General features: G+C 47.7%; 2 protein-coding genes across 2 annotated transcripts; both read right to left on the reverse strand.

Annotated features, from left to right (window-relative positions):
• Nucleotides 1–1298: 1298 nt before the first annotated feature.
• On the reverse strand, nucleotides 1299–3164 carry LOC149334189 (uncharacterized). The gene is made up of 3 exons (XM_089556211.1): nucleotides 2700–3164; nucleotides 2289–2496; nucleotides 1299–2192 (listed from the first exon to the last, which is right to left on the reverse strand). The coding sequence occupies exons 1-3, from the start codon at nucleotides 3162–3164 to the stop codon at nucleotides 1804–1806; spliced, it is 1062 nt and encodes a 353-aa protein (XP_089412337.1). The 3' UTR covers nucleotides 1299–1803.
• Nucleotides 3165–4917: 1753 nt separating this feature from the next.
• Nucleotides 4918–41976, reverse strand: LOC149334190 (BTB/POZ domain-containing protein 6-like). The gene is made up of 4 exons (XM_089556212.1): nucleotides 41841–41976; nucleotides 12697–12755; nucleotides 10031–10254; nucleotides 4918–6923 (listed from the first exon to the last, which is right to left on the reverse strand). Exons 1-4 carry the CDS (start codon nucleotides 41845–41847, stop codon nucleotides 6338–6340), a joined length of 876 nt encoding a protein of 291 aa, XP_089412338.1. The 5' UTR covers nucleotides 41848–41976; the 3' UTR covers nucleotides 4918–6337.
• Between the last annotated feature and the right edge of the window lie 19537 nt (nucleotides 41977–61513).

Here is a 61513-nt window from a genome sequence, read left to right on the forward strand (position 1 = left end):
TATTATGACATCCGTAGATCATATTCTCGACTGCTGAGGCTTGTAAAAATTAATAGTCAGATGTGAGTGTTTATTTTCACATGGATCCAGTTGCGGGAAAAGGTGCTATCGGACTGACAGCTATGTTTTTTTCTCTCCATTTTTTTCTTTGTTGATGCATTAGAGTCACAATCTCCTGCTGCTCAGGCCCTCCTCAGCATATACAACCCAGATCCTCCAGTAACCCCATCTGCTGCTGCTTCTGATGCAGAGGTTGAGGAGCACCAGGAAGAGCAAGCTTCTCAATCAGCAAATGACCATCAGCCGCTGCCCCAAGTCTCTGCAGGACAGCCACACCAGCAGCCGACGACTGTGACTGGACAAGATCTGCGCCAACCTGCAGCTAGGCGACAACTCCTGCCTCTCATTACTACAGGCGAGATTTCAAGAAATGTTTATGCATTCACATGCGTAGTCAGTGTCAAAAATCTCTGGATAGCTAACAAGGAAATTTACACACATTGCCTGCACATTGTTCAACAACTACAATAATTCCAGTACCACAGATTACTGGCATTAGTTTCTTTTTCCTCGGCACAAATGTATCCTTGTCTTGGTGGATAGTAAGGAAGCAACCATATAGTTTGCTCACACATCCAGAGACATTTTTTCTGAACTCTGCTAGATAGAATGACGTGCACAGAGCTAAAAACACAAGCTTTAAAGCCGCCTTTAGTGTTTATGCATTTAGCACTGAAGAGACATTTCAAGAGAAACTCTGTCCTTTCTTTCTTTTCTCATATTTTCATACACAGACAAAGAGGTGACTGGGGTAAAGGTGATGACAGAACACCTAACAAAAGCTCCAACCCCTGACACAATTTTTTATAAAACAAGATAAGACAAAGTTTGGCCCATGGCTTATATATTGGCTAACAACAGAGAATTAGATGTTGCATAGCGACATGTCAACACTTGCAGATACACATTAAAAGAGCTATACACATTCGGAACATGATTGCAAGACAATTACAGCATAACAACATCCAGTCATAGTTGAAAAGTCATAATGAAGAAAGAAAAAAAGAGATTTCTAAATGTTCTACTCTTCTTGCTATGGGTTCTTTTTTCCATTTGTGTGCAAATTAGTACTTCAACACTGATTTCATAAAAATCAGTCAGCTTCAGTTGTGGAATGCCAATTCATTATGTTTTGTGGAAAAATGCAATGCTGACTTTTGTGCTTTAGTAGATGCTCTTACATGAATTATTTTTTTTTATTCGAGAAGTTTTTCACAAGGCATAGGCTGAGAAAGAGGGAATGGAATTCAGGAGATAGAAAGTTAAAAGAAGGAGTAAAGTCCAGTTTCACAAAGGTTGTCGCAGAGGTATGAATTAAATTTAAAAATAGCCTTCTGTGCCTGTCTTTGCAGGAGGCAGAGGACTACAACATATGGGCCTCCAGCTGCTGACCATGCGTGAGACGCACGAATATGAAATACGCCTGAAGGAGATGGAAATTGAGAAAGAAAAGATGAAAATTGAAAATGCAAAAGTGGAAAATGAGGCACGGCGACTCGCTCTCGAGGAGCGGAAGCTGGATCTAGAAGAAAAAAAACACCAGCTTGAAGTCTCTCGCTATGAAAGAGAGCATGAAAAACTACTTGAAAGCCTTCAGAAAATGATCAACGCGCAAAGCCAAGCAATTTTTCACTTTTTGAATAAAAATACGTGACTCCTGTGCTAAGTGTTTGCGTTTAGACTGTATTTTAGGATAAGGTTTTGCAAAAGCTCAGATTTCGGAATATGTCTGGTTTGCTAGAACTACAGAGGAGTGAGGTAAGCTTCAAGATCTGGTGGATCAAGTCCGAAATAATGCGATACCTGGGCACTGTATAAACAGGTATGGCAGTTTGCAAGAAGAGCACTCGCTTTGTAGATTCGGGGCAAGTTCTGGAGGTACATCTTTTGGTTCTTCTTAAAGTCTACAAAAGCAAACAGCCCTGCAATTTTAGCGAAACCCCACTCCACGGCCCGCCTCACACTACTCATAGCCTTATTAAATTCGCAGTGCTCCGGAGTCAAGGATGCACCACCATAGGGCTTGAGCAGAAGGGGCCGCAGTGGGTAGGCAGGGTCTCCATAAATGCAGTAATCATGCCCTTGAACAAGCTTTTCCAGTTTAGAGTACACTTTGCTGATCCCAAAGTTACCTGAAAGAGTAAAAAAAATAGTATTATATGAGTCAGCAGCACTTGGTTAGGACAGCTGGGCTCATTTGTTTTTGCTGAAGTTGGTTATTCACTCACCAGCATCATGTTTACTGCCGGGATATGACCCATCCAATTGGCAAATGATTCCATTGGGGCACATTATGGCTTGATACTTCAGGGCATGGAATTGTTTGTGGCCGCTGAAATAAAGTTTTTGGTCCCTTGAGGGTCGACAAATTGCCCGCGCTGTGCCATCGATGAAAGCCCAGCAGTTCGTCAGAGGGGCTCCTTTGGAATGAATGGCCTGAAAGAACAAACAAGTGGGTTCAAAATTTCTACAAATTGATCTGTGATCCTAGTTATGATGTACAGCCCCGCCGTGCTGGCGCAGTGGTTAGGGTGCTCGACTAGTGTGCCTGAGGATGCGGGATCGAATCTCGGCCAAGGCGGCCGTTTTTCCTAGCCTGAGTAGGTTTCGAACCTAATTATGATGTATTAGCCACTTACCTGCGAGAATTTCTCCAGTGTGTCGATGTTGAGCCAGCTGTGATTATTTACGTCATCCAGCAAGTGAAAGAAACATTCATCGATGTGCCGGAGAACTTGATTTGCCAAGGAGGACATCGTCGAACTGTGCCGCCCGAAAAGGTCCTCGAGATCCATTAACCGGTTTGGATAAGCCAGCCGTCTAAGCGTTATGCACAGAGCCTCGTCGCCAGGTACTGAAACCCTCTGCGGGGTTACCACGTGTTCGGGGATGCGCAAGGCCACCCTTAGTCGCCGCACATCATCCTTTTCAAAACGAAAATAAGTCCTGAAAACACCACTGTTCATCGCGTCAATGTTGAGAAGTCCACGTACGGAAAGTGGGTCACGGCGCGTCTGTCCAAACACTTCCAGGCACAACAAATCTATCTCGGACCATTTAAGTCTCGACAGGAGTATCGGATCTTGCAATATGCTTTTCGGCATCTTGGAAACGGATATAAGCAGAGCAGAAGCAACTAAAAAAGCGCGCGAAAGAACAACTGACCTGGCGGTTAGCACTTGGCTTCATTTTCGTAGCGTCGCAGTCGCAAACATTTTTTCTAACACAAATATTCCTCTACTGCATCCAAAACACCCCTATTTTAAACTAATATAGAGAAAACAAAAGAAAATTACATTTATTCTGCAGTTATAACATAATAAAAACAAGCGCGACGCGTATTCATATTACGCTAGCTCCAATTCTGACCACGAGATGGCGCAACAGAGCGCGCCGATCTTTTCCGCTCGGGCGGGTTCCGGACCTGCCGAGCTAAAAGTCTTTTCTCGCTCGACGCTCCGCTGGTGTATCCGCTGGGTCGCTCAGCGCCGCTGGCCGCAAACCCGCTCGGCTAAAAGTCTCTATTATCGTTCGGCCAGCGGCGAGCGGCGGCCAGCGGCGAGCGGCGGCGGGCGGCGGCGGGCGGCTGATTACATAATTGCAACTGGTAGGTTGATTTGCTCTTTTGAAATTCTTCGAGCTCTTTTTTCACCAAAATGTTATTTGTTATTTTATTTAAATATTCTTCTGTCGTTTTTCATCGATACATTTTTCAAAACTGATGCTTGGCTCTAATATCTTGTCGTTACAGCCTATGGAAATTTCCTTGTTTATGCTACTACACCTTGACCAATCCTCCCGTGTGGGTATGTGCCTTGGCATATCTTAAGCGGAAGACGAACAACAAAAACAAACGCCAGGATTGATCTGTTGAAGTTCTCGCGTTGCATAACTACACAGATAAAACTCTTTAGACTTTAACGACAAGCAATCTCTCGCAATAAGTGAGTTCATTTGCTCCCTAGAAAAAGAAGTACACGTCTCAGGGCAGGGGGTGGCAGAAAGTTTGGTGGGTGGATGAGATTAAGAAGTTGGCGGGGATACGGTGGCCGCAGCTGCCAAAGGACAGGATTAATAGGAAAGGCATGGAAGAGGCTTTGCCCTGCGGTGGGCGTAGCCAGGCTCATGATGATGATCCTAAGCCGGTGACCGCAATGGTTTGTTGAGTTCAAACATAATCCTCGTGGAAAAATCGTTATGGATATGATGAGAACATGAACTCCAGAATGAGCGAAATAATTTTTTTTGAACTATCGTGTCAAGCGCTTTTTCCTCAGGTCAAAATTTCACACTGCCGCCCATCATTTCAGATGTACATCCACTACCACCACATGGACCGGCATCTAATTTCAACCAGTAAAAAAAAAATGTCAACATTATGACGTGCCTATGTCAAACCACATGGGGATTCTAGAGCAGAAAGGCTCTAATCCGGGCGTTCAGAGCCTAGTAAAATTATCTCTTGCGTGTACGCGGTCGTTTTTCGCGTGTATGTGCCCAGCGCGAGCGCTCCTTCTCGTCATCTTCTAGATAGCACTAATCCCGAGGCTCTGACCCGAACGAAATCGTCTTCCGCGCTCCCGCTAAAAAAAAAGACAGAAAATTGAATTAGTGATCATGTCTGTGCTTCCGTTCGGTCAAAGCACTAAAAAAGTTGTCTTGTTTCAAAGCAGTAAAAACAGTCTTGCCAGAAGAGAGAAAGCCTGTGCTTTCGCTCTGAATGGCATTTTGCAAACAATCTCATTTCTTGATCAGGATTTTACAGCCTTTTTTTATTCTTCGAGTCATTTCACCAAATAATTCATCGCTGAAAGAAATAAATCACACAGAAAATACCCAAAGAAATAACATGGGAGCCATATTGCGAATTGAAAGGTACTATAAATTTGATGCTCTTCAGTGTAACTTCATATTTGCGTGCATTACGACAACATGTCTTCTGTGTGAATTTGACACTGAAATATGACAATATATGATGCAAAGTATAGCTCACGTGGGATTCTCTTTTGATGACATTACGTCGTTTTTTATTTTGTGGTGTTCTGAAGCAGAACCCCTATTTTCGTCGGTGGAACGAAAGCACGCAAGGTAATCAGAATCGCATGAGTCTTAAAGTGGAATGAGTAGCGTTACTCATTCACGCAGTACTGGAGACAACACTGCGTGTTGAAATGTTTGCGCTTTTTTTTCTTTTTAATTTTTTGCATTTCTTCGCTTTATATCTTTAGGCACTTCTCTAAAACTTCTCTCTATACTTAGTAAAAGCGTGTATGCCTTGTTTCGTCTTGGAAACCACTCTCCATACGGTGATGTAACAACCTCTCTCTAATGATGTCATAACTCTCTATACGGTGATGTAATAACGACAGGTCTTAAAATTAACCAGGAGAAGACCAAAATAATGGTCAACAGTCTCCCGAGGGAACAGCAGTTCACAATTCGTAGCGAGGAGCTGCAAGTGGTTAGCGAATATGTGGAAGTACTTAGGACAGGTAGTGGCCGCTGACCCGGTTCATTAGAGGAAAATAACTAGGAGGATAAGAATGGAGTGGAGCGCATTCGGCAGGTTCTCTCTGATCATGAATGATAGTTTACCAATATCTCTCAAGAGAAAAGTATATAACAGCTATATCTTATCGGTACTCACCTAAGCGGCAGAACCGTGGAGGCTAAGGAACAGGGTTCAGCTTCAGCTTAAGATAAGGATAACGTAGCGAGCTACGCTAAGAATAGTATTTGTAACGTTAAGAGACTGGAGGCGGGCAGAGTGGGTGAGGGAACAAACGCGGGTTAATGACAGCCTATTCGAAGTCAAGCGGAAGAAATGGGCAGGGCGTGTAATGCGAGCGTAACCGCTGGTCCTTAAGGGTGATGGAGTGGAATCCAACAAACGGCAAACGTATAGCAGGGGGCGGCAGAAATTTAGGCGGCCAGATGAGATTAAGAAGTTTCCGGGATACGTTAGCCGCAGATATCAAAAGACAGGGTTAATGACGAGACATTGTAAAGGCGTTTGCCCTGCAGAGGACATAGTCAGGCTAATGATGATAATGAAGAATAACCTTTACTTTTAGATGCCTGACAACTTCAAGCTACCCTTTACTGAAGTGAAAACTGCTGTGTATATTGCCTACTGTAACCTAGGCACGCTATACTTATACAGCAATTTGCCTAAACACTCACTCGAAATTTTGCGGATTACAAAAAAACATAAATGTAGATGTTTACCTAGTGCACGAAAACAACCAAAAAAATTGTTTACGGGGCTTCATCATCATCACATGCGATCGTCAGTGACACTGCAGAACCCCTCAGGCAGGGGCTGTGATCCGTACTTCACAATGTTTCGCAGCAGTGAAAGGTTCTCAAAGTCTTCCAGCAGGCCCCAGGACCCTGGTCCCACCACGAACTCCTCCGGCGTCATGGTGAGAAATCGAAGTTTTGGAAAGAAGGAACGCATCACTGTCTTCAACTCGAGTTGAGTATCCGAGCCCAGGCTCCTGACACACTGTTCTTGAGCCCAGCCGAACACGGCTTTCGATACGCTGTCTTCAGAGACCTTCTTGATATTGTCCACAATATAGCGAACAGTGTCCTCCAAGGCGCTGTTGAATTCCTTTGAGGTCAAGACGGCTGGCGAATTGGACGACGTCAGCAGAGTTTGTACAACGCTGTCCATGTCTGCTTCCCGGCTCCGCATGTAGTAGTCTATGAAGGAGCACAGTTGTTCAGCCTTGAGGTTCTTCTCAATGTATGCGCTGCAGGCGTCTGCCAGCTGAGGAACGAGGTATTTCCTGGCGGCGAACCTGGCGTGCAGTGCGTCGCTGATGGTCTTCAGCTTCGGCTTCCCGGAGTAGAGATACCTGCGGTGCAGTTAGCAAATGGTAAAGAGCGTTCAAAACTGCGCTTCCTTTCAGGTTCAGTCTGCGTCACGCTTGTGTAGAGCGATATAGCTGCGCAGTGAGATTAGACAATGCGGCACCTCAAAGCTGCTTCTCTCTTCATGAGGCAACGCATGCAACCACGTACAGCCTCTTAGGCGTAAAAGCCAGGAGGCAATTCGACATCAGCCAGCAACCATGGGGTCCTGTAGAGTATCAGTACTTGTCTACTTAGCATTGCTCGAGTTCTCTAGTCAAACGGAACTCAAACTGTACAAAGAAAATATATTGTACACACACTAGCAGTTCGTGAAAAAAATTTGTGAAAAGCATTTCTTGCACCATGTTCTTCCCAATATCTGCAGACAAAATAAAAAGAGCAACAAGAGCCTTCAACTGATCACGCTTATGGAGTACTCAGAAAAAGGTACAAGAGACACAACCATAGTCTGCCTCTTCAGCTGGCTTTCTACGAAAGGCCCATACAAGTTAGAGAATAATAGAAGGTAGATGCATCACAGTGGTATTGCAAAGCAGAACAAAGAAGAGCTTGAAACGAATGCCAAGTGATAACTGCAATGAACTCAAAGAAAGAAATGGCGCCACATATAAACTTTGGAAAATGAAATCAAGTCTGTGGTAAAACAATTGTGTGCTATTGACGAGCCAGAACTACTCCGTGCGCAACTATGAATGGCTGGCTAATACACTAGCCCCTGTGTTTCTGATGTAACGCCCTCCGAATTTCTTCATCAGCTCTTGCACAACAACGTGACAGCGTGATTCAGTAGTGGCGCACAATAGCGCTCATGGCGATGTGCTGATAAGTGAGAAGGCGTACAGCCTTTGCCAAAAGTTTAGAGCCCAGAGGTTTGCTTTTAAGCCACACTGTGTAGCTCGCATTGCATCCCCATGGTTCCAAATCTCCTGAAGGGTAAAAGATGGAGTTTTGCCCCTTGCAAAGTTCAGGACATCCAGCAATGTAGAACCCCTGCAATGCGGCTTAGAAACTAAATTTATCGGCGCTAAAATATTGACAAAGGCAGTACTTTTCAGGAAGTTGTGCTTAGTAAGTCGAATTTTAAGACGACCTTTTTACTGGAGGTCATAAGTCTAACCGCCATTTTGCGGTATCTCACATAGGAGTATTTTCTTGCAGCTAATATGCATGCCTTCGCGCATACCTTGCACGATTTCTGGGTCTCGTCGGTTTCCATATTAGTCCTTATTTGCACAACCCCACAAAATTGAGACAGTTTATTTGGGGGCTCAAAAATTCCGTTTCCGTAATATCTGGAAGTAGCGGATTTTTCCCGTTGGGATAAACACCACAATAAATTGTTTACTAATATAATGTGTTCACCCCACGAACTCACGCACGGCACCTATCGTTCCAGTCTTATAGTTGCGATCAGCATTTAATACGTGGCAGAAAGCAGTAATGGACGATAACCTGCTTCACTAAGACTTGCCAGTTCGTTCGAGAAGTTCGGCGAACCAAGACGGCGGCAAGAGTTTGTAAATGTGAGTCAGATACAGATCACACGAAATGAACAGTATGTTTCGCAGATTCCCTTGTAAGAATTTCCACTGAGACAAATTTAGGCAAAACCAATTAGAGCGACCGCATGTTGTGCATAGCAAACAATGCCAAAAACTTGTATCCATCCTCTAGGAGTAGTCAGTGCACGTTAAAGAACCCCAAGTGGTCGAAATTTCCGGAACCCTTCACTACGGCGTCTCTCGTAGCCTGAGTCGCTTTGGGACGTTAAACTCAATAAACCAAGCCAAACCATCTAGGAATAGTGGGTATCGTTCGTATCATCTCCAGTGGTCAGTAAACCAAAAGTGATTGGGTAATTACCTACCGCAAGCGTTTCCGTGGAATGGCGTCGTTAATAATTTGTGCCAAATGGCTGTCCTTCGTAACGTCTTTGGCCTAATATACCGTTTCTTGTCTGTTACGAGCACCTAGAGCGGACACAAATTCATAACATGCCTTGAAGTGGGCTTTCAAATTGTTCCGCAAACAGCAAGTTCGCTATTTCCTGAACAAACAGCGGTGTGCACTCGTTCTGGGGTTCGAAACGCTCTAGTGACCCTGGCGCGTCTATTTATCAAGGATACAAAGGGCACGAGTTCGTAATCTCAGCTTGCTATGTGAGTGAGAGTAATAAATAAATAAATACTTTATTTACTTTACTTTACTTTATTTATTTACTTCATTTACTTTATTTATTGAGAGTGCATGGAGTTAACTTCAAAGGGAGACTAGGTACTACTCATCGCCCTCCCTTTCCTGGACCCTTGCCGCCAGCGGGAAAGCTTGATTTGTGGGTACGTAAACAGAGAGGCATGCCTCCTTTACTCTAAGCTCAATGCGCCATGGCAGCGCCCTATCCACGGGTAGCGAACGGCGGACTCTAAGTTTCCCGTTAAGTTCTAATGCAAGGTAGATGATTCAAATAAAAGCAAAACACCTTTATTTAGTACCTTCTTTCTCCTACAAGCTGAAGGAAAAAACATACTAGGGGCAAGAACAAAGAGTTGCAGTCCTAGTAAATGACGAAAGCCAGCAGTCACCGAAAGCAAGGAGCCTGAGCGACGTCTTTTTTTTAATTTTTCTTGAGAATTTCCTAACTTTTATAACTTTTATCATTAGGGACTAATAAAAGCAGAAGAAAAACAACCACATGTCGCCGATTCGATCTGAGCCCCTCACCTCCGAAATTCGCGTCTAGTAATCGGCCAACAACTTAGCTACGGCGGCGACGGCTACGCGCATTCCCGCCTCCAGACACCACAGGGTTGGGCGGCGGCGGCGGCTGTCGAGTCTTCTGCTTACGGGGTATTTGTGTGGTGTAAGCGAACTTTGACATGTTCATCAGCGCCACCCTCGTTCATAGCAGCGGACGTAGTACGTCTTGCATTACCGCGAGTGCCACGTATGAATGTGCCGAAAAAGGTGCCAGAGCGGCGGTCATACAAGACTTACTACGTTCACTCGACTCTAGGAACTAGCTATACTGAACAAACTTTACAAGCAGTGTTAGCAAATGAGGTGCATGACTAGGAAGAATTGCCCACACCTGAGAAGTATATCAAAGCCGTCCGGATGGATGTCTGTGATGACCACCTGATCTTTCTCGGCGAGGTCACCGTAGAACATGGCGTAGAAAACCTCGTTCCTCATAGCCAGGAACAACTTGTGTGCACGGAACTTCCGCTCCGGCACATCGGAATCATCTTCAAGGCGGACCACGAACTCAAAGTCGGTGAACTCGCCACTGTCCAGGAAAGCCTCCACGCTGAACTGTCAACAAAACAGGCATTCACATTTGCAGCTGTGTAGCATTAGAAAGTTGTAACTATCTATGGTATTAATATACGCAGCAGACGGAGGCATGTGATTAACCTGGCTTGGCTACTTCTATGTCGGCGGTAGGATGTGGAACAGTTTGCTCCTAACAGAAAGAAACATAACCAACACAATAAAAACAATGAATTTGCAACTTCCTTACGCCGTGATACACACTAAAGACTCAATACATTCTACTCTGGAGTCGGCGACGGGGAGAAGCGATAGGAAATGATGCCGCATTCGCAGGTCACACTCCTACTGACTAAGACAACGATGTTTCCCGCGCAGCGCCACTCTTTACGTCATGTCTTATAGAATTAAAGGAAGCAGTATTACAATTTTATCATCCCGTAGCAAATTATTCGCTGTTTATAACCCGTCCTCCTTCCCCCACTTTCTTTACAACGAACACTAATTGCAGACAGCGAAAGTACAACGGCCGATGCCGCGTACTCTTCGACACCAAGGTAGACACAGTAAACAGCTCCAAAAGTCGGTGAAAACTGCTTTTTCATTCCCCAGCAATGATGAATTATCTCTCAAAATCACGAAAATATAACCTCGATAGCAAGGTATAATTGCAGCAGGCGGGAATACCTAGATCTGATAGCGTCTCTGTACTTCAAACGCTGGGTGCATAAGCGTTGCTAGGCCACGGTTCTCAGGGAGAACACTCCATTTCCTGCGATAAGAACTCGTGAAAATCGTCCATTGACCTTGCCCTGCACCGTCGTTCATGTGGTTGCACCCAGGTTTTTTCGGCTATAGCCATTCTTCTTAAGCCTAAATACCAATTGGCTAGAGAATTAATGGAAGCTTATTACATGCATAATTCTGGATACACTTGCGTCAGTCGGCCATCAGTAGTGGTTTCACAAAATGAACTAGATTTCCTCAAGGAAGCCTATCTCGATTGATAGTTCGAATAAGGACGCGTCCAGGGTTATCTTCCTCTGGCCTGTGTATTTTTGATATTGGACACGTGCGCAGATAGATGGCGCCTTGTATGCCGGTTTTATTTTTTTGTTTGTTTATTGTCAGATACGTGATTTATATACTCTTCCCTTTCCGTGATAAATTTCAGTTGAAGTCCGCGGTTGCTTCGTCTAGTCTCCGTTTTGTCCGTGTTTCCTGTATACCTGCTCGCCCATTTATCTTCACTCATCGATCCTGTGAACCTGGGATCAGTAGCCATAAGCCGAAGCTACTGACCCGCCACGGCAGGTAGGCCGCGGAGAGAAAGAGAGGTAAACAGGAAGGGAAGGCAGGAATGTAGGCTACCCTGAACTGGGGCTACCCTGCACCGGGGGCCGGTTGGCTGCCCTGCACTAAGGAAGAGGGATGAACGTACTGAAAAAGGTAAAAGAGAGGGGGCGAGAGGCACAGTCAAAATTGGTCCCTCAAGTCACTCGCTCTTAGGTAGCAAAACAGTGCCCTGCAGTCCTTGAGGGCAGTCAGTCGACTGCCGTGGCCACGGCCCCAGGATCTCATCCTCTGTTAAAGGGCGAGGATCGAGGCAGTCCAGAGTACAACGCAGCATATGTCTTTCGATCAAAAAGCAGAGCATTCACACAGGTGATGTACGATTGTCTCCTCGCAGCCTCATTTTTCACAAACAGGGCTGTCGGCCATCCCAGTCCGGAATGGCTATTGATTTGCAAACGCAACACCGACCCATAAACTACGGAGTGCGAAAGATGACACACCGAAAACAAAAACGGTCTTTCTGCGCTCCGATTCGGTTCGTGCTGCTGCCGCCACTTAAATGCTTGTTGATCCGCTGCACCACGGGCGTCTACGTCTGGACACGAAATTTCACCTGCTGCCGGCCTATCGCCACTTCGCGTCGAGAGAACACCGAAGGACGAAGGTCATACTTCATGCTAATATGCGAATGCTTCATGCGCATATTCGCAACTTCATGCGCATATTCTCTTCGTGTAGCTCAGCCGCTATCGACAGCATTTGCCGGACAGACGTGATAGCGACGCTAAACTTGAACCAGAAATGATTCTTCCATCATCGGCTACTACCAAAATCAATGTACTCGGAGCTTTATCTGGGCAGTGTATGTACAGGAACTACGATTGCGCCCAGTTGTGGTGAGCAAAAAAAAAAGAAAATGAAAACAAGGTTACCGATTCCAGGCATTCCACACTGATATCGAGTTTCATTAAGACGCTTAGAAAGTGCTAGTTGCATGCTGTCATCTGCAGGTAAATCAACGTTATAGTGGCAGTGGCGCATTTCGCGACATCGGTAAGAATTGCTTAGAAGTGTTTAAGGAGACCCATAAGAAATTTCAAACTCCTTCCTGAAAAGCTTAAGCCCTGCTCATAACAAAGAATTTGATTAAGAAAAGTCACCTGTAAGAACTAAAATTACGACACTCACAGGATGCTGTGCCTCTATTTCTTTCGCCTCCGGTATCCTCGCACGGCAGCTCTGACAGTCTGCAAAAAAAAAAACACATGTCGTCAGGCGCACGCAGCACAAACTCATAACTGTTCAAAAGTGTTTTTATAAACACACAAGCATGCATCAAATCATGTTAAAAGAACTAATTATCTGTGATCTTTCATTAACGTACTTTGTTGCTTGCGGCACGCCAAAAAGCTCGCAAACACGCAAAGGGAATGGAAGAAACCGTCGTGAGAGATTGTGAGATATTTAATAGCCCCACAAAATGTAGGCGTCACGACGTAAAGGCCCTACAGGAATGTTTAGCATCAATCCGGACAATCAAAAATTCTTCCATCTGCACTGAAATCACCTCTTCACTTTCTTCCGCCCCTCTCGAGATATGGCCGTCGCAGTTTGAATCGCCCATAGAGGAAAAAAAATACTAGAAGGGAACGTGGCGTGACGCGCTCAGCGTCCCCTAGCCATCTTCCTCCGACGTCGCTGCCTTCTCTCGCGGAGGGCACTTTTGCGCAATGAATCTTGGGAATTTTGCTCTTCATAGTCACCAGACTGCGAGCCATGGCTTGATCTATGGTGTTTTTTAGCGAACGTGCATGCAGCGGCGCAGCTGCTGTCCGCCAGCTTCGGTGAAATTCGTACCGAGGTGCTCTCAGGTTCCTTGGACTGCGCCCGAGGCGCGTCTCAAATTTCAAGTGCAGGCGCTACGCTGCACTGCAGCGAAAGTGAAACCTGGCTAAGAGCTACCGCTGCCTTGTCACTTGAGGGCCTCTTTCCCATGATACTTTCCAATATAATTTTTATGACCAGGCTCCAAAACGATGAAGTGATGGTCCTTTCTAGTCATAATTTCCTCCATGGAATCACAGCTGCCATTTCAAGGGACTATGGGGACAATGTGAAGTTGCCCTGTATCTGCACACTGTCGCGTTCTAAGGAAACAGAGGCTGCTTTCGCTAAAAATAGACACTTGAAAGTAAGAAAAGTTAGAAAACAAACACAAACCACCATCGGCCGTATCCAGAAGCAGACAACGATGACAGGGAGATATTATTTCTGCACGTAGTAGCCTGAGGCCAGGTTACAACATTCAAATATAAGCGGAGACCGCAGAGCTTTGCTTGGTTTCGACGTCATAAGTTCGGTTAGTGTGGTACTCGCACTAAGACTTTCAATCTCGAGAAAAACCCGTTTTCTCTTTGTCTGAAGCCAGCTAGACATGCAGAAGTAAAATAAATATTGCCGTAACGGCGCCAGGCATGGGTTTCGCAATCTGGTATCCCCGCGCAACCCATCACGCCTCGTGTTTAGCTGCCACACTCGCACGCTGTGCACTGGACAACGTCGTCTTCAACTTTCTTTCATGCTCAATGGATCCATAACACACCGTTATCGCGCAGCCCTCTTAATGAGTGTGAAGCGGTCCCAAAGTCTGCCGATCTTAAATCGTTAAATCGGCCTTAATTTTGTAGATAAATTCTTCCTGCAGTATGTCCGCCTTCAGCTAGGCGCCAAAGACATCACCATAGCCGAACAACCTACTTTTAATAAACTAAAAAAATTACATGCAGTTGACCTCCCCAATCATTTTAGAAATTTGCAACTGAGCTCCGTAGCAGCTGAGTGACGTTACTGGAACTGAATGCACACGAGCAACACTAAACTTTGGCACAATATTACTCACAACAAAGGCGGACAAACAAGGTCACACCTTCTTAACGATGCCCGCACAAAGAATTTTGGTACCGCAGCGGTGGCCTAGTTGCTTGAGCATCTGCCTTGCATGCTGAAGGAGTGGGGTTCGATCCCCAGTGCCGCAGGGTACTCACCCGTGATACAATGAGTACAAGCATTCCCCTGGCCTGGTGCTTAAAAATGGGTCGTTGAAATGCTTAAAAATGGGCCGTTGACCCCACACTTGAAAGAAGAAAACACATTGTGCCATAGCGCTCTTTGGCACCAGACACCCTAGCGGAATAAAAATTCACGATCATCATCACGGAAAATTTTTTAGCAGTTCGTTTCGTTGACGCCGATAATCATACAGTCCGGTGCAGAATAGTTAAGCTGCTTCACCACACTCTGATTTCTGAGACTTTGCAACGGTCTTGAGACTTTTAATATGTCACTGTTCAATTCGCAGATGTCATGTCGAGACAGCTGCCTAATGATGCGGAGCCAAATTATAACATAAATCTGCGCTGAAATCAACAAACGTCTGCATGGAATGGTAGTTTCGGAACAGTTTCTGTTTGTAATATCAAGATTTAAAAACTAACAAAATGGTACGGTCATACAGCTTTGACAGTTCTCTGCGATGGCATTTTGAACAGCGCGAAAATATGGTCAAGCAAGAAAGCGCACACAAACGAAGCGCTGGCTGCCAACTGAATTTTTATTACGAAAGACTAATGCTTATAAAGCCTTCAAGACCAGCACGCGCAGGCGCACAGAACATAAAAAAACTCAGAAAGCAAACAAGTGAAACCACATGAGCGCATTAACCTCATGAAGTTTCAATAGTTCCGTCAAGATAATGCAGCAGGACCCTGTGTAAAGCCACCAGTCGGGTGTATCACTACCGGGTGTACCGCCAGCGATCAAGTGTAGCGATCACACGACGTAGGCGATGTGGCAATGAGATATGCGTCTGCTGGGTTCCGGAAAAAACGTCACCAGAAAAAAGATCCCCGGAAAAAGCGTCCCCGGCGAAAATGTCCTCATTTGGGAAGTAGCAAAAAATGTCCACCAAGCGGCTGCCATCAAACGCCTGGTAACCAGGAGTGATTTGATCATCGGCCCCGCATGTGGGAGATGCCACTATTGGGCTTTTAGCCCATGAGGCGGTTTAAGTTCTTTGACGGAGGAACAAATATTTGACCCGTAAACGCAACGGTATGGTCAACGCTACGCAAATGTGGCAGTGGTTTATGGCTCAAGGCTCGGAACAACACTAGATAAGAAGGGCATCCTGATACACAGATACAAGCTAAATACGTTTAATGCTGGGCTTCGTATTTATAGGTTAATAATAGCGTGGAAGAAGCACAGCACAATGCCTGTACAAATACAATCGAGCTGTCACTTAAGTCCAATGCAATATTTAGGTGGTGGTAGCTCAGCGCCTACGCACTGCACCTGGAGACAGCAGCTTTACTCTTGCAGCAGAGATTCGAAGGTAACTGTACGGGCTAGCAGACGTGGTGTAACGGTGTGCAGAGCGCTAAAAGTTGGACGCTTTTCCACGGATGAATTTAAACACCTGCGGTATTATTTTCAGAATGAAGACTGCATGACCATGGAGCGGTCAGGTAGAGCAAAATATTTCATGCGTACATGTATTCCCAGTTTCAAGGAAGAGTCGAAAATAGAAAGCAATTTTTTGTCAAGTGGGTTAGGGAAGAAATTTTTCTTTCCGTAGCTTTCCACTTGGGGACATTTTTTCACAGTGGACGTTTTTTCCGGGGATGCTTTTTCCTACACCCACGTCTGCTATTTCCCGACTCAGCAGGCCTGTGGACAACATCGATGCCCTTAACTCAGGTGAACATTAGGTAATGTTTTCTTTGCGACAGTCGCGGCATTGGATGACAAGATTACAGGAAGCGGCCATGGCCTCCAACGAACGGTCGTCTTCTCCGAGACGAACATTATGCTAGACCTTCACCAACTGCAAAATGCTAAACGTTGACCAACGCACCTAGTTTTTCGTTTTACAGAAGCTCTGCGGATAGTTTAAGTCAGCTTATTGGTTCTCTTCTACAGCCTCAGGAAGCGATAGCATTTAACTGGAAATCACCCTTAACGCGCACGTGGGCAAAATGAATGCGCTAAAGTGCGGCCTACCAGTGAATATGGAATTGCCTCAGAAGAGATTCGGAGTTTTGATTTCAGGCCTATGTTTTACACTAAAAAAATTACCGACGATTACGTTACTTCCTAATGCGAAATTTGAGCGCAGCAAATAAGCTGTTTCACCTTTTCGATAGTGAGTCAACCCCAGCTGCGGAGTTGGTTTCAGGGACAACGCCGCCGATGCCGACACAAACAATATGATACCCTCGCTTCCGCAGCGCTAAGAACCAGGTCTAGCCGTGGGAAGGTGGTCACGTATTCGTCGACGTGCCGGGGCCTACGTGAAATAACCGGCGCGTCGGCAACTGAAGAGCACCCTATCCGCCACACAAGAACAGGGGGGGGGGGGACCCTTTCCTCCTCTTTCTGCATGGCGGCGACGGTGTTCTATGCAGTCACGTTATCTTGACTCTCTAGCGGCGTCAGCGGCATCCAGCGGTATCAGTCGGTCGCTGCTAGCGCTGGGGGGATGAAAGGGGGGCGGAGCTGGTTACGAGGCCGACGACAACGGCGACGACGACGCGAAACCCAGGAACGGACGCCAAAGAGCTGCGCTCTAAAAAAGGACACACCCTGTAGGCAAAGCACACACAACACTCCCAAATAGCAACATAACTTTATGGGCATCCGCAATAACAATGAAAAACGAAATGAAAGAAATAAAAGAAGGAAATACGATGGCACCGCCATACACAGATACGCAGATTGTAGTTTGGACAAGGCCTTTCTTAGGTATAAAAATATCTTCATGACATTTTATCTCAAAAACTTCGTTTGTCAGGAGCCCAGTGTTGAAGCTATCTGAAAAGTAATAAGCAGCAGTGCACATGTGTACTTGAACTTATCTTGTCAAGGGGACTTCAATAGAGCATCGTTAAGCTCAAGAACAAGATGTTCAACACATGCAACAGATGTTCTCGCGACGCGGGTGATGCGATATCATTCGCTAGGAGGACGATGACGACGGAGAAAAGTTCATGCGAGGTTTCTTACAGCGGGGGTGGCAGTCAGGGCAACGAATGGCTGGCTCATCTTCTTCGGTGCTTCCCATTGCGTTGTCGGTGAGTGTAGCAGAGATAAGCCTGCAATTCTTGTCAATGAAAGTAAATATATAGCTAGCGCTTGCGTTGCACTTGCTGTTCTGTCATCCTACGCGTGCCTCTGTGCGCTGGGTTCAGCAGTGTACCGTATACCAAATTAAAACTGAAGGGTAACGGAAATCCGGATAAGCAGCGAGTCACAGTGTAGAGTGAAAAGAGAACGAATAGGATGGTGGAGGTCTGTGGCAAAGAGTTTAGCAGTAGAGGTAGTGAGAGGGAGGTTGAAAGCTGCCTTGTAGAGGTCCACAAGGGCGGTCCCAAGAGTGTTAAGTTCAGTCTGAGTGTAGGAAACGTAGGGTACAAAGTACAAGACATTGTTGAGGTCGAGCACGCGGGCAACTTGGCACGCATGAGCCTTGTGGGGGGAGACCTGAAAGCCCAGGGACGACTGCGCCGCAGGAAATCAGTTACTGAATGGCAGGTAGTGACAGCGTGGTGGAAGGCTTGCAGGTTTGTGGCCGCGTGCATTGGGAAGCCAATGACTTTGCACTTGGTGACGACAGGAAAGGGTGAGCCGGAAAGATGGAGAGAAACGCACTTGTTGTGCGAAAGCTGGCATGAGGAGCGGTTGAGAAGTAGTTCTGATTTCTCCGGATCAGGAGGGAGGCTAGAAAGGAGCCGATGAGATGAATGCCACGCAGCAGAGTGTCCTGTACTTGACCGAGAGAACCAGACGAACACCAGATAGGGATGATGTCGGCGGAAAGATGTGATGCCGGTCGGGGATTTCGGTCACTTAGGAGGCGCGAGAAGCCAAAGCGAGATTCAAAAGGGTAGGAGAGAGAAAAGCACCTTTAGGAGTACCGCGAGTGAGGTGGTGGGGGTCGGACAGATGGGTGTCTTCTCGAAAGTGAGCCACCTGGTTAGAAAGGAATGCGGGGGCTTCAGGCCACGGAGGCGAGTTGTGACAGGATGTAGTCGTGGTACACACCATCGAAGGCCTTGCGAACATCGGCGGTCAGAGGAGGGTCAATATGTGTGGAGTGTGTAAGAGAAAGGTGTGCTGCAGAATCAGAAATATGTCCCGTGCACAGACGCGGCGTCTGAAATTAATAAGAGAATGGAGGAAACATTCCGGCGCCTCGAGAAGATTAGAGAGGCGAGTCAGTGCCCTTCACTCAAGGTTCTTACCAATGCATTACGTCAGGAAGACAGGCCAAAGGTTAGTGAGAGAGGAAGATTTGTTCGGGTTTAGAATCATAGAATTGAGGGATGGGGTCCAGGAGCCTGGCAGCCAGCCGCTATCCCAGGCCTCATTGAAGGTCTAAAGGAGGAATTCTTTGGCGTAGACAGTGAGGCTACGGAGTGTGGTGTACGCATTCTTCGTACAGGTCCTCGTCAACGCATGTACCGTCCAGTCGTTTGCCCTCTTTCCCTCTCTTCCAGAGTACATGATCTATTCCGACTCACAAGCCCCTACCCGCCTCATACAAAAGCGCACCCTACGTCTTCACTCTAACATGAGGTCGAACAAGCGGTCTCCGCACCGCAGCCTTCCACCGTTTTCCTCCAAAGGGTCCCTGCGAATTCTAGGATTGACGGCAATTAGCTGGCCATCAGCTCGCCCGTGACACGCTTTACCGGGCACCGTTGATCCCCTGGTTCAAACCCTCGGAGTACGGTGGAAGGCTCTCCCGGCGCCGCACCATCAAGGAAATCTCCCTAGAGCGCCGCCTCGACAAACGCCTAGAGTCACCCCTCATGTAGTGGAACCGGACGAGAAAGCCAGGCGCAGCTATGGTAGCATGTCCGTGTTTGCAGCCGAAGTGGGGCCTCGACGACAAAAACAACGTATCCCGTTACACGGAGAAACGAAAACGCGGTCCTGGAAGACTGCCCCTCAACGCCACTCGAATGTGACAGGCGCGTCCATAAATTATAAGGCCGCGGCTTCACCCCAGGGGGGCCCGGAGCTGAAGAGGCTTGCGCGCCGACCCCAAACGGCAAAAAAGACTGCTGCAAAGCGTCCAGTCGCCGACCGTGAGAAGGAAAGGGGAAAGCCAGCGGCCAAGCGTCTAGTGCTCGGCCCAAAGAGAAGCTCACTGTATTCCGTCCACTTCGGACGTATTATGCATTTCAGTTAAGAATATAATCCTGTTTTGTTCTAAAAGAATGGAGTTGTTTCTTCACTGTTGTTAAATAATAGCGAACCCGCGTAGTTTAAACGTTATCTCCCACATAATGGTGCCGAAACCCGGGAGATCATAGTTTCTTGTGACTTCGTCATCGTGAGCCCGCTGGCGACATCGTAACGGCTGCCCTTTCGGACGTAAAGGTCTCAAGGAAGATAACGGTGAGGTGAACAACAATGGAAAAGCTGAAAGTGAAGAGGAGAGCTCGACGTGGACAGAATACGGTCCTGATCAAGGAGGTTGCAGCAGCAGTACAGAGTCGGGATGCCAGCGTCGAGACCCTGACGACTTTGCTGTATCGCCTGGAGTGCAACAACAACGAGCTGCGTCGCATCAACGACGAGCTAGAGGCTTCTCTTCCAGAAGACACGTTCGAGCCGGAGTGCATTGAGGCCATCCAGTACGACGACAGAGCGATCCACGCCATCAGACAGCTGAAAGCGAGAATAGTTGCAGTGGAGGCGGCAACAGTTCCGTCGCGCGACGTGGTCCCCGCACAAGCGACTCTACCAGCGCCACCAAAAACCGGGATCAAGCTCACAAAGCTGAAATTGGAGACTTTTAACGGTGAGCTGTCAAATTGGCAACCATTTTGGGAGTGTTATAAGAACGCTGTGCATGAAAATGAGGGCCTCTCCAAAGCAGAAAAAATGCACTATTTGAGAACGCTGCTATCCGGACCCACCTCGGCAGCTATCAAGGGACTCCAGGCTACCGAAGCATGCTTTAACGAAGAAGTAGAAATACTCGCAAGAAGGTTCGGAAACAAGAGCAGAACTGAGCAGGAGCATCTTTCAAGATTAAGGACATTGACAGCTGTTTCATCTTCAAGCGACGTACGGGGCTCCGCCGTCTGCATGACCACGCACAGGCTCACGTTAGCGGGCTTAATGGATTAGGAATTAACCCGTCAACATACGCTGCGATGTTGACGGAGATAATTTTGTCCGCTTTACCGAGAGACTTGGTTGTCGAATTTCATCGTCTGGATAACCGAGCGACGAGAAAAAAGGCCGAGCTTGAGTCGACTCCTGGAGCTGCAGTGGCTGATTCAGACAAAAGTGAGGAAAGGCTTAAAGAAGTACTGGAATTCCTCCTATTGGAAACAAAGTAGAGAGAGATGCCAGGAAGGTGCCAGTATTGTACATGAGAGTCACAAGCCCACGCGCAGTGCCCAAGACGGCTTCAAAGCCAGCGCACAGCAACCCCCGACGAGGGCAAGTGCGGCGGTGCTGCATGCTAATTCCGCCAGTGCAGAAAAATGTTTCTTTTGTGAATCTCAAGAGCATAAAACGGAAGACTGCGAGTCAGTCCTCCCCATCGAAGAAAAAAGAAATAGATTAGGAAAGGCAAGGCGTTGTTTTCGCTGCACAAAGTGGGGTAACCAGGCGAAAGACTGTAGACGACAGACCAGTTGCATACACTGTAAAAAACGGCATGCGTCATCAGTCTGCAATCCCTATTGGAAAGCGGAGAGTAACAATGCGACAAAAGAAGGGCTATACAGGGCCTCTGCTGGCACTACAGCCAACGTCCACGCAGCAATTGGCAATGGAGAGAAAAAATTGCTGAGGCTCAGCTTGGCTAAGCCTGGGGAATGCGAAGCATATTAGTGGCTAGGCTTGGTAATACATGGCTTTCCTTGGTTGAATACTTGGTCATTTTAATACAACCACTAGAAGCCTTCGTCGTGGGGGAAGACAACGGCATGGCTACAGCGGAACGCCGACTAACCCCGAGACGCGCGTTGGGTGAGCGCCTGGATTGCCACGGAAGCCGCGTCTGCCTGCCCGGTGGAGCGAGCGTTTCACCTACACCGAGTGTGAACGCGCGTTCGAAATGCGCGGGAATGCGTGGGTGTGACGGCTAGGGGCCCCACCAACGTTTTTAGATCCCTTTCAGTTTGCAAGCTCCCCCGGGCCGCGCCCGAGAAAGCGGCCCCCGTCTGCTTCCACTCACCACGCGGCGCTGCTGTCGCTGTCGGCCCGGAACCGCCGGAGCGCTTGCGCTTGCCAGTTGCTGTGACAGCCCGTTGTCATCCGCGATAACATTGGGAACGAACACGTCGAACTCAAATTTGCTGTACTTTTAGAGCTGTCACATTGAAACTTCAGTCTCATGGTTAAAGAAATGTTTCGCTTGGCTAGTAAGGCTGAGATAAAGAGCAGACTGATGCCAGTTCGCAAAAAAACAATCGTTTGCATTGCGCTTTATCGCATCGCGTTTGCGATGTTTAGCGCTGATGAAATGCGTGTGTTGGAGTAAAGCTATCAATATTTCTTCGGGAGAATGCACGAAACATTAATCAAAGGTTAAAACTAGCGATGTTCCGCTTCTAGATCAATAACGAAATTCCGCGCTATATTATCAACCAAGCACCGCACAAACGAGCAGCATTTGGCACATTCTTTAAAATGCCAATTTCAGTGAACACAAGTATAAATGCAGACACACTGAGCTGGATGCAGGGAGCGAATAACCTATAGAAGAGCTTTTTATTTGCAATGATCGCACAGACGAAAGCAGCGTCCTGCACTTTCATTTTTAGAATGTTAATTTCGTTGACACAGACAAGCATTAAATGCAGACACACTAAGTCGGAAGTGTTAATGGAGCGGCCTGGCGTCGCTTGGTCGACGAACACGACATCAAGCACGGAGGGAATGGCTACAGAAGGCGAGCTTTTTTATTTGCAATGATAACCTTTTCTCTGTTCTCCAGCCGACGGTTCACGTCTCTCGCATAGAAATGCATGCGTGTCACTATGACAAAATGCAGCACTTGGCACGTAAAAGTGGCCATATGCTCTGAACATCCAAGCCGAGCAACGTTTTGCAATTCCAGCTCGTCTACACCTCTCAAAAAACGTCCCCAAAAACGGGACCTTCTTTCACAGAAATCGAGATTGCTTTGTTTACAATGTTGGTAAACTCTAGCATCTTTTTGGTGGGATGCTTTAAGCACCCTTGCTTGAAGCTTTTGTATACTGTAAGATAAGCGCCACTGCCAACAACTGGCACAGGCGAGCTGATATCTTCCGTGCTGATATCTGCTGGCTGCTCCAAATGAGGCGGCGGCGACGATGGCGTAGACGCGAAGGGCCACGCTGGTCGGGCAAACAGCGTGGCGAGCGCCACCGCGCGGCAGGAAACGGAAAGGCGACAATCCGCGCACCGCAGCTTTAAAACTGAAAGGGATCTAAAAACGTTGGGCCCCACGGCGACGGCGCGAGGTGGAGGCCGATTCTCTCATTCGATGTCACGTGGTGTGACGTCACGGTGTCACGTGGCGTGACGGCTAGGGGTCCCACGGCGACGGCGCGAGGTGGAGGCCGGCTCTCTCATCCGTTGTCACGTGGTGTGACGTCACGGTGTCACGTGGGGGTCCCACGGCGACGGCGTGAGTGGTAGCTCTAGCAATATGCTTCGCATAAAAAGAAGTAGCTCTGCAGACGTTCCGCGCATGGGCTGTTGGGGACAGTGTGCAGGGCTACATACGCGGAGTGCTGGATGGAGGAAGTCAGCGAACCTTTATCAGAGAATACGTCTCACGAACGCTGAAATTGAGAGTCTTGGGAGAGAAGGACTTCCAACTGAACACATTCGGCTGCACTAGTACAGGTGTGCGAAAATGCCGCGTTGTCGAGCTTGTTCTACGGGGACAATACGATCAAAAAGAAAAAGGTAGACGCTGTCTAAGTGCCATTTATATGCAGCGATGTTCTGCAAGTCCCTGTGGAGCACAGTTTCGTGCAAGAAATGTAAAAGAGTGGAGCATTAATTGCAGATAAATTTCTGTGTACCGGCATGCCAGCAGTACCTGGCATCGGAATGCTGATTGGCTCAGACCCCCTGTGGAAGTTCGTGGCAGGAGAAGTTCGCCGTCACAAAGAGGACGACGGGTTAACCGCAGTCAACACCATATTAGGGTGGACATTCCAAGGTCCTTACAACGTCACCAGCGCACTCGCTTTGGCAACCAACGTGTATGTGCTGAAAATTGGGATCGAAGCCACGGACGAAACGACTTCGAAAATTCTGGGAATTGGACGCCATTGGAATTAACGACAAGCCAGATAAACAAACATGTGCGTCCTAAATATTGAGCGGACAACTGACCGCTACGAGGTTGCGCTGCCATGGAAAGACAAAAGCGCCGAGCTGGCGAATAGCAGAAGCATAGCAGTGCACCGACTAAGCAGCTTGACAAAACGACTTAGTCGCAACAAAGAAATGATGGAAGAGTACGACTCGACAATTAGAGGCTACATGGAAGGAGGACATGCGGAAAGAGTTCCTAAGGGAGCGAGGACCACCCACGTCTGCATTACTCGTCGCTTCAAATACCGGCAATCTATCAACTTGTTTTGGAAGCGATGGCGAAGAGAGTACTTGCTGCATCTACAGTCAGCTCACACATCGGCAGCAAGTCCGGCCAACACTCCGCAAGTGGACGACATCGTCATTGCCCATGACGATAATGCGCCAAAACATATGTGGCGCGCAGCTCGCGTCCTGGAACTAATTCAAAGGGCGAGATGGCCACGTGCGTTCTTGCGAAATAAAGACGCCATCCGGAATGAGGTTACGGCGACCAGTGCAACTTCTCTACCATCAAGAGACTAAAGTAAAATGAGTATACTCATTTGGGGGGAGGATGTAGTGGAACCGGACGAGAAAGCCAGACGCAGCTACGGTAGCATGTCCGTGTTTGCAACCAAACTGCAGCATTCCGAGAAGGCGCGGAGCCGAAGTGGGGCCTCGACGACAAAAACAACGTGTCCCGTCACACGGAGAAACAAAAACGCGGTCCTGGAAGACTGCCCCTCAACGCCACTCGACTGTGACAGGCACGTCCATAAATTGTAAGGCCGCGGCTCCACCCCAGCGGGGCCCGGAGCTGAAGAGGCTTGCGCGCCGACCCCAAACGGGAAAGAAGACTGCTGCAAAGCGTCCAGTCGCCGACCATGAGAGGGAAAGGGGGAAGCCAGCGGCCAAGCGTCGAGTGCTCGGCCCAAAGAGAAGCTCACTGTATTCCGTCCACTTCGGACGTACTATGTATTTCAGTTCAGAATATAATCCTGTTTTGTTCTCCTAAAAGAATGTAGTTGTCTCTTCACTGTTGTTAAATAATAGCGAACCCATATAGTTTTAAAGTTATCCCACACCTCACCCATCACTCACCGTGCCGGAAGCTTACCTCGTTCGGCAGATCCAAATTATTGGAGTAATCACCTCCTCCAGCCTTTTTCTCTATCCCTGTTGATCCTTCCTGTCCCAACTGTCCCTCTACATATGCGGACCTAGCTCATTGCCCCTTCTATTCTTACCACCCTGCCTTTCCTATCTTTCACCACCTGGCTGGAGTGGCTTGGCGCTGAAGGGAAAGAGGAACAGCTTCGACTGGTTGCCTAAGTGGTCGACATACTCCGCCTCTAAATTACGGCCGAATGAAGGTCTTGTACTAATACTACTGCTATGAAATTAACTATACGAGCAGTACTTGATACGCAAGTTTGCTTCGCAGGTACCACGATGCACTTTCCACTTTCATACTATGTCAGTCAAATCCCTTTTCAAATCAGAATTAAAACTCTGACTGAACTGCGAATAGCAGAGCAGGCGGAACGCGCCAAAAGTGCCCTTCAAGCTTATTTGCCCATTTTCGTTTTAAATCTAATTTTGTACCGACAAATATTTGGTGTCACAGAGCAAGCGAATAAAACCATAGAGTCACAGGAGCAGTAGTCTAAAAAACCTGTCAGAAATCTTTCAGAGCTGATGTATCATGAGTCGAACGAATTCATAGAATTGGACGCAGACAAAGCAGTAAACCCGCCTTGTAATACTCAAGTTCATAGACCACCGCGAAAAATTCCAAGTCCTGCAATACTGTTCTAAGTTAAAAAGAAAATCGACCTCTGTTTCAGAGGACTATTCATCAGCCACTATAAAAGTTAGAAAGCGTCTCTGGGACAGTGCTGCTCAGCAAAAGCTGGCCGGTAGCAAAGTTAAGTTCCTTTAGGACAAGCTAAAGATTGATGACGATCTGTTTAAATGGGACAGCGTGCGAAACAAAAGGATTCCATTAGCTGGTTTAAAACGGCCAGAATGAAATAAGAGCGACGCACCAAAAGCTAGCCGGCAGCAAAGTTAGGCTCCTTTAGGACAAGCTAAAGATTCATGACGAACTGTTTAAACGGGGGCAGTGCGCGAAACAAAGGAAATTCATTACCTGGTCCAAAACGGCCAGAATGAAATAAGAGCGGCGCACCAAAATGTTTCAGTGCCTAAATGTTAACAGCCGCAGTGTAATGAACAAAACAGCCGATTTGAAAAGCCTCGTCATTGCCCATGGCTCACACATTGTGGCAATAACAGAAACCTGGTTAAACTCTGGTACAAACTACTCTTAAATACGCCTGCCTGGCTACCGTACATTTTGGTATGTCAGACACACTCGCGGTGGCGGCGCCGCAGTCTTATTTCAAGAGTCACTGTGGGTGGCAAGATTACTAGATACTGCCGAAACAGAATCTGGTTTGGTTTATGGGGTTTAACGTCCCAAAGCGACTAAGGCTATGAGAGACGCCGTAGTGGAGGGCTCCGGAAAATTCGACCACCTGGGGTTCTTTAACGTGCACTGACATCGCACAGTACACGGGCCTCTAGAATTTCTCCTCCAAAGAAATTCTAGCCGCCGCGGCCGGGATCGAACCCGCGTCTTTTGGGTCAGCAGCCGAGCACCATAACCGCTGAGCCACCGCGGCGGCGAAACAGAATCTGTTATGAAGGTATTCCTGGAAGAAACCAATACATTGATAGGGGATTTTATCGACCACCGGTCACCGACAACAAGTTGTTTAAACAAATGAATGAATTTTGTGTTCGTATAGAAATCATTCATGTAGCATACTGCTCACTGCCGATTTCGACGTGCCGTCCATAAATTGAGCCGACAATTTCCCACTCGCAGCAGAACCCCGAGCAGCAGCAGAACCAATTGTCGATCTGATCTTATTTCGTGACCTTTCTCAGTTAGTGAAACAACCCACCCGAATTCAGAATAACGAGTTGTCTACATCAGACATGTTTCTTGTAAGTTCATCGAGGCAACCCAGTAATCCACATCTTTCAAGGCATTTCAGATCATATGATGATATGTCTCTCAATGCAGCTATCCTTCCGCAACAAGAAAGGGAAGCATGCGTTTTCCCATTCATTTCGTGTGCTAGCGATGTTGATCTATCAGATTCACTGGACAGCTTCGGGCAATGATTTGAACCAGTGTTCTGTTGTCCAGCTATGGTGGATTTTCAAGGACACTGTTTTAATGTGTACTAATAACTTTGTGCCCTTTAGGCGAAGGATACTACGCAATTCTAGCCCTTGGAACAAAGAAATCGTCTGGCTTGGACGAAAGATGAAATAAGCAAGAAAACAACATAAGAGACACCCTTCCGCGGACAACGCAAACAAAATGTGCGACTTGCGTGGGCTGCTGAAACACAGCTTCAAGAAGGCGAAAGCTCATTACCAAAATATGCCCCTGAAAAATTTTGTACCTTCATCTCCTGCAAAGTATTGGCGTCACATTGGCCCCCCAAAAGAAGCCCTGCATAGTATGTGCCTGAACCACGTCTAAAACGAAAAATCGGCTATTCCACGCGCTCTTAATGATTACTGTTACTACGTTTTCGCAGGCGATGATGATGTTAAGCCGTACTGCACCCACTACGATGACCTCCCGGCTATTGGCAACGTTTTGTCTCGAGAGGAAGGTGTACTTTCGCTATTACTGAACTAAGATGTTAAGAAGTCCCCTAGTTTAGATGGAATACCTAACTTTTTTAATAAGGTATGCCGAATAGTTCGCCAAATACTTGACCCTCATATTTAACAAATCCTTGGCATGCGCCGAACTTCCAACCGACTAGTAATACGCCCAAATAACACTTATCTCAAAAGCTGACGAGCTATCGCAGCCCGCTTTATTTAGACCCATTTCACTGTTGGGCACTTGCCCTAAATCACTGAAGCATATCATTTGCAAACACATCTCCGTTTTTTTTTTAATAGAAACAAAGTAGCTGATATTCTGCAGCATGGGTTTCGAAAGCGGCTGTTCACTGTAACCCAACATCTAGAAACAATTCATGATATCCCTGGAGCATTAGATAAGAATAGCCAGGTCAATATTCTATATTTATGTTTCCAAAAAGCTTTAAATTCCCTGTCTGACTGCGAGAGCTACTTGTTAGAATAATTGTTAGAGTTACAATCGCTACTTAAAAATTATACTCTGCTAGCGTGGATTGAAGCTTCTCTCGTACCGTCGTCCCAATGTTGAGGATGATAATGTCTCCTCTAGACCTGCTAAGCTGAACCAGTAATTCCTTAAGAATCGGTACTTTTACCACTTTTTTTAATCTTCATTAATGACATTTACTGTGAAATCCCTGCTAAAATCAAGTTCGTCGCAGACGACTGTGTAATTTACAATGAATTCGGTAGTTCCGAAGATCAGGTTGGTTTAAACACTTCATTGATTTAAATACAAGGATGGCGCCACACATAGCAAATGTCAAAAAATATGAAAAAAACTGCAGCAATGACGACCAATACTGGAATACGCAGCAGCTCTTCGGGACCCCTACACACAAACGAATATCACTGAACTTGGAAAGGTACAACGAAAATCGGTAAGATTCAATCCTCTTGCTTTTGAGACAGAAATGGTAATAGCGCTCGTGAAGTCGTGTCACCATGCTATGCAGGCTAGTTTTGATGGGCAAGTTGATCAGTTGGTTTCGGCGGGGTTCCCATGCACGGATATCACAGCAGTTGCTGAAGCCCTCCTCAGATAAATCAAGTGTGCGATGATTCAGAAGTCGTCTGAGCTAAACAAACAACCCGTGAGACCAGATGTAGTGCCTTATGTCCCCAGGGTCGCACACAATGTAAAAAAGGTGCCGGTCGTGTTTTCTGCTTTACGAAAGCTTGCCCAGCTATGCGCGCGAATTGGGAGCGATAAAAAGAGTTCCTGCAAAAAAAAAGCACGGCAAGCAGTAAGTGAAGTGCTGCTCATGTGTGGTGTACAAGATACCACTGACCTGCGGAAAAGCTTATGTGGGCCAAACGGGGCGGTGCGTTAATGAACGCGCGGCTGAGCACGCACGATCGCTAACAATTTAGGAGGTGCACATCTTTCTCAGCACTGCGCTGAGTGCTTCGTGTGTAATCGTGCGGAAGAACATGAGCCGGGCCAAAAAAGATGCCAGTAATGCAAGAAGTGTGAGCGACGGCTTCAGGAGATAAAGATTCTGGAGCAGGAGTGGACATATGAAGGCGCGGGAGCTTTTGGAAGCATTCCACATTAAAAAGAAAGGATAAGACTGTGTAAGTGATTCTTCGGTCCGCCTTTTCATGACTGAGATATCATATCTTCAACGGTTTTGTTGATGCCTTGTTGTACCGGTTTTTTTTTGCGCATGCCTTAAATTTTTTATATATTCACTGCCTTTGCAGCAAATACTCAGATGAAGTTAGTGCATGTCCTGTGTCAGTCTTTCTTATGTACGTCTTGCTGTAGCGCTATTACCATTTTCTGTCTTAAAAAATGCACCATCTAGCCCAAATTGACATTCTTCTAAACCAGCTCTTGCTCGACGCAAACTTTGGAAGCCTGGCCTCTAGGAGTTGTCATGAACAGACGAAACTTTTTTGCTTGTTTATCACAACCACTTGAGAATTAATAAAGCATGTTACATCGATACCGCTAACCCGCGTGCAGCACGTTCGTATCACCTTAAAAATGTTAAAGAAAGAATACACCCGCAAGATTAATATTTTTAAAAAATCGTTCTTTCCAAGAAGGGCTCGCCAGTGGAAGGTCTTATCTGCTGACGTTGTGCAATGTGCAAATGTATCTTCATTTTCCCGCGCGCGGTCTTGAATATCGAAGTGTGTACACAGTACTGTTGCTTTTTTATTTGTTTATTTGGTTCAGACGTTGTGTCAAGTTGAATAGCCTTTATTCTTATTTGTCCTGTATTTGTCAGGTTTTTTTCCTTGCACTGCAATATGTTTTTCTTTGCTTCACAAATAACTTAGCGAGCTGCATACCCCTGCATGAAATGTTCTTGATGTCATGTACGCCTACTACTGCTTAAAGCCTGGCACTCAGGCTGGCAGTATTTTTCGAAATAAAAAAAGAACAACCCGTGTTATTTGCTCGCCACTCGGAATCTTATCGCTTGGACTCACCTTCTGAGACGCTCAGATAGCGCGGACAGCAACATTTGAGTGCGCGAGAAAGTAACAGGATAACAACCAAAATGGTCGAAGCTCTCATGGTCGAAACGTATCCCGACTAAACTGGTTATGCTGCACCCATGTGATGCGCCACCAGCGCCCCCAGCACTAGCGGCGGCCTGACGCTCGCTCAGGCGGGAGAATAAAGGTGAAGAAAAAGAAGAGAGACGCGGGGCGTGCGCAAGCGGCGCGAGGAGATGAGCTCGGGCAACGGAGCGGGCGAGGTCACGGCTGAACGGCTTCCTGAACCCGGGTGACCAGGCCTGGGGAAGCCGTCCTCGCCCAGTTCCGCTCAACCAGAAGCCTGCTGTCTCGTGTCTCCTGCCTGCCTCTCGCTGCCTCGGAGAGCGGGCGCCGTGCCGGGCACAAGCAGGTGCTGCCTGCCCGGAGATCCTGCCGGCCTTGCTGTCGGATTGTGTCTGCCGTCCCGTGGCTGGGACCCCCTGCTGAGAAAGGGTGCCTTCCTGGACGTGCCCGGGTGTCCAGACCTGGGCGGCCGTCTCCTCTCTGGCGCGTCGTCAGCGCCACTGGTGCTGGTGCTCCGCGCCCGACTTCCAGCCGCAGGGAGAACAGCCCTACGGAGGTACTTGGCCCCGGCGCCTTTCTGGTGACGGGCAGCGCAATCTCACACCGGAGCCACTCCTCGACCCTCGGCCGCACAGCTCCATACCCATCAGTGACTGCTTTCCTATATTAAGTAAACTATTTTTGTTACATCTACGGACGTGCTCGGTCTGGGACGACTTTTCTGGATCCTCCGGGGCCCCACCTCGGAGGACGCTCGAACCTGCTGGGGGCCTTTTCCTCTCACAGATTTGGCGTCCGCGACAGGACCAGGCCGAGCAGCGTTAGCCAGTTAACGAAGTCTGTGAGACAGAATGAGTGCTGCAGATTTTCTGCAGGAGAGCGCCTGGGTTTGCAGGGACGCGCGTTGCGCGAGTGGGTAGAGGAGGAATTGCGCAAGGCACGAGAAGAGAGAGCTGCGGATCGGGAAGCCACAAAGCGGCGTTTGGAGCTCGAAGCACAGAACTTAGAGCGAGAAGCGCAGAATTTACAGCTTCGAGTTAAACTAGCAGAAAGAGAAAATCCTCCTCCTAATCCTAACGCTGAAAATGCAGAGCGCAGTGCCTCAACCGTTTTTCCCATTAGCCCGCATGGCCTGATACCAACGTTTAATGAGAGACGTGATGATTTGGACGCGTATTTGAAGCGTTTTGAACATGTCGTCACAGGGCAAGGTTGGCCGAAAGAGAAGTAGGCCACGGCCTTGAGCCTCTATCTCGGCGGGGAAGCTCTTAGAGTCTTTGGTCGACTATCTCCAAAGGACTCTATGGATTATGAGAAAGCGAAACTTGCACTGCTACGAAGATTTCGTTTTACCGCTGAAGGTTATAGGGAGAGATTTCGGCAAAGCAAGCCTCACGATGACGAGACAGCCTCCCAGTACGCCACGAGGCTTTTCAGTTTCTTTGACCGCTGGGTAGAAATGCACGGAGAAGGCCGCACCTTTGAGGTGGTGCGCGATATGATTGTTGCTGAGCAGTTTATGAACAACTGCCACAATCGTTTAGTATTGTTTCTACGAGAAAGGGATTGTAAAAAGGTTGAAAAGATTGAGGCCGCCGACCATTTCCTGGAGGCTCAGAGACAGAAAAACCTTGCAACTTTCAAAGACCGGAGTGAGCAGGGTTCAGTGAAACCTACGATCACGGTTCCTAATCCCAAGTCACAAATTCGATGTTTCATCTGCGAGAAGGTCGGACACAGGTCTTCCGATTGCCGTTCGAAGCCGAAGGCCCCATATTGCACATTCTGCCGCAAGTCTGGACACGACTTACAATCATGCCGGCGCAGCAGTTCAGGTGACCGGGAGACATCCGCATGTTTCATGTCACCTCAAGGTTCTTGCCCTGATCCACAGGCGGAAAGAGAACGTTTAGATGTCCAAGCGGCAGATTCTGTTCACAGACCCACTCCACCGATTGCCAGTATGCCGGTGGTGCACGGGGAAGTGTTTGGACAAAGAGTGTCAGTGTTACGGGACACTGGAAGTAACAGCATCGTGGTACGCCAGGCCCTCGTGCCCGAGGCAGCTTATACTGGGAAAAGAGCGACATTGCTTTTGGCGGATGGTTCCACCATAGAAGCTCCTGAGGCGGAGGTGATAGTCACATCACCGTACTTTACAGGCAAGGCTATTGCAAGGTGCCTGCCGACGCCTTTATATGACCTGATAATTGGAAATGTCCCGGGTGCACGCGTTCCTTTCTTGGAGGATTCAGCTGGTTGGTCAACAATTTCGGCGGACCAGGGGACCACTTCTGCACCGGGTACGCAGGCCAACGCTCCTTGCACAGCTGTGGCGGCGAAAGCTTCGGAGCATATCCTGGATCCCTCTCAGAGCGCGATCCACGTGTCTCGCCCGGCGTTCCGCAAGAAACAAGAAGAGGACACTAGCTTAGACCTGTGTCGGAAGAAACTGGGGACAACCTTTTCCGGCAAAGCCGAGTCCTCCCACACCTTCCATCTGGTTGACGGCGTATTGTTCCGGACGTATCAAGTGTGCCCTGGCAAAACGATTGAACAGGCGGTGGTTCCGAAGAGCTTGCGCCATCAGGTCCTTGTGCAGGCGCATGAGAGTGCTCTTGCCGGTCATCAGGGTGTGAAGAAGACTACGGCTAGAGTACTAGGTGACTTCTACTGGCCAGGGGTACAAGCCGACATCAAAAGATTTGTGAAGTCAGGCGACGCCTGTCAGCGGACTGTGCCGAAAGGAAAACTGGGCAACGCTCCATTAGGACGTATGCCTATTATTTCCACACCTTTTGAGCGGGTGGCGGTAGACATCATTGGACCTTTAACTCCAACCTCATCTAGAGGGAACCGATACATCCTCACGTTGGTGGATTTTGCCACCAGGTTTCCCGATGCAGTAGCCCTTGCTGCCATCGATTCAGCCACTGTGGCGGAAGGCCTTTTTGAAATGTTCTGCCGTATTGGGTTCCCACTGGAGGTTCTTTGTGATCCGGCTTCGTGCTTCACATCTGCACTTATGCGAGAAGTGAACGATTTGTTAGCTATAAAACATTTAAGTTCGACACCATACCATCCCATGTGCAACGGGCTTGTGGAGCGGTTTAATGGGACCTTGAAGAGCATGCTACAGAAGTTGTGCCAAGAACACCCCAAGGCATGGGACCGTTATCTTGCTCCACTGCGCTTCGCCTACAGAGAGGCACCACAAGCTAGCCTGGGGTTTTCCCCATTTGAGCTCATCTACGGTCGCCAAGTCCGAGGGCCAGTCACCATTCTAAAAGAGCTCTGGACTGCCGGAAAACTGTCTGACACCGTCAGAACAACGTATGGTTATGTGCTAGACCTGAGGGAGCGTCTAAAAGGCACGCTGCAGCTCGCACACCAAAAGTTAATGAGGGCGCAGAGGTCCCAGAAGATGTACTACGATAGGCGCGCCTCTAATAGGAAACTGAAGGTTGGTGATCGAGCGCTGATCCTTCTACCCGCTTCCCATAACAAGCTCATCATGCAATGGAAAGGACCTTTTGTGCTCACAGGCCAAAAGAACGAAGTCGACTACTGGCTTGACGTGGGCTCCAGCAAAAAGTTGTTCCACATAAATATGCTGAAACGCTATGAAGAGCGCCAGCCAGTGAATGCTCTCCAAGCGTCATCGTTCGTGGTCGTTGAGGAAGTGGAGGCAGAAACCCCACTGCCGACCCTCAGCAGAAATCGTGGTCCTGGTATTGGGGCTATCAAACGAGCTTGTACTTGTAACGAGCTTGTAAAGAGACGCAGTTAGCCGCACTAGAGAGATTGCTGGATGCTCACGGCGACATTTTTTTAGAGGTACCGGGCCGTACTAATTTGATTGAGTGCCACTTGTGATTAACGCTTATCTTAGTTAAGAAACATGACCCTGTGAGAACTGTGTCGCTGTGACGTTCATTTGACTGGTCGGATAACCAATCTTTGTGTTTTGGTTTTATGGGGTTTTAACGTCCCAAAGCGACTAAGGCTATGAGAGACGCCGTAGTGGAGGGCTCCGGAAATTTCGACCACCTGGGGTTCTTTAACGTGCACTGACATCGCACAGTACACGGGCCTCTAGAATTTCTCCTCCAAAGAAATTCCAGCCGCCGCGGCCGGGATCGAACCCGCGTATTTTGGGTCAGCAGCCGAGCACCATAGCCACTGAGCCACCGCGGCGGCCAATCTTTGTGTGTGAACTTCCTTTGGTGGTGCCTGTGCGGTTACATTTTGTTGTGTGTTATGTGTGTGTGAAACACTGTCGACAGCCAGTGAACGGTGGTGCGCATGTGAAAGTTTTCAGTGTGTGGTGCAGTCTGCCGACCAGTGCTTGGTGCAAAAGTTTATGTTTTCCTGAAAAAAAAAACTTCTCAAAGGGGGGGCATATTTGTGATGCGCCACCAGCGCCCCCAGCACTAGCGGCGGCCTGACGCTCGCTCAGGCGGGAGAAGAAAGGTGAAGAAAAAGAAGAGAGACGCGGGGCGTGCGCAAGCGGCGCGAGGAGACGAGCTCGGGCAACGGAGCGGGCGAGGTCACGGCTGAACGGCTTCCTGAACCCGGGTGACCAGGCCTGGGGAAGCCGTCCTCGCCCAGTTCCGCTCAACCAGGAGCCTGCTGTCTCGTGTCTTCTGCCTGCCTCTCGCTGCCTCGGAGAGCGGGCGCCGTGCCGGGCACAGGCAGGTGCTGCTTGCCCGGAGATCCTGCCGGCCTTGCTGTCGGATTGTGCCTGCCGTCCCGTGGCTGGGACCCCCTGCTGAGAAAGGGTGCCTTCCTGGCCGTGCCCGGGTGTCCAGACCTGGGCGGCCGTCTCCTCTCTGGCGCGTCGTCAGCGCCACTGGTCCTGGTGCTCCGCGCCCGACTTCCAGCCGCAGGGAGAACAGCCCTACGGAGGTACTTGGCCTCGGCGCCTTTCTGGCGACGGGTAGCGCAATCTCACACCGGAGCCACTCCTCGACCCTCGGCCGCACAGCTCCATACCCATCAGTGACTGCTCTCCTATATTAAATAAACCATTTTTGTTACATCTACGGACGTGCTCGGTCTGGGACGACTTTTCTGGATCCTCCGGGGCCCCACCTCGGAGGACGCTCGAACCTGCTGGGGGCCTTTTCCCCTCACAACCCACTGCTATGTTATGAAGCGAGAAAAGATTCGTTTGGTTTGCGGGAGTTTAATGTCCCGAAGCGATTCAAGCTATCAGGGACGCCGTAGTGAAGGTCTCCGGAAATTTTGACCACCTAGGATTCTCTAACGTGAACTGACATCGCACAGTACACGGGCCTCTGAAATTTCGCCTCCGTCGAAATTCGACCATCGCGGCTCGGGAAGCGAGAAAAGTGCGCGTGAAACAATGTGCTACACCTTGATTTGCAGCAGCATTGATTGGTTTGGTTTGGTTTTATGGGGTTTAACGTCCCAAAGCGACTGAGGCTATGAGAGACGCCGTAGTGGAGGGCTCCGGAAATTTCGACCACCTGGGGTTCTTTAACGTGCACTGACATCGCACAGCCCACGGGCCTCTAGAATTTCTCCTCCAAAGAAATTCTAGCCGCCGCGGCCGGGATCGAACCCGCGTCTTTCGGGTCAGCAGCCAAGCACCATAAGCGCTGGTCCACCGCGGCGGCACAGCAGCATTGAGTTCCATGTGCTTGACTTTGTCAATACGTATATGAAGCACAGTGCCGGTTGCCTAATTCTACGGAAGCGCGGAATCACGAAAATACAGACGCAAGATATATACATAGGGGCAATGCCTTGGCAGATAAACGCAAAATATAACAAAATATTCCTACTAAATTCCACAAGCACACAAAACGTGGAAAACTATAACTTCGCAGCTTTGTAAAGAACGGCCCAGTGATCGGTTAAACTTCTATATCAGTGCTGCTGTCGCCCCTACTGGGCCAGCCCTGCTTAACCGCTAAGTACACTTGTTAATCAGCTATGAGTGTGGGGAGGAAGGATTCAGAGAAGGCAGATAACGAAACGAAGACGCCGACAACATTAATTGCTGTTCCGGTAATTGTGATGTGTAAGGAAGAACACCAGGCTCTACGTATGCTCTGAAACCGAAAAAAAAACGGAACTGATTACAAGTATGCCCTGTGGTTTTGGTAAGCGTACATTAACTGGTACGGCCAGCCCGACTCTGTCCTCTCCTGGAGTACATTAATTCATTTACATTTTAAAGGCTGCGCTCGCAGTGTAAGCCTCCGGGCACTCCTACAGATACCAGCTGAACAACGCAGGTCGTGTCCTACTTCATTAACTACTGGGTCTGACATTGATGCTTCTGAAGCTCTTTGCATATCAGCCGAACTTATTCATTTATTCTATCTGGTAACCGCGTTCACGCCTGACAATAGCAGATATCAGATACTCCGCTATACGGAAATAGTAGCACGAGCCCCGGCAGGATGCACTTGAGGCGTCCGATAAGGCGGTCTCTGTGTGTGTAGAAACCATTGTGCGGAAATAATGACGCCAGCGCCGGCAGGATGAACTTGCGATAAGACGGTCGCTGTGTGTGCGGAATCAGCTACTCTTTGCACCAACTGCTCTCGGCATGCCTGACAGGCTGGCGCCGAATGGGATATCAAAGGCATTGAAGGGACAATCTCTAAGTGACAATGGTGGAATAAATGAATTCAAGGTAATTCATTTCGTGGGTATTGTTGTGCCATAGAGGTGGTCCGTTGCGCTCGCCACCCGTTTCGTGACTGAGCGTTGCCAGCTCTCTTAGCGGTAGCGAAGACTCCGAGTCAGACGTCGGTGAGACTAAGAAAATGCTTTATACATTATGTACAGGGCATAATATAGTTCAACATCGGCACGGGGGCCGAGAGCTACACAACGCGACTGTTCTCGCACAGCGACGATTGGCGAGACACCAGCACGTCACACCATCCGACTCCACTCGTGAGCAGCACTCGACTCACGGTGGGTCGGTCACTCGGTCACTCCGTCACACACTCCAAGCTGCAGCTGCTATCCAAGCGGCAGCGGTGGGGCTTATATAGCCTGAGGAACGGCGGCCCCTCAGAACTGGCCAATCCAAAGGCAGCACTCAACGGCAATCCGAAAGGACCAACCAGCGACCGCGCCGGCCACCCGCTTCAAATTTTGCCGCGCGCGGTGACGTCCTGGGGAAAGGGAAACCGGCGCCTCGTAGTCTGGCACCCCGCGACGTGTCCAGGCACGCTGTTCGCCGACGCTTCTCCTTAAGACCCTGCTGACTTACGGCGCAGCATCGTGGCTTGTCAAGGGAGCGTTAGCGCGCGTTGCCTTGCGGCGCAGCACCAGGGCTTGTCAAAGGGACGTTCGTACGAGAAAGTTTGCGGCCTCGAGAATCGGAATCCGGGCGGGTTTCCCGGCATAACAGTATCGAGGGCCCCCGCAACAGCGTGAGTGGTGCACTGCTACTGCTCGAAAATAAAAGAAACTGAAAGCATACAGCCGATTTCGTGGATTTCAAACCATCATCCCAGAGACCAGGCGTTTATGAGTGGAATCGGACGCGCATTCGATAACATACATATCTGGATAGCTCAGCATGATAGTCCACCAAAACTGGCTCGCAAGCCCAGTAAAGCGTAACGAAAGTAAAGCATAAAAGTACAGCTACCAATTTCAAACACCAAACAGCGAAAGGCCGGAAACATGAAAAATGAAACCATGAGGAAGCCAAGGCTATTCGAAGGGGGAACACGCCCCATAAGAACGCCATCAAGTTTCGACTTCGCGGTGCAAGAAAGGCAACTATGCCTATGTGGCACGGAACATTGGAATAATATTAAAAAAAGGTTGTATTAGTTGCAGTCATGTTATATATTGCATTGTATCTTTTGATTATTGTTGAAAATTAACAAACAATATGATATGTTATGGGAGCCCGTTAGGTTAGCATTAAGAGTTAACATAAGTATTAATGTTGACTTTTAAATGTCGTTATTGTGGCAACAATGAATAAATGCTGTATGTTGTATCATAAACATTAAGTTAGCGTTCACGAGGTGCATACGATGTAGCGCACATCGCTGGCGGGCGTCTCTTCAAATGGTTTCCTCCAAAATGTCCTGTGAATTGCATGCGCACAGCCTTGACGTGTTGCGCGCGCCTTGTAGCACGCGAAAGACACTCAGATGTCCAGGCGCTCGGCTGCGGACCCGAAAGAAGTGCGTTCGATCCCGGCCGCGTCGGTCGAATTTCGATGCAGACGAAATTATAGAGGCCCGTGTACTGTGCGATGTCAGTGCACGTTAAAGAACCAGGTGGTCGAAATGTCCAGGCCCTCCACTACGTTGTCTCCCATAACCTGAGTCGCTTTGGGACGTCAAACCTCCACGAGCCATAAGCTTGAGTTAACGTTCAACAAATAAATACTTTTAATAATTCCATGAAACGCGATATTATTGTTTAAAAACTGGAAAACAACATCACAAATAATTTTCAAGCATTGGGTTCACGACCTTCTTAGCAGTTTAAAGGAATAAGCTGTTTCCACAGTAATTTTTAAAGCTGGGTTTAGCAGCTTTTGGCGCGCACTCTCAGATCACGAACAGCAGGGTACCAATGGCCCTCAGAGAAATGTACGTGACCGCTTTTTCTTACCGGTACACACCTGTGGGGCAGAAACGTGGAAACTAACGATAAGGGATCAATAAAACTGAGGTAAACAAGGTAAACGCAGGGAGTTATGCAAAGGAAAATGATACGGTGCAACGCTAAGAGAAAGGAAGAAAGCAGAGCTGGCCATGAAACTAATGACAGTAAATGACATCCCAGTCAAAATCAACAAGAATTAGGGCAATTGCATGCAGCGGAGGCCGACAAGGAGCGTGCACAGCGTTCTGAAGCTTTCGCTTACACACTTGGTTTCAGCCAAGTTAAACCATCAGCAATTTTTTCAACTAGCAGCGCTTAGCAACTATACATATTAGATTGCACTTTTCATGGGTGCCACGCTGAGCTCCACTCTTTTGTTAGAAAGCTTTGCGTATTATCGGTTTGCCAATAATACTCATCAGCCACCCTCAGTAACGGCTGTAAAGGTTGACTGTATGTATGAATTTCAAGTTGTGTTGTATGATGTGGAGCTCAACGTCGACCCTGTTGTTTACCCTTTCAAAGAATTCATTAAGTTGTGTACTTTCAGATATGGCAGACCTGCATGCTCGTGCATGACTCTTTTCTCTTTCGAGAACGTTACATTTATTTTGTTTAAATGTCTAATGAATGTTACTGAAGCTTATTTCAGCGTTTATTTGTTAAACTGCAGTAATATTTAAGAAACGCTAAGAAGATTGAGATATGTGTCAGCGATATCCATCGCAAGTTCAGCGATATCGATCGCCGGTACGATCGCAAGTTTTCACCTTCTTCCCATATGCACAGCTTATCTTTACAAACTTTAGAACATAGGCGCACACGTGAACGCATCATTATGCTGCACAAGATCGTTCACACGTCATCTGGCATTCAGGCACCCTTCACATTTGTGTCCTCAAGCGCACGTGCAACCCGACCCATTAAACATTGTTCCCTTCAGACGACATATAGATTGTTTTACATTTTCTTTTTTCCCTCTAACTGTTGAAATTTCGAATGGATTAGACGGCTGAATTCGTTTATTGCCAATTGAAGAGTTTGTTGTTCAGTTGCCTGACAATTTGACCTGTTGATCTGTTTTTTAATACTTCTGTATTATCTATTTCTCTGCTATCCAAGTTTTTTTGTTTTTACGAATGTATTTACCCACTCCTGCTATGTCTCTCCTCAGAGAAAGCAGTATTTGTAAATAAATAAAACGATCGTACGACGCAATTTCACACCGGTGCCTACTCCTGTCCAGACGGCGGCAGTCGCCTCCGCGACTCAAGTGGCACTCACGTGAATCTGGCCCGGTGCGCTGGTCGGTCCTGAGTGCATACCGCATCGCCTGCCTATCCTCTTTCATCTCTTCCCGGCTCCGTCAGGACGCCGTTTGTGTTTGTGATGTTTGTTTTTTCGCGAGTGCGGCGCGACGACTCATCAGCGTTGGCGGCAGGAACCGCAGCGCAGAATGTGTGGTGCGCGATCGATCTGAGCGTACGTGCGACGACAGTGCGAACCATATTGAAGTGCGCGAACTTGACTTGTAACTGCAATATATCCATTGTTTATTCTAATTTGTGTGTGCTTCGAGTGTCCTTACTCGCGCCCCCTTCCCTTTTTCTGTCATCTCTAACTGATGTCTGATAAAAAATTCACATTATTTTAAAGTTTTGATGCGGACTAGGTAGGTTCCGCCCTCAATATTACGGACGCCGCGTAAATGTGGTAATTAGCAGGAAGCAAACTGGCCTAAAACTGGCCATTTGCAGAGCGCCCTATGCCGTTGACGGCAGAGTGAGGTATCTATGTTTGCACCATAATGCAGCCAGAATACCAACCAACAAAGCGTTGACTTCGGCCGCTCTAGCCGAAGCAGGAACCTTAAGGGGTAGCATATCGCCAAACCAAGCAAGCTGCCTACAACAAGCTGTGTTTCGAGAAGCGCACATGAAGGGGTTCATGTCGCTTTAGGGGAGGCGAACGCGATATCGTAGTGTTGACTGCTCATACCACAACAAGATTTCTCAATCTACAAGGTAACGGGTATATGTTTCGGTAAGCGATTCTTATGTGCTACCGGGTTGACCCCTGATCATAGGTGAAGTGAACAGCGCCGGACGGCCACCGAATAAGAAATTTCAAAAGGGCAGTACTACGTTGACCATCAATATTTAGATGTTTTAAGAAATGTGTTGTGCACACAGGGTGTCTCACGTAATGTGAACAATGACTTAAGAAATAAAAAGAACGCACCAGCGCTAGATAAAACCAAGGATATAATGTTTGCCTTTCTATGGAGCTAATCGGAGTACTTCTAAAAATTCATTTAGTTAGATAGTTATGATCATGCACATTTTAAGTTGTAGAGGCACTTAAGAACCAATCCATAAAGTTTTCTTCTGGCAACATATCCAACGTGGTTCTCTTTTCCGTCTTTTCAAGGAAGCCCACTAAATGTGAGAAAATAAAGAAAAAAAGTGGACGCGTGCGCTCATGCGCCAACATATTCCAGCGCTGCAAACTGCGTTCGAACGAACGAACCCAGAACGCTGACAGCATCTAAGTGAGGAGCTGCCGCTCAGTTTGACAGGTTGCATAATAATGCTAATAAAACAAAAGCAAGCTAACTTGAAATACGCGACTTCTTTGCTTGCCATTCCTTTTTGTCTTTTCTTTGTCGCTGGCCCGCATATACTTACATCATATATCACGACGCACACTTTCCACGTTCCGGAAGAATGTGTTGACCCAATTTCAATTTCACGCTGCGAGCGGGGACGGCTGCCGCTAACTTCGAGACGGCAAGCACGCCCACTTTGCGTTCGGCAGAGCTACGATGCGGCAGCTATAGAGCGCACAACCTTTTCGTCTTCATATACTATAGCCATTTTCATATTTCGTAGGCTTTCTTTCAATGCTGGAAAAAAAGGAGCACGTGCGAGCTTCACGTCAAATTAGCAGCCAAAAACATACTGCCCTACGGTGTTCGGAGCTACGGGTGAATTCGAAAGCTACGGGGGCATTGAAACAGCGGTTATCTGCTAGCAAAACGTAGGAATAAACGCTGCTGCCGTACTCACAAGTCATCTTTCACAGCGTAGGAAACTTGACGCAGAGCTCAACGCGTCCTCCGTAGAAGCGAGCAATATGGCACGCACTGCCGCAAAAACGAAACTTCTCGCGGTGAGGCGAGGCACCAACGGCGTGAGAGGCGTCAGTGGGCGCGCTCTGCTCCAGGCTTGCTCTCTCCCAATTCATACCCTCTGATTTCTCTCCCCTTTCCGCAGCTGCAAAGAGCGGCTTGTGGATGATATGCCTGCCGGCGCCGCAGGGATGACGTAGGGGTCAGCGCATCCGCGATCCAATGCAACACGAGAGGCAACACGATCCTTCAACGGACGGTTGATTGAAAACGCCAGTGTGCGTGTGTGCGTGTCTGTGCGTGCGCGCGCGAGCGTGCGTGTGTTTGTGTGTGCGTGTGTATCTGTGTGCGCGTGTGTATGCGCGTGTGTGTGTGCTTGTGCGAGTGCGCGCGAGAGAGTGTGTGCGCGTGTGCGTGCGTGTGTACCTGCGTGCGTGTGTGCGTGCGTCGAGTGTGTGTGCATGTGTGCGTGCGTGTGTGTGTGTGTGTGTGTGTGTGTGTGTGTGTGTGTGTGTGTGTGTGTGTGTGTGTGTGTGTGTGTGTGTGTGTGTGTGCACGTGCGTGAGGTTTGAAATTCCTCGAGGCGTGCTTTTTATCGCAACGGCGTAGCTTCCCTTCAGAATTAACGCTAAAATGTGCGTCACGCAGCGACACGTGGCGACACGACGAAAGCCTTGGATAACAGGGAGTCGACGCAGAGCTTATGCGCACGCAAATTCTTTCACGCGAACGAGGACTATCGGGCATCTTCGAAAGCAGCCTGACCTATCTGTACTTTGTTGCTTACTTAGATACAGCCACGCATATATACTGATGACGCAAAGCTCTTGCATTGGCACTTCGGGGTTTGTCTACACTTTAGACACAAGTCTGCGCTCATATCTTCGTGGCACCTATGCACAATATAATCTGCTCTGTTGTTCAAAATGACGCCTCATTAGATCGATAACAGAACGGGTCCAGAGCAGGGGCTGGGTCATTCATTCCTGGAGGGGGCAGTCTGGTGGGGTGTGCGGATCGTGCATTTGTTAGACATTTTTCGGGAACAAAAAATAAAATGGGTTCAGATTGGTGGGACAACGTAAAACTTTCTGCTTCGGGCTGCGGGGGCGGGGACGGCGGCTGCCCCTCTCCGCATTCCTGGTTCGAACAAAATGTGTCACATTTTGCTCAAATACTTGCCTGTGTACCAGCTGCTGTCTGACCTCTGTCAGCTGCCAGCACTTCCGTGCTCATCTGCCTTACAATTCCGAATTCGTAGACAGGCTTGAATTTTATCCGTAGTGAGAACATGCTCGTGATGCTCCCGCCTAATATTGTTAAATACAGCAGACCTTCGCGTTTAAGACTATGGCTGGAGTCATCGCCTTTGCACATTATGGGAAGCTAAAGAACGCTGTGTATGCTCGAACAGACAGTTTTTACTGTGAATGAGCTAATTTTAGTACCGAGAATTGCTTACTTGTGCTATAAGCTTTCATCAATCGAGGAATTACATGCTGAATGCTTTGAGTAATAGTGAAATAGCTTTTATTCTTTCTGGCCCTGTAGTTCTTTCTTTCTCTCCCCTGAGAACTTGCGTCTCTGTTAGCAAAAGCACCTGATAATCAATCTCAGGGTATTCGATTGCCAGCTTTTACGTTCTTTACTGCAGCCTTTAAAAATTTTAACTATACTAATATCTGCATGTGTTCATTACTTGCTTTTCCCGTTTTGCTCGCGCTTTTTGCTTTTGGAGGCAACTATAGAGTGGGAAGCATGAATGGATCCCACCCCGTGTAATATTGGGGCCTATGTAAACGATTGCAAAATTAATATCTAGAGCTCTGCCATATACGGCAAATGGAAGCACTAATTTCTAAATCCTGCCAAAGCTGGACATATGCCTGGCTTAGAGAGTTTCAGTGATATTATATTTTTTGCAGATACTTCATTGATAGCGCGATGCAAACTGTCTACTTAATGAGTCTCTATTGCAAACGTATGGGTACTAACGCAGGAGGCGGGATTTAAGTCCAAGCGAAAGCTGTGCAGTCCAGTCAGATTGAAGACTTGTACGGTCTTTGTAACCAGAGAAGGAGCGAAGAAATAAACCGTATATATTCGAGTAAGGGCCATGCCTTTTCTCTCGAAAATTTGGCGAGGTGCGGCCATTAGCTGAAAGCGCCATTTTTCAGTTGAATCTTCAAGCTATGTTCTGGGGAAGTTACTTTATTGTCTACTGCATTTGGATCCTATATGTAGCGCTATCTGTATTAAACGCCTAGTATACATCATCACGCGGAATGCCGCCCTGCTTTTGTTTTTTGCGGAGGGGTCCTTCTGGCCACATTACCTGTGCACGCACTTCTCTCAGAAGTAGCGGGCGGCTGCCCGCTTTCGGTGCAGTTAGTTCGGCGTATGCGACAGCTCGAAGCTTGAAAGCTCTATCGTGCGTGGTTAAGCGTCGTAAACTGTCGTAACTGTCTATCGTAAACTGCCAGTTTTGGAAGACTAGCGACGGCTCGATATGCAGCACAAATGAAAGTTATGTCTAACTGCGCAGACGAAACTTTAAGACCCTCACTGGTAGATCTCAGCAACACAGTGGTGCGTGCGCTAAAATGTTAATTATGATAGAAGAAGGCAGGTGTTATCTGGCAGCCTCTTTGGACAACGTGAGCGCCAATGTAGAGCAGTTGATTTCAGCCGACATATAATAGAAGGTGTTTAACGTAAGACTTTAAACAGTTTTTAAAAATAAGGTTTTTCAGAAGGAAAAGCACTGTTTTTTCGTTATAGGATTGTAAGCAGTGTAATATAACAGCAAACAGCGAACACGTGCGAACTAGCAGGCTGGTTAAATAATATTGAGTAGTTAACTTTTTAACCAATATTTTAGGATGCTTAATTATGGAAAGGCGTGCCCTGCCGTAGTTAATATCCATAACAGTTTTACCGATTTTCAAAATGCAGTTACCTTCAGCGCTGTGTCCCAAGAAAGTTTGGCTATTTCGACCAGCTGCGTGCACTGGAGAGGTTGCTTTGCCAGCAAGCTTCTCTAAAAGACCTGTGTAGTAGCTTCAGCATTGAGCAATACTACAACTTTGAACTTGAAAAGTTTTTGGTTTGAATAATAGCGGATAAATAACACGGGGCAAGAACTGAATAACGATAATAAAAACATTGGTTGTATAAGTCTTCTTCCGACGACTCCTCTTTTCGCACTGGTCTGGTCTACCCGCCTTTTCGGCCACAAACTTCACAACACGCTCTTTCTACCTCCTCTGCACGTAAGTATGGTTTGGTGGCCACGTACCGCACGCTTGCACTGTTGCCGGCAACTGCCTTCCGGGAGACGGGCTTGCATTGTTGAGCCGAAGCGCCCTTTGTTGTCACGCGCCAGGCTCCCATCTGTGTCGCTACCAATCAAGGACTTCGTGCTCTCGATGTCCTTCGGTCCGCCGTCTTTCGGGTGCCGCCATTCGGGTGTCTCCAAGATGGCCGTGGTTTCTGCTCCCGTCTTCGTCAAGCTGTTTAGCCGTTTTACTGTTAGGTTTCTATTGTCACTAAGTTCACGAGATGAGTCTTTCCATGGCAGTGCCACTCCAAAACGCTGTCCTTTCTTTTACAATTCTATTTTGCCCATCGGTCGAGCATTCGCCGTCTCTGGGGAATCTTTTATTCCAACGGCGTCCAGCTCTCAGAGGTTCTGCAGCGTCGAGTGGACTTTTTCAGCCAAGCGTGGCGTTAATAGCTGCCAACCCTTCGTTTTCGTCGCTTCGTTGCACTTCACCAGTTTGAAATTTCCAGGTGTGATCGGCTCGAATTAATAAACTGATTCCTGTGACTGGTGGCATGCCTGCAGATATGAATTTGTCAGCGATTAATGCTCCTCGCGCTTCCATCTTTTGCACAACACTGTGATTGGCGGGCACCTGCCGGACGTCCTTGCATATAAAGGGCACCTCAATAGCCTCTATTGTGGTTTCTTGGCCGCTATACTGGCCCCGAAGGCGCAGTTCGACGAGCCGGCAACTTTGTAATTGCGCGGAAGTTTTTACAAAGTTGTTCAAATGGAAGTCACTTTGTCCCAAAGCCTTGAAACCGAAGGTTTTTGAGACGTCCTCTCGAATTAATGTTTTCTGACTTCCGCCATCTATTACACCTTGGATGTAGTATTTTGTGTCCCTCACAGCAAGGGCACGGAAAGTCTGCAGTGCCGTCTCTTGATTTTCTTCTCTCCTGCGCCTGCATGGATGTTCGTAGCAGTGACCTCAGTTGGTGCGCTGGCCTTATCTACAGTTCAATTGGGATTGCACACTGAGGTAGCATGTCGTCTTTCGCAATGTCCGCAAGTTATTCTTCCCCGACAATCTTTCCATCGGTGCTCCCCCCCTTTAGTGCACCGAAAGCACCTTTTACATCTGGCTAGCTTCTCTGTCTTTTCTTTGTTTTTCAGCACAGCTGTGCAGAACAAAGTACCGTGCTTGCTTGAATCAGAGAACATGCATTTCTCAGTCTTTTCCGATTGGGCATTGAGCACAGCGGCACTGGCAGTATGCTGATTTGGGCCCTTTCTTCAGCGGTCCTTGTGATATGGCTTCCTTTGTGCCGCAAAGACGATTTCTTGTTTGCACCGCTCTCGGCACTCTGATATCTCAGGAACTCATATCTCTTTTAGCCTGAAGTCAGATCTGTCTGCTGCGTGCGTAGAAGCGGACTGCTGCGCTGGCGAGGCGAGACTGCTATCGGCTGGCGACGACGCACCTATCTTTGTAGCTCGGCTTATCAGTCGTTGAAACTCTACTACCGTGTCTCGCGGCAGCGCTGTCAGTACGATGTCGCAAAGCATTGCATAGTACTAGTAAGCATGCGTGGTCACTTCCAGTCCCGTGAGTCCACAAATGTGTGGCGCAGTCCCCTCACATCTCCTGAAGACGATACAGACGGCAGCATCCTTAACTTGGCAAGGTGTTCCTGCTCTATTCGATCCTTACCGCCGAAACGGCGCGGCAGTATCTGTACTACGTAGTCATAGCATGCCTCTGTTGCCTGCAATCTTCTTATTTCCGATGAAGCGGTTCCGGTTAGGAGGCTCTTCAAGTAATGCAACTTCTCCGCTTTCGATAGGCTCCGATTTTCATGCATGCATCGTCTCGCGGAAACATTCTCAAAACGTCTGCCAATTGGCAAGCTCGCCGTTCAATGATTCTGGACGCAGCTTCGGGAGCTTTATGCCGCTGTGCCTTGGTGTCGGCAGCGACGCTTGCGTCGATTAGACGCTGTATACTGCAGGCGTTGTCGGTTGCGAAGCTGCTATCCGAGCCTTCAGTAGACCGATGGTATTTACAGCCCGGTAGTCGTAGTCGAAGGCCTCGGTGAAGTCGGTCTCCGAAGCTTCCTCTGGTACACGGTCCTCCGAGTCGTCCTTTAACTTCCGCAGTTCATCATTATCTTACTTGTAGTCGGTGCAGCAGAACTGTCAGTTGATGAACGTCGGCAGTGTTGCTGTGGCCTCGTTGATTATGATGGTGTTCCGCCCTCGCCGACTTCTCCTCTTGGCCTTGAGCTCTTCCATTTCTTCGTTACTTCAGTTTAGTCTTCGGAGTTCCTCGCGATCCCTTCGGATTTTACAGCTGTCTTTTCATCCCGGGTTTCGGCACCATGTTGTACGTTCTGAATTGAACGATACTACATCTGCGAACTTGAAATCTTAGGGTTCGAATAATAGCGGATAAATCACAAGGGCAAGAACTGAATAACGATAATAAAAACATTGGTTGTTAAAAATCTTCTTCCGACGACTAATCTTTTCGTGCTGGTGCCGTCCACCCGCCTTTTTGGCCAAAATGTTCACAACACGCTCTTTCTGCCCCCTCTGCCCGTTTTATGGTCTAGTGGCCACGTACCGCACACTTACACAGTGGCCGCTATCTGCTGTTCGGGAGACGGACTTGCATTGTTGAGCCGAAGCGCCGTTTGTTGTCGCCCACCCGGCTCCCATCTGTGTCGCTACCAATCAAAGACGTCGTGCTCTCGGTGTCCGTTGGGCCGCCGTCTTTCGGGTGCCGCCGTTCGGGTATCTCCAAGATGGCATTGATTTCTGCTGCCGTCTGTGTTTGATTTATTCCACGTTCCCACAGGTTCACGTTTCTTCCCAGGGAACAGCTGTTTCTACTTCAAGTTTCTTTACAACGTGTATTTCGGCGCGATGTTGACGAAATTTCCTTTGCCACAGCGTCCAGGGTAACTGCGTTTTCTAAATTCTAAATGTTGATATGGATATTAATTACGGTGGGCTACACGCCTCTCAATAATTAAGGATCCTAAGAGTGATAGTAAAAAATTTAAACTATTCAGTATTAGTTAAGCAGCCTGCTAGTCACAATGTCGTAGGTGCATTTTGATGTACTACACCGCTGCTCTAACTCAAAAAGCCTATTTTTAAAAATTGTGTAAAATGTTAAGTGACACACTCAAATTATTAAGTCATCGTCTCCGAAGTTCGGGTGAGCGGCGCATGCACGAATGTGGCCCTTAGCGGCATATATACTGTAATTGTTTTCCGACCATCACTTCAGGGGCTTCTTGGGTGCAAGGCGTAGATGTAGGTGTCATTAGGAATTTGGCCTGCATGTAAATTTGCGTTACGCTCTGTGACTTCGGAGGGTTTCCAAAAATAAGCGAGCAGCAGATGTGGGAGGTGGAACTTTTGCTGGGGAAATAGACGAGTTACTATGTATGCTACTGTTGCAGCTGCAGGCATGAATGAGAGGGTCTTAGCTGGTGTCTTCCAGCGTTCGCGACCTCTTATTTTAGGTCCAGAAAAAGAAAAGTATCGGTAGAGCTAGTGAAAGGGGAGAAATTTTCAACTCCGCACAATTTTGCAGGCAGACACTGAGAACGAGAAAGCAGTGGAAATTTACCTTTTCTTTCGCAGTTTGAAATTTACATTGCTAAAGGTGAGGAGGATCTGTTTTTATAATGACAGCATGTGGGTAGTGTCCCCCAGTTCGAGACCCCATTGGTTCTTACCGACCAACGCGAAACAGAGTCATTAATAACCATCAGAGAACGATATCGAAAAGGCAGAATATAAGGGCAGCCAAAATTTTGGACTCCCAGTAGTGTGGATAGTATTAGACAATTTGCCAGTCAGCGACGTATTTCTCCAGGTTCGCTAAATAAGGACGTAATGATCAAGATCCAAGTAACCCGCTTATCAAACATTTCCTTACCTTAGAGGCAGGACTTAAAAACACAAAGAAAAAGACACTAATCTCTTTAAGGATCCAGAAACGCTGTTTTGGGATCGAAAATGTTATTAAAACGCAAAAAAATAAACTGCCTATTTTTTCCCTCCCGATGTTTTAACCATGCTTGGTGCAAGGATTCTGTTGCCCGCCGGTTTAATGAAACGAACGATTAATGGAGTTGTGAATTCGCTTACACAACACCGAAGCGATGCCCTCAAAATGGAGAAATCGCTAAGAAGGTAAGTACTTTGCTGAAATAATTCAAGAAGCGCTGAAGGGGGGGTTTCACGGTGCTTGGTGAGCGAGAAGTTTCGATAAAAAGCTCAACTCACCAGTGGAAGGAAATATTTTTCGAAAATTGAAACGCACTCTCCAATGCAGCTAAGAAGGCTAACGACTATCTTGTTAGGTTCACCTCGCCAGTCTTGGCTGCGGCGGAGACTTCGCCCTCCGCCCGGGAGAGACTTTCCCATGCAGTCCGCGCCCAAAAAGACATGGTGCATTCTAGTGAGCGCAAAGAAACAGTCAATTACCTTACTAAAAGGGCTCTTCCGAGAGCGTGAGCCATCCAGTGGGCGAACGGGAGTAGGAACACTTTCATCAACTGGTATAGTCCGGGAGCAGTCCTCCAGAAGCGCGCACAGTCGAGCCTAGTAGAAAGTGTAGTGCGAGGAAGTCACTCGACATTAAACGTCATGTTTCCACCGTTCCCAGGGTTTTTATGCGATATTTCGGTGATTGATTGTAGAGAGCGAATTCACAAGTTTTAGCGAATGCAAATGGTCAGCCAGTGTAGTTTAACAACAGTGTTTGTTTACCTTGGAGTACGCGCATACCACGAGCAGGACGCGCCAGTGTAATCAAATAATTTAGGCGGCTAGCAGCCACAATCACCCTAGCTTATGGACAACTGTTGAGACTATCAATTAATGCAAATGGTTACCGAACAATATTCTATATGAAGTGATTTAAAATCGTCTGTAACATTCGTGATTGCAGGGACAAATACCGAGTTCCGCTGGTCCTACACCATGTCTGCAATTCAGCTGTCAAGTGTTTCCCACGAGCCCTGGTAGCACCGAAACATTTTCTAAAAATTTATTGTAATTCCAGGTACATCTCCAATAGACCAAGCTGAGCGGATCCATAGCCAAGGGCTAGTAAAGAATCCATACGTATGAATCTTAAAAATTGAGGAGGAAGAGTGCACGCACGAACACAAGGCCGTACACCTTACACATTAGCCGCCGCGGTGGCTCAGCGGTTATGGTGCTCGGCTGCTGTCCCGAAAGACGCGGGTTCGATCCCGGCCGCGGCGGCTAGAATTTCTTTGGGGGAGAAATTCTAGAGGCCCGTGTACTGTGCGATGTCAGTGCACGTTAAAGAACCCCAGGTGGTCGAAATTTCCGGAGCCCTCCTCAACGGCGTCTCTCATAGCCTTAGTCGCTTTGGGACGTTAAACCCAATAAACCAACCAAGCAACCAACCTTACACATTACAACAATGTTTCATTCTTGCGCAATAGTTTTTCGTACACAGTGAAGTGAACAAAAAGCAGTACTGCAGTTTTCGTCATCGGCAAATTCCTGGGGAAACTGCACGCTCTCCCGATCAATTCCGCACTCGTACTTTTATCTTGCAGCACTTGTTCAGCGTGCACACGGGCTATTTGCGAAACAAGGAACAGAAAAAAAACAAGCTGCAGATATTGAAGTCAGCAGCCACACAGCTGAAGCAATTGCGCGGCGCATAGGCTGGCTCACAATAGATAGATGATCGGCCGATTTCGGTCGGCCAGACGTCGTCGGCGGCAATTTTTGTGCCGTCGGCGCTTCTCTCACACTGCGCAGACCCAGAACGACCACCGATCATCGCCCGACAAGCGCGTCGGCATCGCGTCGGTGATTCGGCAGCCGTCATCCGATCCGCGAGTCACATGAGGGCGACAGAGGCAGTGACCGCATGTTAGTGACAGCATTCCATTTTACCAGAGAGTAAAGTGGAATGGAAACACAAGGGTATTTTATTTATTTATTTATTTTATTTGAACATACTGCAGGCCCTTTTCAGGCCCATGCAGGAGTGTTTACAATGCATCATTGATTAAACAGAGTAAAAACAAAAATTCAAAAATACAGAGATGTTCTCTGACCCAAACACAAAAAGATTAGGAGAGATTTAAACAGAAAAGTCATTTTTTGCGATATAATTAAGAAATAGTTTCACGGACGTATACTTCACCGCATCTTCAGGCAATTTATTCCAATATGATATAGCATCTGGAAACAGGGAGTACTTGTGGATATTTACACGGCTGACTGGTTGACGAAGTGTTTTACTATGGTTTGTTCTAGACGAGTGTTTGAATGGCGGGTGTAAGAATTGTGAATTGGCTATTTTGAAGTGACCGTGAAGGAGTTGGAACAAAAACTTTAATCTTGAAATGATTCTTCTCTGTGACAGGCTTTGTAAATTTGACTGAACTATTAGACTGGTAGCGCTGGTTTGGCGTGAATACTTTGAATAGACAAACCTCACTGCTAGTTTTTGGATGCGCTCTAATTTGTTGATTAAACTTTTTTGATGGGGGCTCCAGACTACATCCGCATATTCTAGGGTAGGTCTTATAAGAGTTTTATAGGCACTGAGTTTAATATGGGCCGGCATGTTACGGAGCTTTCTCAAATAATGTAATTTACCTTCAGCTTTAGAACAAATGGATTTGATGTAGGGCTCCCAACGCAGGTTAGATGTTAGGATGAGCCCCAGATACTTCACCTGATCATATTTTTTAACCTGTGTGTCACCAAGTGTGTATGTAAAACTTAGAGGATGCTTCTTATTAGTGAATGTGATACTTTTGGTCTTATCTGCATTAAGTGTCATTCCCCAGGTCATACACCAAGCGTGGATTGATTCTAGGGAATTGTTAAGGAGAATTTGATCGTCTCATTCTTTTACAGCTATATATACGACACAATCGTCTGCAAAAAGGCGAAGCTGGATCGATGAACTAACACAGGAATGAATATCATTTATATAAATGAGGAACAAAAGAGGCGCAAGTACTGATCCCTGGGGTACACCCGAATACACATCCAGGTTTTGCGAAACGTATTCACCTATTTTAACACATTGTTTTCTGTTCTTCAAATAGCAGGAAATCCATGACACAATGTTGCGATCAATGCCAAAAGATAGTAATTTTGTTACAAGGTCTTCGTGAGGAACAACATCAAACGCTTTAGAGAAGTGTAAGAATATAGCATCTATCTGGTAGCCTTCATTAATTGTGTTAGTGATGTCATGAGTAATTTCAGCAAGCTGCGTTACTGTTGAAAGCCCTGTTCTGAAACCATGTTGTTTTTCATAAATGAGGTTATTATTTTCTAGATATGAGATTATGGCTTTAAAAATAATGTGTTCCATCATTTTACAACTAGTGCTTGTTAACAATATCGGACGATAATTATTCAGATCAGTTTTAGGACCCGATTTGTGTACAGGAATTATTTTGGCACAGCGCCAGTCATCTGGAATTACGAGTGTTTGTAAAAATGTTGTGTAAATTTTATGCAGGTATTTAGACACCCAGTCAGCGTATCGGACTAAAAATGTGTTTGAGATGGAATCAGGACCCGGCGATTTTTTTGTGTCAAGTGTTTGCAAAAGAGAAAGGATTCCATCTTCACTAATGATTAGTTCTGTCATGGGTTCCTTGATTGTGTATGCGGTTAGAGAAGCGTGAGAGGCTGTTCTGGTGAAAACGGACTGGAAAAACTTATTGAATTCATTTGCAATGTCATCAGGTTTACTTATGGAGTCACTGAAATCTGTAATGATGGAACCAGTTTGCTGTTCTACAGATAAGTAGCGCAAAAACTTATGAGGGTTGTGAGCCATGAAGGAAGGCAGCGTCAAATCAAAGAAGCGAGTTTTTGCATCTCGGATTTTGCTCTGTGAGCAGCTAACAAGACTTGCAATGTCATTCTTGTTTCCTTTTTTACGCCGTCGTTTTATTTTTCTTTTAAGTTGAATTATCTCGCGCGTTATCCACGGGTACTCCCTGTTTATGCGTTTTTTTCGAAGCGGAACGTATCACTTTTCGCAAGTATTTACAATGTTTTTGAAACAGGACCATAGTTCACGCACATTGGTCAGTGCGCTGAATTCGGCAAAGCTGTTCTCCAGTGCATTTAGAATTGCAGCGTTATCTGCACGCTCATAGTCTTTGACAAAGGTTGGCAGTGTTTTCTTTTTGCAAGTGACTGATATGGGGCATGACAGCACTAGCAGTTTGTGGTCAGATATGCCGTCTTAAATACGCACTGAACACCCTGGAAGTGCACTGCTAACAAAAATTAAATCAAGAAGTGAAGAGGAAGACGACAGAACTCAGGTGTTATCGGTAACCAGCTGATCTAAGGAAAAACTAAATGCTGTAAATAAAAGCGTTTCCGCGCTTTGGCCATCTTTTCCGTCGTGTGAAAAGTCCGCCCAATTTATTCCTGGCAAGTTAAAGTACCCCAATAAAATCAACTTAGATCTTGAGTTAGTGTGCTGGGACAGATAATCGTTCATTTTTTCAAGATAATCTGGCAGGGCGTTTGGGGGTCGATACACGCCTCCCAGTAATATACATTTACCGGAATATGTTATTTTGCACCACACACATTCGTGGTCATCAATACCCTTCAGGACTGAATATTTTGTGTTGTTTTTAATAGCTATAGCTCCACCACCCCCTCGCGAACCCCTATCTTTACGTAGCAATTTATATGTTGATGGGACAACTTCCGAATCACGTACCCCTGCTTGTAACCATGTACATCACTAAGTTGTTGCGTCGACTTCGGTTTTCCAAGTCATCTATTTTTGCTGCTATACCGTGAATCTGTTTGTTCGTACTTCTGTATAGTCTTTCACTTTCATCAAGTCTTTCTTCACATTTCTTCAATCTACCTAAGTCGTTTTCAATTGTTTCAATTCTCAACCTCATATTATCAACCGTTCTCTCGACATGTTTTAGATTTGTAACCAACTCCTGCAAAGTTTTGTTTGTTTTTGCTTGTTCTTTCAGAATATTTTTCAGTAGTTCGTTGCTAAGATGACCGTCAGAGTCAGAGCTAGGGCCTGGGTTGAGTTCAATGTCACCGGATGTCAACAGTAAAAGCCTAATGACACTATAACAGTCACAAAGCATGCTCAGGAGAAATTGTGGACTTGGTAGCACCGTCAGGGTTCCATCATTGTCTCTAACTGAGGAAACAGAGTATTTGCCACCAACCTGTACGACAAAAACGAAGTGTTTGAGCATTGGTATCCGGTCGGTGCCACCAAGTCCACTGAAGTGTCCAGCTGACGGGATCCTGGTTATATATCCGCGTAGGCGTGGCTCCATTGACGTTCCAGCAGCAGCTCGGTGATAGCGGCTCTCCGGGCTTGCTTCGCTGTAGTGCAGATTACATGCATCTTCGTGGAAAAGCAGCTGTTTAGCCGTCACCGCCGATAAACTGTCTTCCAACGGCACATGCGCGTGCGTGCTGGTGATGAGGCTGGACGGCCACAGAACAACCTGTACGACAAAAACGAAGTGTTTGAGCATTGGTATCCGGTCGGTGCCACCAAGTCCACTGAAGTGTCCAGCTGACGGGATCCTGGTTATATATCCGCGTAGGCGTGGCTCCGTTGACGTTCCAGCAGCAGCTCGGTGATAGCGGCTCTCCGGGCTTGCTTCGCTGTAGTGCAGATTACATGCATCTTCGTGGAAAAGCAGCTGTTTAGCCGTCACCGCCGATAAACTGTCTTCCAACGGCACATGCGCGTGCGTGCTGGTGATGAGGCTGGACGGCCACAGAACAACCTGTACGACAAAAACGAAGTGTTTGAGCATTGGTATCCGGTCGGTGCCACCAAGTCCACTGAAGTGTCCAGCTGACGGGATCCTGGTTATATATCCGCGTAGGCGTGGCTCCATTGACGTTCCAGCAGCAGCTCGGTGGTAGCGGCTCTCCGGGCTTGCTTCGCTGTAGTGCAGATTACATGCATCTTCGTGGAAAAGCAGCTGTTTAGCCGTCACCGCCGATAAACTGTCTTCCAACGGCACATGCGCGTGCGTGCTGGTGATGAGGCTGGACGGCCACAGAACAACCTGTACGACAAAAACGAAGTGTTTGAGCATTGGTATCCGGTCGGTGCCACCAAGTCCACTGAAGTGTCCAGCTGACGGGATCCTGGTTATATATCCGCGTAGGCGAGGCTCCATTGACGTTCCAGCAGCAGCTCGGTGGTAGCGGCTCTCCGGGCTTGCTTCGCTGTAGTGCAGATTACATGCATCTTCGTGGAAAAGCAGCTGTTTAGCCGTCACCGCCGATAAACTGTCTTCCAACGGCACATGTGCGTGCGTGCTGGTGATGAGGCTGGACGGCCACAGAACAACCTGTACGACAAAAACGAAGTGTTTGAGCATTGGTATCCGGTCGGTGCCACCAAGTCCACTGAAGTGTCCAGCTGACGGGATCCTGGTTATATATCCGCGTAGGCGTGGCTCCGTTGACGTTCCAGCAGCAGCTCGGTGATAGCGGCTCTCCGGGCTTGCTTCGCTGTAGTGCAGATTACATGCATCTTCGTGGAAAAGCAGCTGTTTAGCCGTCACCGCCGATAAACTGTCTTCCAACGGCACATGCGCGTGCGTGCTGGTGATGAGGCTGGACGGCCACAGAACAACCTGTACGACAAAAACGAAGTGTTTGAGCATTGGTATCCGGTCGGTGCCACCAAGTCCACTGAAGTGTCCAGCTGACGGGATCCTGGTTATATATCCGCGTAGGCGTGGCTCCATTGACGTTCCAGCAGCAGCTCGGTGGTAGCGGCTCTCCGGGCTTGCTTCGCTGTAGTGCAGATTACATGCATCTTCGTGGAAAAGCAGCTGTTTAGCCGTCACCGCCGATAAACTGTCTTCCAACGGCACATGCGCGTGCGTGCTGGTGATGAGGCTGGACGGCCACAGAACAACCTGTACGACAAAAACGAAGTGTTTGAGCATTGGTATCCGGTCGGTGCCACCAAGTCCACTGAAGTGTCCAGCTGACGGGATCCTGGTTATATATCCGCGTAGGCGTGGCTCCATTGACGTTCCAGCAGCAGCTCGGTGGTAGCGGCTCTCCGGGCTTGCTTCGCTGTAGTGCAGATTACATGCATCTTCGTGGAAAAGCAGCTGTTTAGCCGTCACCGCCGATAAACTGTCTTCCAACGGCACATGTGCGTGCGTGCTGGTGATGAGGCTGGACAGCCACAGAACAACCTGTACGACAAAAACGAAGTGTTTGAGCATTGGTATCCGGTCGGTGCCACCAAGTCCACTGAAGTGTCCAGCTGACGGGATCCTGGTTATATATCCGCGTAGGCGTGGCTCCGTTGACGTTCCAGCAGCAGCTCGGTGATAGCGGCTCTCCGGGCTTGCTTCGCTGTAGTGCAGATTACATGCATCTTCGTGGAGAAGCAGCTGTTTAGCCGTCACTGCCGATAAACTGTCTTCCAACGGCACATGCGCGTGCGTGCTGGTGATGAGGCTGGACGGCCACAGAACAACCTGTACGACAAAAACGAAGTGTTTGAGCATTGGTATCTGGTCGGTGCCACCAAGTCCACTGAAGTGTCCAGCTGACGGGATCCTGGTTATATATCCGCGTAGGCGTGGCTCCATTGACGTTCCAGCAGCAGGTCGGTGATAGCGGCTCTCCGGGCTTGCTTCGCTGTAGTGCAGATTACATGCATCTTCGTGGAAAAGCAGCTGTTTAGCCGTCACCGCCGATAAACTGTCTTCCAACGGCACATGCGCGTCCGTGCTGGTAATGAGGCTGGACGGCCACAGAACAACCTGTACGACAAAAACGAAGTGTTTGAGCATTGGTATCCGGTCGGTGCCACCAAGTCCAGTGGAAGGTTTTTAGAAGATTTTTGTTTTTTTGTTCTCCTCAGTAGGGCAGTTGGTACGTGACCGCGTCTTCAGACGGACCGTTTGCCCGCGGACCCTTGTACTTCCTGCTCACCTGGTTCACTCCTGGTCAACAAGAGTCGGTAAACTAGCAAGCCAATCACCGTGAGCATGTCTAAAACGCTTAACGATGTGTGTAAAGGTTAAATCTAGAGGAGCGGCGATAGCCTATTATACAAGGGCGCGAACATCATGGACGGTGTACACCACGTGACGCCTGCTGCGCAGACGACCGGTCCTTCGTGTTTATTCGGCCTTCGAGGATTTTGTTGGGTTTTAGAACAACAGTGCTGACGACATGGCCACCATATTAAGCCTATCCATAAGTAAATATTACAGTAACTAGACAGTATTGGTGGCTAACATGTCATATTCATCGAGCACGTTACGAACATTCATTTTTTAGATTATGACGTTATCAGTTAGTTAATTGTAAGCAGTTAAATATAAGCATGACCATAACTAAATATTAACTTCATTAGTTGATTTTGGTGTCTAACCTGTTCTACTCATATAGAGGATTCCAAATATCTAATTCGTTTTATGATGCCTCATTAATTACTGAGTTAAAAGCGATTGAACATAGTCATGCGACTAGTTAATTATGACTTCACAAAATCAGTTGCATTACCAATCGCCAATTCAATGTACTAAAGACCTCACCAATCAGTCACCAATTGGGTTGCTCTATCTATTTACCATGGGGTGTCGCCATTTTTAATTCTTCGGTCTTAGAAAATTTCAACCGAAGAGAGGTGGCACCAGATCCCAAGAAATCGAGAAAGGTGTCGAATAAGAGCGTCAAGGAGGAGTTACGGGCATATTCAGTTAGTGCATGCCACAGACGAAGCTTAATGCTGCAAGCTCTAATGTGGACCTGGAAGTAAGTGCAACTTCATTTCTTCGGGTAGTCGTTGAATTGTCGAATGAGGCTAAAAAAGAAGTTAGTAAAGGTACTTTGACTGAACGTTCGTAGAAGAGAACGAAGCAACTACAGATGTGGCTGACAGAACTCGTTCTTTTTATTTTTAGATATTGTTATTCTTATGTCTTTGGTACAAGGAATAAGCAAAACGAGAACGGTTAGTCTAGCTAGCTTATAATTCAGCTTTACTTTAAGGCTACAAATTCCTTTGCAGCGCACATGGCGGTGCCCTGTATGCAGGCTTGTTACAGATTATGATTTCCTTGTTATTACCATGCGAAAACAAATTAGGAAAGATTTCTTCACCTGACTGTCGCAGAGTTTCTTAAAGCAACAAACTTAAAAGCATGTAAATTTCGCTGAAGCAAGCTTGTTAGTACAGAGTTCGAGGTGGAGGTATTATTAACGATAAACCAAAACGGAAAATTTCCTTCAGCAGAATATCACGCTTCCTTTTTTACCGTAAATTTAACATATCTTTCAAACGCAAGCTCGCTGGTAAATATGTTGAAATAGGGTACATTATTACATAAAGCAAAAGTAGCAACCAGCATTTATCCAGCTGAAAATCATCCTTCCAAGCTTTTTTTTTTTTGCTTCAAGGCTGCAAATGTCTTTTAAGGGCACTGAAATCCCGCGTAATCAAGCTTGTAGGTAAACACTGTGACTGAGGTATTATTAGTACATGTAATTAAAGCATGAAAGTTTCCTCCAGCCAACTGTCATACTTTTTTAAACTGAGACTACCGGTTTTGTTACTGTGTCTGCCGTTAACAAAATACGGTTACTTAGAATGCACGCCTCTCTTAAGCTTCTACATATTTCTACCACCAACGCTTGAATAGACTGAAGCTGCATCATTTGCGCTGCAGTGAAACCGCTGTCCCAAGTTGTACTGTAGGTTCAAGAGAACCGCTGGGCATAAAAAAAAACACAGGTTGACGTTAGCCAACCCATGGCAATCTGTCGGTGCCGGCCTTTTCTTGTACACAGGGGTGGAAATGCTGGGGTTACAACGGGGGCTGTTGGATCCCTCCAGTTTCTGATTGCCGATAAAATGACTACAGAAGCGGGAGTGCGGCATCGGCTCCCAGGCTCCTGTGCCGTCACTCTTGGGGAATAGAAGGCACGAAGCTTGCGGTTACAGCAAAATTTTAGAGACTGGAAATGCAGAGTTTTCGCGACCGCAGAGTAATCAAACCCGTGCATTCGTACCTCTGTCTCCGAACCAACCGTATCCAAGTCACCCGCAGTTCGTGCTGGTGCAGAAAGCGTTGCAATTGGAAACCGGTAGAAGTGAATCGCCTTACAAGCGTCCACCGAGTTTGCGCAGCTCTTAGTGCAGCCAACAACACACGTCTGCCTAGACTTCGTTTCAGCAGACATGACCACGCACAGCACCACTTAAATTAAGAACACCGAAGCAGACTCGACACAAACCAACGATAGTCTGCGCACTCCAATGCGCCGGTTGGCGCCGGCCCATTCCGGTTACGAGGGAAGGGCCGCGAGGCGTCGCCACCCGTCCGCTGACCGGCCCGTATAGCAGCGAACGTCTTAGCGTCTGTCGGCTCGCCGGTAGTGCGGACGCTTGTTGGGGTTCCTTCCAGAGGTTTGGCGTGGCGCGCGAAGCGATGTCTTATTATCTTTGAAAAGCAGAAAACAAAACAAAAATATCTGTCGATTTGGGTAACGGCGGCCGTCGTCCACCAATACACCCCAGTTCATGGCCTCACCTTCCGTGCCCCCAACATTCCAAATGCGGATATGTGCGCTAGCATGATGTATTTCGGTGCTGCGTTGCTCTTTTAGGTTTAGGCGGTAGCTGGTGTGTGTGTTCTTTCCTGAAAAAGTGAAAGGAGGACATCTGACATAACACCTGCCTGTTGCACCAGTGCCACTGCTCGCCTGCTCACCGGCTACACCATAGCAATTAAGCCATCCAGAGGGCAGGTGAGCAGCGGCGCTGTGGCACAAGCCAGGTGCTATGGCAGATGTTGCCATCGGGGAGACTTGGGTAGTTTTGGTTGAGTTGCGACCGAGGGGGCTCTTCCCGAGCAGCCCCTCAAGATGAAATGGGCGGCTTCTGACACGGTGGGCCGGTTACCCACCGCCGGGTGGACAGGCGAGCAGCCTGCCACAAAACCGGCTTCAGACAAACACACAACGCCCAAATGCAGAAAATGGGCGCTAAGTGCTAGCGCGCGAAAAAATAATGCAAACAAGCTGCACTGCTGCACTAGTAGTTGTAAACTTTCATTGACGACATGATACGGCTACAACAATTCCGACTGTGAATAGGAGGTTTAAAAAATTCCTGTTCCGACTGTCGCGAACATGCCTCCCACGAGGGGAAAAACAACGCGCTTTCTCAGGGTGCGTTTTTATATATACCCCGATGTCGTGGCGAAAAACATGCGTGCGCCACAGATGTTAGCGCTGCTGTAACAGCGCCGACGAGGTTTACAGGGCAGTAGAGATTACTTATTTTACAAAATTTTTGCTATGCAGCTCGCGGTGTTGGCGATGCACCGCTAGCACAATTTAAAAAGAACGGTGGAGTGGAGCTCGCAGTTTAAAAAAAATTGCAAATAAAAACCAACCACATGTGTGTGCTTACACGCCGATAACAGGGGCGAACTCTGGTTAGACCTTGGTCACTGATGTTGAGTGCGACAAAGCACTGCACATCTATGCGAGGGATGCACCTCCATGCGAGAAAGCGACTCACACTGCCTACGAGCGCTTTGTGCTATACGCCGATGGTGCTAGAATTGAACTTCGCTCCGGGGCGCGTGTTCGCCAAATGCAGCCGGTACAGCCAGCGATGACAGCGCCGCCCATCGGCAGGTAGCAGCCACCATTAAGGCTCGTTATAAATATTCATTCAGAATAACCGCTCGACATCGCCGCTATGGCGCAGTGGATTAGAGGCACGTGTTGCGTGTGGAAGGTCGCCCGTTCAACTCCGCTCTCTGTACTGTAATTTTATTGCTTTTTTTTTCAATTTCATTTCTTAATTTTTTTCCCTTTTAGGTCGCAAATCGTGATGCTTAGTGGCATATAACGCCGTTTAAGCATTATTTAGGGAATAATTATCCCTTTTAGGTAAGCCGTTGTGACAATTTTCAGTCACCGTGATCAATTCACCGTGGTTTCAAGTCTTGTGGCTGTACAGGCTGCAGTTGCCGAATACGCCTCCGGGGCATGCGCAGAGTACTGCATCGGTCTCTTCGCCTGTTCCTCCCACCACACCCTGGCGCATTTACTCAACGCCGAGCAATCGAAAATAGCAGTGGAGCAGAAAGCCTGTGCAGACAATGTCTCCCACCGAGAGATTCATATCCTCACGCATCGTAGTCTTGAGCGCCGCAACAGGTTATCGAAAAGCTGTGTTGAATTCGATATCACGCTAAAGCATTCCGAAGCATCCAAGTTCACATCCAGCCACG

Source organism: Amblyomma mixtum, chromosome 8 (genome assembly GCF_055824585.1).
Source record: "Amblyomma mixtum isolate Tamu chromosome 8, ASM5582458v1, whole genome shotgun sequence".
Classification (NCBI taxonomy): domain Eukaryota; kingdom Metazoa; phylum Arthropoda; class Arachnida; order Ixodida; family Ixodidae; genus Amblyomma; species Amblyomma mixtum.

Excerpts from the sequence above, each read along its gene's own strand:
- LOC149334189 (XM_089556211.1), bottom strand. The coding sequence starts at position 3,164 with ATGCCGAAAAGCATATTGCAAGATCCGATACTCCTGTCGAGACTTAAA. Across the intron at positions 2,497-2,699 it reads CACTGGAGAAATTCTCGCAG|GCCATTCATTCCAAAGGAGC; the intron begins GTAAGTGGCTAA and ends TTGTTCTTTCAG. Across the intron at positions 2,193-2,288 it reads CGGCAGTAAACATGATGCTG|GTAACTTTGGGATCAGCAAA; the intron begins GTGAGTGAATAA and ends TTACTCTTTCAG.
- LOC149334190 (XM_089556212.1), bottom strand. Across the intron at positions 10,255-12,696 it reads AAATAGAGGCACAGCATCCT|TTCAGCGTGGAGGCTTTCCT; the intron begins GTGAGTGTCGTA and ends TTTTGTTGACAG. Across the intron at positions 6,924-10,030 it reads GGCTTTGATATACTTCTCAG|GTATCTCTACTCCGGGAAGC; the intron begins GTGTGGGCAATT and ends ACTGCACCGCAG.